The sequence below is a fragment of the Manis pentadactyla genome, chromosome 17 (assembly GCF_030020395.1).
Source record: "Manis pentadactyla isolate mManPen7 chromosome 17, mManPen7.hap1, whole genome shotgun sequence".
NCBI lineage: Eukaryota > Metazoa > Chordata > Mammalia > Pholidota > Manidae > Manis > Manis pentadactyla.
In genome coordinates this window covers 14,893,326-14,965,414 of record NC_080035.1, presented here as the reverse complement: position 1 = coordinate 14,965,414, position 72,089 = coordinate 14,893,326, and the positions used below count along the sequence as shown (strand labels likewise).

At 38.1% G+C, this 72,089-nt stretch overlaps 1 protein-coding gene and 1 pseudogene across 5 annotated transcripts; both read right to left on the bottom strand.

Annotated features, from left to right (window-relative positions):
* Positions 1-782: 782 nt before the first annotated feature.
* Positions 783-3,173, bottom strand: LOC118935810 (mortality factor 4-like protein 1; annotated as a pseudogene).
* A 16,190-nt stretch (positions 3,174-19,363) lies between these two features.
* On the bottom strand, positions 19,364-70,588 carry MTRF1 (mitochondrial translation release factor 1). Of its 5 annotated transcripts, XM_036932423.2 has the most exons (11): positions 70,535-70,588; positions 70,268-70,435; positions 67,968-68,393; positions 59,036-59,127; positions 57,578-57,659; positions 57,278-57,385; positions 44,130-44,302; positions 40,784-40,901; positions 28,552-28,688; positions 25,715-25,813; positions 19,364-21,821 (listed from the first exon to the last, which is right to left on the bottom strand). In XM_036932423.2, exons 3-11 carry the CDS (start codon positions 68,383-68,385, stop codon positions 21,708-21,710), a joined length of 1,341 nt encoding a protein of 446 aa, XP_036788318.2. In that variant the 5' UTR covers positions 68,386-68,393; positions 70,268-70,435; positions 70,535-70,588; the 3' UTR covers positions 19,364-21,707. The 5 variants fall into 5 exon arrangements, with proteins under 5 accessions (XP_036788318.2, XP_036788320.2, XP_057350605.1 ...); XM_036932425.2 differs by having other exon boundaries at positions 44,205-44,302; positions 70,268-70,571; XM_057494622.1 differs by having other exon boundaries at positions 70,268-70,569.
* Positions 70,589-72,089: the final 1,501 nt, after the last annotated feature.

Sequence of the window (72,089 nt, the reverse complement as noted above, 5' to 3'; positions counted from 1 at the left end):
TGCACTAAAACAGTTTGGGGGAAAAGCAATTAAACTTTTTTTATAGCGTAAAATATATATAACACAAAAGTTACCATTTTAACAATTTTTAAGCATTAATTTTTTGGCATTAAGTACGTACACGCATAGTTTTGCAACCATCACTACTCTCTATCTCTAGAACTCTTTGCAGCTTGCAGAACTGAAACTTTGTATACATTCTCAATAACTTTTCTTCCTTTGCCAGCCCCTACTTTCTCTCTCTTTGAATTTAACTACTCTAGGAACTTCATGTAAGTCCAATAGATGATTTTTTAGCTTCTTTATATCTGTCCTCACTTTGTTATTTGGTTAAGAGTACCTTTCACAGGAACCAAAATATTTAGTAGACACTGCCCTAAGATCTGGAACAGTTCTGTCACAGAAATTTCTGTAATGTTGCAAGTATTTTATATCTGCACTGACTGATAAGATAGTCAGAAACCATGTGTAGCTCTTGAGGACTTGAAATGTGGCTGACGTACCGAAGAACTGAATTTTAAACTTTTATAGCATTGATAGAAATGCAATTCAATGGATAAAGGGAAATCTGTTCAAAAGGGGTGTTGGAACAACTGGTTCACAATGCGAAAGAAAAAAATTAATTTGTAATGTATCTTAATATTAAATAGAGAAATGAAAAGTATAATGCATCTAAAAAAGAAAACAGAAGGCTATTCTTTGAGATTTTGAGGTAGGCAAAGATTTCTTAGGACACAAAAAATAAATCATAAAAAAGTTGACTAAAATGAACTTCAACAGAATTACAAGGTTTTGCCTATAAAAAAAGGAGTGAAAGAATAAAAAGGGATGTCACTGTGAAAAAAATCCTATTTTTTGGTAATACATATGCCCAATGTCCAAGCCATATGAAAAGCTACTCCAATGCAAATTAAATTCACAGTGAGAAAGCACTGCACACCTACAAGAATGGTTAGTCTTAAAAAGGTCAACAATACTAAACATCAGGGAGGCTTTGGAACCCTCATATATTAATAATAGAAATATAAATTGGTATATCCATTTTAGAAAAACTGATAGTTTCTGTGAATGCTGTGACTAGTAATTTCACTCCTAAGCATTTGTGCAAGGGAAATTAAAACATATGTCCACAAAAAGACTCATACAAGAATGTTCATAGTAACTTTGTCCATAAAAGCCAGTAGGAGAATGAAAAAAATTAATTATAGTGTATTCATACAGTACACTCCTCAGAAGTAAAAAAGGTATAACCTTTGATGTGCCGCAATGTTTCAAAAATTTTATGTTGACAAAAGCCAGATGTATGAGAACGTATATTGTACAACCATTTCTGTGAAGCTCCAGAAGACTGAAAATAAGCTATAGTGAATAATTACAATAGACGTAATTATTGTTGGAGAAGAAGGGGTTGACAGATTGCTGGGTCAACTGGAAAGGAACACAGGAAATTTCAGGGGTGATAGAAATGTTCTCTTCTTGATTGGGCTGGTGGGTACACAGGTATATGCAATTGCCAAACTCAACGAGCCATTTCTTAAGATTTGTGCATTTAATTTATTACAAATTATTTCTCATCTTATGAGGAGCCATGTCATAATTGCTGGCACTAAATAAAAGTTGCAGAATTCTCTGCAAGGAAATTGTGAAAGTAGTTCAGTCATCATGTAAGACACTCCTCATCTAGAGGCGTATTGGCCAACATCATTTCAGTTCTGAGTAGATGAGCCACTCCATACACTTGGGACTCAAGACAGTCTTTGCTACCTGTGTTTCCTCAAGATTTCTGTAATCTGTATAACCCATACTCTTCTCCACAGGAAGAAAAAAGAACTTTTTTTGCCTGGTGATGAAGCCATCAACAAGCCATGGTTTTAGTTCTTCAGGAATCTTTGACTTCAACTCTGTTTCCGAATGTTTCCAACAGTGGGATCTACTCAGGCCCTATTCTGAGGATAGGGAATCACACTGGTACTGCCACCATTTCCATTTCTGGGTGACTTCAACATTTTCTCTTGCAGATCGGACACCTTCTTCGCTGGGGCAGCACCTCACTTCTTACCCTCTGATTGCTGCTCCTGATTAGCATCTGTTCTGTTTCTGTAGACTTCTTTCTATGCACCTGAGTCCTCTGCTTTCTAGAACCCATTCATTCCATTGTTTTATTCCAACCACTGTAATGTATGACATATTTCACTTGTTTGTCCTTTATAGCAAACTTCACACACATTGCTTCATGAAGAAGTCCATGAAAGCACATCACCCATTCATGTTCCTGGAATCTAGGCTTCAGCATCATTTATAAGTGATTCTCCACTGCCTCTTCCTCCTGGCTAACTCACGTCCCGCATGCACTCAGGGGCCTCCAGCTTGTCATGCTGGGTCATATCTGTATTGTTTTTTTACTCTGGTTTTTAAAAAGAGTTTACAAACTGTTCACTCCTTTATCTCTATATCCAAAATAACTCATACTGCCGTTAGTGGTTGGCAATCACAAGTTTCTAAGCGTCCACTCTCCCTCATTTGCAGAGCGCCTAGTGAGTGAGCTGCCTCACGCGTTACTTCTGTTCCACACTGTTTAGTGGCAACTAACAGGTGTTTCAAACCTGTCACATATATTTTTAATTATTAAAAAACTTTTAAATATAGCACATATACAGAACGAAGGGACAAATCAAAATTGCAGATGCAATGAATTAGCACCAAATGAATACTCCTATGTTGCCTAAACTGTGGTCAAGAAATAGAACATTACCAGTGACCCAGAAACATTACCCACCACATGTACTCCCATTGCAAGCCACTCACTTGGATGAAATGGGAATGAACAAAAAACACAGACAACAAAGACAGACAGACAATGGCTGCAGCAGCCCCGATGTGCTACAGCTCCTTTATTTTTATACTGCCTTTCTTGGACCTCAGCCAAATGCTATACGTATCTTTCCCTACTCTGGGGAAACAGGCCAGAACATTCTGTTGACTCCTTAGAATCTGCCCAGTAAGCAGGGGCGGTGTTTTCACACATCCCTAAGGCCTCCCTGTCTGCAGCGTAAGGCATCTTGGCTCGTTTTCGAGGACAAGATATGCTTTTGTGGGCAGATAACTTTCAACACTGCACCAGTTGTTTTCAAGCTGGTGCTTCCTCATGCTGCGTTCAGACGTGGGGGAAAACAAGGGCCATCCCTTTCAACTCCTGATCCATATTGCCCAACATGAGAGTCTTATGCTTTTTTAAAATTTTGGTATCAATAATATATAATTATATGAGCAACATTGTGGTTACTAGATTCCCACCATTATCAAGTTCCCACCACATACCCCATTACAGTCACTGTCCATCAGCATATTAAGATGGTACAGAGTCACTACATGTCTTCTCTGTGCTATACTGCCTCCTCCATGCCACCCCCTAATTATATGTGCTAATCGTAACGCCCCTTATTCCCCTTCTCCCTCCATCCCACCACCCACCTCCCCAGTCCCTTTCTGTTTGGCAACTGTTAGTCCATTCTTGGGTTCTCTGATTCTGCTGCTGTTTTGTTTCTTCAGTTTTCACTTTGTTTTTATGCTCCACAGATGAGTGAAATAATTTGGTACTTGTCTTTCTCTACCTGGCTTATTTCACTGAGCATAATACCCTCTAGCTCTGTCCATGTTGTTGCAAATGGTAGGGTTTATTTTCTTCTTATGGCTGAATAGTATTCCATTGTGTATATGTATCGCATCTTCTTTATCCATTCATCTACTTGATGGACACTTAGGTTGCTTCCATTTCTTGGCTATTGTAAATAGTGCTGCGATAAACATAGGGTGCATATGTCTTTTTGAATCTGAGAAGTTGTATTCTTAGAGTAAATTCCTAGGAGTGGAATTCCTGGGTCAAATGGTATTTCTATTTTTAGTTTTTTGAGGAACCTCCATACTGCTTTCCACAATGGTTGAACTAGTTTACATTCCCACCAGCAGTGTAGGAGGGTTCCCCTTTCCTGCATCCTTAACAGCATTTGTTGTTCCTATTCTTTTCTATGTTGGCCATCCTAACTGGTGTGAGGTGACATCTCATTGTGGTTTTAATTTGCATTTCCCTGATGATTAGCGATGTGGAGTATCTTTCATGTGCATGTTGGCCATCTGAATTTCTTCTTTGGAGAAGTGTCTGTTCAGAACCTCCACCCATTTTTTTATTGGGTTATTTGCTTTTTGGGTGTTGAGGCATGTGAGTTCTTTATGTATTTTGGATGTTAACCCCTTGTCAGATATTTCATTTACAAATATATTCTCCCATACTGTACAATTTGTTCTGCTGATAGTGTCCTTTGCTGTACAGAAGCTTTTTAGCATGATGTAGTCCCATTCATTCATTTTTTACTTTGTTTCCCTTGCCCGAGGAGATGCATTCAGGAAGAAGTTGCTCATGTTTACATTCAAGAGATTTTTGCCTAAGAGTTTTATGGTTTCATGACTTACATTCAGGTCTTTGATCCATTTTGAGTTTACTCTTGTGTATGGGGTTAGACAATAATCCAGTTTCATTCTCCTGCATGTAGCTGCCAGTTTTGCCAACACCAGTTGTTGAGGAGGCTACCATTTCCCCATTGTATATCCATGGCTCCTTTATTGTATATTAATTGACCATATATGCTTGGGTTTACATCTGGATTCACTTGTTTGTTCCATTGGTCTATGGGTCTGTTCTTGTGCCAGTAACAAATTGTCTTGATTACTGTAGCTCTGTAGTACAGCTTGAGGTTGGGGAGCATAATCCCCCACACTTTATTCTTCCTTCTCAGGATGGCTTTGGCTATTCGGGGTCTTTTGTGGTTCCATAAGAATTTTAGAACTACTTGCTCTAGTTCACTGAAGAATGCTGTTGGTATTTTGATAGGAATTGCATTAAATCTGTAGATTGCTTTAGGCAGGATGGCTATTTTGACAATATTAATTCTTCCTATCCATGAGCATGGGATGTGTTTCCATTTATTCGTATCTTCTTTAATTTCTCTTAAGAGTGCCTTCTGGTTTTGAGATTATAGGTCTTTCACTTCCTTGGTTAGATTTATTCCTAGGCATTTTATTCTTTTTAATGCAATTGTGAATGGTATTGTTTTCCTGATTTCTCTTTATGCTAGTTTATCATTACTGTATAGGTATGCAACAGATTTCTGTGTATTAATTTTGTGTCCTGCAACTTTGCTGAATTCAGATATTAGTTCTAGTAGTTTTGAAGTGGATTCTTTAGGGTTTTTTATGTACAATATGTCATCTGCAACAGGGACAGTTTAACTTCCTCCTTGCCAATCTGTATGCCTTTTATTTCTTTGTGTAGTCCGATTGCCATGGCTAGGACCTCCAGAACTATGTTGAATAAAAACAGGGAGAGTGGGCATCTTGTCTTGTTCCTGATCTTAAAGGAAAGCTTTCAACTTCTCGCTGTTAAGTTTTTTATCATGAATGAGTATTGAATTTTGTCAAATGCTTTTCAGCATTTATGGAGATGATCATGTGGTTTTTGTCCTTTTTGTTGATGTGGTGGATGATGTTGATGGATTTTCGAATGTTGTACCATCCTTGCATCCCTGGAATATATCCTGCTTGATCATGATGGATGATCTTTTTGATGTATTTTTTGAACTTGGTTTGCTAATATTTTGTTGAGTATTTTTGCATCTATGTTCATCAGGAATATCAGTCTGTAATTTTTGTGTGTGTGGTGTCTTTGCCTGGTTTTGGTATTAGAGCGATGCTGGCCTCATAGAATGAGTATTCCCTCCTCTTCTACTTTTTGGAAAACTTTAAGGAGGATGGGTATAAGGAATTCACTAAATGTTTGATAAAATTCAGCAGTGAAACCATCTGGTCCAGGAGCTTTGTTCTTAGATAGTTTTTTGATTACCAATTCAATTTCCTTGCTGGTAATTGGTCTATTCAGATTTTCTGTTTCTTCCTGGGTCAGCCTTGGAAGGTTGTATTTTTCTAGAAGGTTGTCCATTTCTTCTAGGTTATTCAGTTTGTTAGCATATAACTTTTCATAGTATTCTCTCATAATTCTTTGTAGTTCTGTGGTGTCCATTATGATTTTTCCATTCTCATTTCTGATTCTGTTTATGTGTAGACTTTTTTTCTTGATAAATCTGGCTAGGGGTTTATCTATTTTGCTTATTTTCTTGAAGACCTAGCTCCTGCTTTCACTGATTCCTTCTATTGTTTTATTCTTCTCGATTTTATTTATTTATGCTCTAATCTTTATTATGGCCCTCCTTCTACTGACTTTGGGCCTCATTTGTTCTTCTTTTTCTAGTTTTGTTAATTGTGATTTTAGACTGTTCATTTGGGGTTGTTCTTCTTTCCTGAGGTAGGCCTGTATTGCAATATACTTCCCTCTTAGCACGGCCTTCGCTGCATCCCACACAATTTGCAGTGTTGAATTGTTGTTGTCATTTTTCTCCAATATATTACTTGATCTCTGTTTTTATTTGGTCATTGATCCATTGATTATTTAGGAGCATATTATTAAGCCTCCATGTGTTTGTGGACTTTTTTCTTTTCTTTGTGTAATTTATTTCTTGTTTCATACCTTTGTAATCTATGAAGATGGTTGGTATAATTTAAATCTTTTGAATTTACTGAGGTTCTTTTTGTGGCCTAGTATATGATCTATTCTTGAAAATGTTCCATGTGCACTTAAGAAGAATGTGTGTCCTGTTGCTTTTGGATGGAGTGTTCTGTACATGTCCGTTAGGTCCATCTGTTCTCATACGTTGTTCAGTGCCTCTGTCTCTTATTTTCTGTCTGGTGGATCTGTCCTTTGGAGTGAATGGTGTGTTGAAGTCTCCTGAAATGAATGCATTGCATTCTATTTCCCCCTTTAATTCTGTTAGTATTTGTTTCACATATGTTGGTGCTCTTGTGTTGGGTGCTTAGATATTTATAATAGTTATGTCCTCTTATTGGACTGACCCCTTTATCATTATGTAATGCCCTTCTTTGTCTCTTGTGACTTTCTTGGTTTTGAAGTCTATTTTGTCTGATACAAGTACTGCAACTACTGCTTTTTTCTCTCTCTATTAGTTGCATGGAATATCTTTTTCCATTCCATTACTTTCAGTCTGTGTATGTCTCTGGGTTTGAAGTGAGTCTCTTGTAGGCAGCATATAGACGGCTCTTGTTTTTTAATCCATTCAGTGACTCTATGTCTTTTAATTGGTGCATTCAAACCATTTACATTTAGGGTGATTATCGATAGGTATGTAATTATTGCCATTGCAGGCTTTACATTCGTGGTTACCAAAGGTTCAAGGGTAATTTCCTTACTATCTAACACTCTAATTTAACTCAGTATGCTATTACAAACACAACCTAAAGGTCCTTCTTTTTATTCCCCCTACTTTTTCTTTCTCCTCCAATCTTTATATATTAGGTATCATATTCTGTACTCTTTATCTGTTGATTGATTTTGGGGGTACTTGATTTGATTTTGTATCTGCTTAGTAATTAATTGTTCTACTTTACTGTGTTTTTCTTTCACCTGGTGACAGCTATTTAGCCTTAGGAATACTTCCATCTACAACAGTTCCTCCAAAATGCACTGTAGAGGTGGTTTGTGGGAGGTAAATTCTCTCAGCTTTTGCTTATCTGAAAATTGTTTAATCTCTCCTTCAAATTTAAATGATAACCTTGCCAGGTAGATTATTCTTGATTCAAGGCCCTTCTGCCTCATTGCATTAAATATATCATGTCACTCCCTTCTGGCCTGTAAGGTTTCTGTTGAGAAATTTGATGATAGCCTAATGAGTTTTCCTTTGTATATAATCTTTTTTCTCTCTCTAGCTTCTTTTAAAAGTCTATCTTTATTCTTGATGTTTGCCATTTTAATTATTATATGTCTTGGTGTTTTCCTCCTTGGGTCCCTTGTGCTGGGAGATCTGTGCACCTCCATGGCCTGAAAGACTATCTCCTTCCCCAGATTGGGGAAGTTTTCAGCAATTACCTTCTCAATGACACTTTCTAGCCATTTTTCTCTCTTCTTCTTCTTCTGGTATCCCTATAATATGAATATTGTTTCATTTGGATTGGTCATACAATTCTCTCAATATTCTTTCATTCTTAGAGATCCTTTTCTCTCTCTGTGCCTCAGCTTCTTTGTATTCCTCTTCTCTAATTGCTATTCCATTTACCATCTCTTCTATTACACCTAATCTTCTTTTAAATCCCTTCATTTTATGTTTCATTTCAGATATGGAATTTCTTAATGATTGAATCTGTCTTGAATTCGTTCCTGAGTTCTTGAATATTTCTCTATACCTCCATAAGCATGTTTATGATTTTTATTTTGAACTCTCTTTCAGGAAGATTCAGTTTCATTTGGCCCTTTTTCTGGGGTTAGTGAGATTTAGGTCTGAACCAGGTTCCTCTGACATTTCATATTTCTATGTGGTGCCCTCTATTGCCCAGAAGCTCTAGTCTCTGGGGCTGCTCAACCCCTGGAGTGAGGTTGGGCATCGCAGAGAAGCAGCGCTGGTGCCTGGGGGGAGGAAAGAGCTGTTTCCTGCTTCCCGGCTGCAGTGCCTGTCTCCAGTGTCAGAGCCAGTGGGCCAAGCACACAGGTTAAGCCTCTGTGCCTTTCATCTGTGTCTGTTGTAGGTGGCTCCACCCTCTGGCTATCATGACACCAACACAGTGACTACCAGTTTGCGAGCTGGTGCCAGCAGGCCAGGAGGAAGGCACAGCAGGTTGCATATCACAGTAGGGGTCCTCAGAGCTGACTAGCCAGCCAGGGGGATGGAGCACCTGAAGCTCCTCAAAGTTCCTAAACTGCTGGGCAGAGCGCACCCAGACAACCTTGTCCCCCTATCCTTTCTCCCATGCACAAGCTCCAGGCAATCCCAGCCCCTTCAGTAGCCCTCTCTCTGCTAGGAAGCCTCTCAGACCACCTGCCTTTCCTTTGTCCCAGAGCAGCCAGATGTGGATCCGTCCCCCACAAATGGCTGGAATCTCAGTCTCTCAAGCATTCCGCCTGTCTTAGCTTTCCAACCCCACTAATATCCAGAGCACTATGCAATGTAGGTTCATGCTCCCAAAGCAGATCTCCGGGGCTGGGTGTTCAGCAGTCCTAGGCTTTCACCCCTTTCCCACTCCGTTTCTCTTCCTACTGCCAGTGAGCTGGGGTGGGGGAAGGGCTTTGATACCATGGGATCAAGGCTTTGGTATATTATCCTGTTTCCTGAGGTCGGCTCTGTTCTCCAGGTGTATGCAGTGTGATGCAGCCTTCTTTCCTATTGCTTTTTTAGGGTTAGTTGTATTAACTATATTTTTGGACTATATGTGGTTTTGGGAGGAGTTCTCCATCTCACCTGTCATGCCGCCATCTTGAATTGATCTGAGTCTTATGCTTTTAAAAATACTTTAACTCTTTGATTCTCTGTAGTAGTTTGTTCATTCTAGATCCCTTGGCTGAATTTCAGATTCAATTACAAATATCTCTAAAGTTTATTTTATTTTATTTTTTAAATAATTATTTTTTATTGAAGGGTAGTTGATGCACAGTATTACATTACATTAGTTTCAAGTGTACAACACAGTGATAAAACATTTATATACATAATTCTAGGTTCCAGCTATCACCCTACCAAGCTGTTACAATATCTTGACTATATTCCTTATGCTATACATTACATCCCGGTTACTTATTTATTTTACCATTGGAAGTCTGTCCCGTTTTTTTTTTTTTTTTTTTTTTTTTGTGAGGACATCTCTCATATTTATTGATCAAATGGTTGTTAACAACAATAAAATTCTGTATAGGGGAGTCAATGCTCAATGCACAATCATTAATCCACCCCAAGCCTAATTTTCGTCAGTCTCCAATCTTCTGAGGCATAACAAACAAGTTCTTACATGTAGAACAAATTCTTACATAATGAATAAGTTACATAGTGAACAGTACAAGGGCAGTCATCACAGAAACTTTCGGTTTTGCTCATGCATTATGAACTCTAAACAGTCAGTTCAAATATGAATATTCATTTGATTTTTATACTTGATTTATATGTGGATACCACATTTCTCTCTTTATTATTATTATTTTTAATAAAATGCTGAAGAGGTAGGTAGATACAAGATAAAGGTAGAAAACATAGTTTAGTGTTGTAAGAGAGCAAATGTAGATGATCAGGTGTGTGCCTGTAGACTATGTGTTAATCCAAGCTAGACCAGAGCAATAAAACATCCACGTATGCAGAAGATTTCTTTCAGAACAGGGGGGGTGAGGTTCTAAGCCTCACCTCTGTTGATCCCCAATTTCTCACCTGATGGCCCCCCTGCGACTGTGCCTTAGGTTGTTCCTCCCTTGAGGAATCTTACCCGTCTCTGGCTAACCAGTCATCTTCCGGGGCCATATAGGGAAATGTAAAGTTGGTAAGTGAGAGGGAAGCCTTATTGTTTGAAAAGGTTAGCTTTTTTACTTCTTTGCATATTTATGTCCTGTAGCTTCTATGCCCAGCATTTGTCTTGAGGTGTCTTTACCACTTGGAAGAATTATGATACTCAGTAAATTTGATATGAGGCACGAATTCTATTTAAGGGTTGTAATTAGGAAGGAAGAAGAAAAGCTATAGAAGTAGCAGGCGGAAGAAAACATGGGAAGATTGATTATTTCTTTGACATATCTTCTTGTAGAGTAACTTCAGCATGTATAGGTTTTAAGCTACTACTTAAATTGCGCACACACATTAACATAATAGAAGTATAGTTACATAACCAAAGCATACCTGTAATTACCAGCCATCTCCAGTGAAACCAAGAAAACCAGTTAGGCACCTTAGGCATTTGTGAAAACTTATCTATGATATGGTGGATATTGTCCAACTGAACTTGAACAGTCTGAGAGAAATCAGACAAATTAAAACAACCCATTCCTGGGGAATGTTCACATCCCTTATGTTCTTTTAACAGTAAATAGTCTGTAGGTGTAAGATTTTGGAGCGCTACAATTTGCACTTTTCCTAATTCTTGGTTGAGTTCCAACAGTATAGATCCAGTCAAATTTGTTGTTTTACTGTATGCACAGGCCAGCTTAGATATCTCCTTCCTCATTCCCATGGCAGGTCCAGGAACTGGTGGGATGAGTGCATCTACAGCTGTAGCAGTGCGTGGATCTTTGTTGGGGTTTTTTGATGATTATCTTCTGGCATGAGTCTTCCCGAGAGTGCTGATGTTGGAAGTTCTTTTTCATATCGTATCTTAGTTCATTTTCGGGGTAGCCCAATTAGGCTTTGTTCTTCTGTATAAACACAAACAGACCGTTTGCCTACACTTTTATATGCCCTTTATACCCTTGTGTAGACCTCATTGGAGGTTACCACACAGGAACTGCCCTTTTTTTTTTGTTTGGTTTTGTTTTGCTTTGTTTTTGGTATCACTAATCTACACTTACATGACGAATACTATGTTTACTAGGCTCTCCCCTATACCAGGTCTCCCCTATAAACCTCTTTACTGTCACTGTCCATCAGCATAGCTAAATGTTGTAGAATCACTACTTGCCTTCTCTGTGTTGTACAGCCCTTCCTTTTCTCCTACCCCCCATGCATGTTAATCTTCATACCCCCCTACTTCTCCCCCCGCCTTATCCCTCCCTACCCACCCATCCTCCCCAGTCCCTTTCCCTTTGGTACCTGTTAGTCCATTCTTGAGTTCTGTGATTCTGGTGCTGTTTTGTTCCTTCAGCTTTTCCTTTGTTCTTATATTTCACAGGTAAGTGAAATCATTTGGTATTTCTCTTTCTCCGCTTGGCTTGTTTCACTGAGCATAATACCCTCCAGCTCCATCCATGTTGCTGCAAATGATTGGATTTGCCCTTTCCTTATGGCTGAGTAGTATTCCATTGTGTATATGTACCACATCTTCTTTATCCATTCATCTATCGATGGACATTTAGGTTGCTTCCAATTCTTGGCTATTGTAAATAGTGCTGCGATAAACATAGGGGTGCATCTGTCTTTCTCAAACTTGATTTCTACATTCTTAGGGTAAATTCCTAGGAGTAGAATTCCTGGGTCAAGTGGTAAGTCTGTTTTCAGCATTTTGATGTACCTCCATACTGCTTTCCACAATGGTTGAACTAACTTACATTCCCACCAGCAGTGTAGGAGGGTTCCCCTTTCTCCACAACCTCGCCAACATTTGTTGTTGTTTGTCTTTTGGATGGCAGCCATCCTTACTGGTGTGAGGTGATACCTCATTGTAGTTTTAATTTGCATTTCTCTGATAACTAGCGATGTGGAGCATCTTTTCATGTGTCTGTTGGCCATTGTATTTCTTTTTTGGAGAACTGTCTGTTCAGTTCCTCTGCCCATTTTTTAATTGGGTTATTTGTTTTTTGTTTGTTGAGGCGTGTGAGCTCTTTTTATATTCTGGATGTCAAGCCTTTATCGGATGTGTCATTTTCAAATATATTTTCCCATACTGTAGGGATCCTTTTTGTTCTATTGATGGTGTCTTTTGCTGTACAGAAGCTTTTCAGCTTAATACAGTCCCACTTACTCATTTTTGCTGTTGTTTTCCTTGCCCGGGGTGATATGTTCAAGAAGAGGTCACTCATGTTTATGTCTAAGAGGTTTTTGCCTATGTTTTCTTCCAAGAGTTTAATGGTTTCATGGCTTACATTCAGGTCTTTGATCCATTTTGAGTTTACTTTTGTATATGGGGTTAGACAATGGTCCAGTTTCATTCTCCTACATGTAGCTGTCCAGTTTTGCCAGCACCATCTGTTGAAGAGACTGTCATTTCACCATTGTATGTCCATGGCTCCTTTATCAAATATTAATTGACCATATATGTCTGGGTTAATGTCTGGATTCTCTAGTCTGTTCCATTGGTCTGTGGCTCTGCTCTTGTGGCAGTACCAAATTGTCTTGATTACTATGGCTTTATAGTAGAGCTTGAAGTTGGGGAGTGAGATCCCCCCTACTTTATTCTTCTTTCTCAGGATTGCTTTGGCTATTCGGGGTCTTTGGTGTTTCCATATGAATTTTTGAATTATTTGTTCCAGTTCATTGAAGAATGTTGCTGGTAGTTTCATAGGGACTGCATCAAATCTGTATATTGCTTTGGGCAGGATGGCCATTTTGACGATATTAATTCTTCCTAACCACGAGCATGGGATCAGTTTCCATCTGTTAGTGTCCCCTTTAATTTCTCTTAAGAGTGACTTGTAGTTTTCAGAGTATAAGTCTTTCACTTCTTTGGTTAGGTTTATTCCTAGGTATTTTATTTTTTTTGATGCAATTTTGAATGGAGTTGTTTTCCTGATTTCTCTTTCTGTTGGTTCATTGTTAGTATACAGGAAAGCCACAGATTTCTGTGTGTTGATTTTGTATCCTGCAACTTTGCTGTATTCCGATATCAGTTCTAGTAGTTTTGGGGTGGAGTCTTTAGGGTTTTTTATGTACAGTATCATGTCATCTGCAAATAGTGACAGTTTAACTTCTTCTTTACCAATCTGGATTCCTTGTATTTCTTTGTTTTGTCTGATTGCCGTGGCTAGGACCTCCAGTACTATGTTAAATAACAGTGGAGAGAGTGGGCATCCCTGTCTAGTTCCCGATCTCAGAGGAAATGCTTTCAGCTTCTCGCTGTTCAATATAATGTTGGCTGTGGGTTTATCATAGATGGCCTTTATTATGTTGAGGTACTTGCCCTCTATTCCCATTTTGCTGAGAGTTTTTAACATGAATGGATGTTGAACTTTGTCAAATGCTTTTTCAGCATCTATGGAGATGATCATGTGGTGTTTGTCTTTCTTTTTGTTGATGTGGTGGATGATGTTGATGGACTTTCGAATGTTGTACCATCCTTGCATCCCTGGGATGAATCCCACTTGGTCATGGTGTATGATCCTTTTGATGTATTTTTGAATTCGGTTTGCTAATATTTTGTTGAGTATTTTTGCATCTACGTTCATCAGGGATATTGGTCTGTAGTTTTCTTTTTTGGTGGGGTCTTTGCCTGGTTTTGGTATTAGGGTGATGTTAGCTTCATAGAATGAGTTTGGGAGTATCCCCTCCTCCTCTATTTTTTGGAAAACTTTAAGGAGAATGGGTATTATGTCTTCCCTGTATGTCTGATAAAATTCCGAGGTAAATCCATCTGGCCCGGGGGTTTTGTTCTTTGGTAGTTTTTTGATTACCGCTTCAATTTTGTTGCTGGTAATTGGTCTGTTTAGATTTTCTGTTTCTTCGTGGGTCAATCTTGGAAGGTTGTATTTTTCTAGGAAGTTGTCCATTTCTCCTAGGTTTCCCAGCTTGTTAGCATATAGGTTTTCATAGTATTCTCCAATAATTCTTTGCATTTCCGTGGGGTCCGTCGTGATTTTTCCTTTCTCGTTTCTGATACTGTTGATTTGTTTTGACTCTCTTTTCTTCTTAATAAGTCTGGCTAGAGGCTTATCTATTTTGTTTATTTTCTCGAAGAACCAGCTCTTGGTTTCATTGATTTTTGCTATTGTTTTATTCTTCTCAATTTTACTTATTTCTTCTCTGATCTTTATTATGTCCCTCCTTCTGCTGACCTTAGGCCTCATCTGTTCTTCTTTTTCCAATTTTGATAATTGTGACATTAGACCATTCATTTGGGATTGCTCTTCCTTTTTAAAATATGCTTGGATTGCTATATACTTTCCTCTTAAGACTGCTTTCGCTGCGTCCCACAGAAGTTGGGGCTTAGTGTTGTTGTTGTCATTTGTTTCCATATATTGCTGGATCTCCATTTTGATTTGGTCGTTGATCCATTGATTATTTAGGAGCGTGTTGTTAAGCCTCCATGTGTTTGTGAGCCTCTTTGCTTTATTTGTACAGTTTATTTCTAGTTTTATGCCTTTGTGGTCTGAAAAGTTGGTTGGTAGGATTTCAATCTTTTGGAATTTTCTGAGGCTCTTTTTGTGGCCTAGTATGTGGTGTATTCTGGAGAATGTTCCATGTGCACTTGAGAAGAATGTATATCCCGCTGCTTTTGGATGTAGAGTTCTATAGATGTCTATTAGGTCCATCTGCTCTACTGTGTTGTTCAGTGCTTCCATGTCCTTACTTATTTTCTGCCCAGTGGATCTATCCTTTGGGGTGAGTGGTGTGTTGAAGTCTCCTAGAATGAATGCATTGCAGTCTATATCCCCCTTTAGTTCTGTTAGTATTTGTTTCACATATGCTGGTGCTCCTGTGTTGGGTGCATATATATTTAGAATGGTTATATCCTCTTGTTGGACTGAGCCCTTTATCATTATGTAGTGTCCTTCTTTATCTCTTGTTACTTTCTTTGTTTTGAAGTCTATTTTGTCTGATATTAGTACTGCAACCCCTGCTTTCTTCTCACTGTTGTTTGCTTGAAATATGTTTTTCCATCCCTTGACTTTTAGTCTGTACATGTCTTTGGGTTTGAGGTGAGTTTCTTGTAAGCAGCATATAGATGGCTCTTGCTTTTTTATCCATTCTGTTACTCTGTGTCTTTTGATTGGTGCATTCAACCCATTAACATTTAGGGTGACTATTGAAAGATATGTACTGATTGCCATTGCAGGCTTTAAATTCGTGGTTACCAAAGGTTCAAGGTTAGCCTCTTTAGTATCTTACTGCCTAACTTAGCTCGCTTATTGAGCTGTTATATACACTGTCTGGAGATTCTTTTCTTCTCTCCCTTCTTGTTCCTCCTCCTCGATTCTTCATATGTTGGGTGTTTTGTGCTGTGCTCTTTCTAGGAGTGCTCCCATCTAGGGCAGTCCCTGTAAGATGTTCTGTAGAGGTGGTTTCTGGAAAGCAAATTCCCTCAGCTTTTGTTTGTCTGGGAATTGTTTAATCCCACCGTTATATTTGAATGATAGTCATGCTGGATACAGTATCCTTGGTTCAAGGCCCTTCTGTTTCATTGTATTAAATATATCATGCCATTCTCTTCTGGCCTGTAGGGTTTCTGTTGAGAAGTCTGATGTTAGCCTGATGGGTTTTCCTTTATAGGTGACCTTTTTCTCTCTAGCTGCCTTTAACACTCTTTCCTTGTCCTTGATCTTTGCCATTTTAATTATTATGTGTCTTGGTGTTGTCCTTCTTGGATCCTTTCTGTTGGGGGTTCTGTGTATTTCTGTGGTCTGTTCGATTATTTCCTCCCCCAGTTTGGGGAAGTTTTCAGCAATTATTTCTTCTAAGATACTTTCCATCTCTTTTCCTCTCTCTTCTTCTTCTGGGACCCCTATAATACGGATATTGTTCCTTTTGGATTGGTCACACAGTTCTCTTAATATTGTTTCATTCCTGGAGATCCTTTTGTCTCTCTCTATGTCAGCTTCTATGCATTCCTGTTTTCTGATTTCAATTCCATCAATGGCCTCTTGCATTCTATCCATTCTGCTTATAAACCCTTCCAGAGTTTGTTTCATTACTGTGATCTCCTTTCTGGCATCTGTGGTCTCCCTCCGGACTTCATCCCATTTCTCTTGCGTATTTCTCTGCATCTCTGTCAGCATGTTTATGATTCTTATTTTGAATTCTTTTTCAGGAAGACTGGTTAGGTCTGTCTCCTTCTCTGGTGTTGTCTCTGTGATCTTTGTCTGCCTGTAGCTTTGCCTTTTCATGGTGATAGGAATAGTCTGCAGAACTGGGACGAGTGACGGCTGGAAGGACTTCCTTTCTTGTTGGTTTGTGGCCGTCCTCTCCTGGGAGAACAGCATCCTCTTGTGGCTTGTGCTGCGCAGCTGCGCGCAGACAGGGTTTCTGCTTCCTGCCTGGCTGCTATGGAGTTAATCTCCGCTGTTGCTGTGGGCGTGGCCTGGCTCGGGCAGCTACTCCAAGATGGTGGAGTCGCGTTGGAGCAGGAGCTGCTGGGAGGCTATTTATCTCCATAAGGGGCCTCCCTGCTCCCTGCAGCCCAGGGGTTAGGGTGCCCAGAGATCCCCAGATTCCCTACCTCTGGATTAAGTGACCCGCCCTGTCCCTTTAAGACTTCCAAAAAGCACCCGCCAAAACAAAACAACGACCACCGAAAAAAAAAAAAAAAAAGAAAAAAAAATTTTTAATTAAAAAAAAAAAAAGGTGGTCGCTCGTTTTTCTTTATTCTCCGGTGCCAGCCTCAGGCCTCTGCTCACCGGTCTTTCTGCCCTTTTTCCCTAGTATTGGGGTCCCTATCCCTTTAAGACTTCCAAAAAGCGCTTGCCAAAACAAAACAGCAAGAAAGCAAAAAAAAAAAAAAATGGTTGCGCGCTTTTCTTATGTCCTCCGGCGCCCGGCCTCCAGTGCCCGCTCACTGTTCTTGCTGCCCTGTTTTCCTAGTATCGAGCGCCCTGCACTCTGGCCCGGATGGCTGGGGCTGGGTGTTCGGCAGTCCTGGGCTCCGTCTCCCTCCTGCTCTGCCTGCTCTTCCCCTGCCGGGAGTTGGTGGGATGGGCGCTCGGTTCCCGCGGGGCTGGGGCTTGTATCTCACCCCCTTCGCGAGGCGCTGGGTTCTCTCAGGTGCGGATGTGGTCTGGATATTGTCCTGTGTCCTCTGGTCTTTATTCTAGGAAGGGTTGTCTTTGTTATATTTTCATAGATATATGTTGTTTTGGGAGGAGATTTCCGCTGCTCTACTCACGCCGCCATCTTCCGCCCCTTAAAGTTTATTTTTTAAGTAAAGTTTCTTATTCTATAGAATTCTGAAGGTCTTGTCCATGTGATGCAGTAAACTTAGGCTTTCCACGTTTTTTACACGAACATTGGGTTTACTTTGGCTTATATGTTCATTCCTAATTTTCTTCTACTAATGGTTAAAAGACATCAAATTGACTTCTGTAGTTTGGGAATCTAATATGATTATATGAATGAAGCAGGACTGTGAGTGTAGTTGAATCGCATTATATGAAAACCCTGTGTCTAAGAACTCAAAAAATATCCATTAGCTGGTAATAGATGTTTAGGTCCTTGCTGGTCTGAATGTGAGTCAGCAGAAGCCATCATCACCTGGTAGCTTGTTGGAAGTGCAGAATCACAGACCACAGAACTTCTTGAATCCAAAATCTGCATTACAGCAAGATCTCCCAGTGATTTGTATATAATGAGGCTCAAGAAAACCACCATCTGATAATTTTATGTTCATAGAGCCAGGATTTGATTGTTTTTACTTCCTTTTCCTCCAAATAAACTGTGCACTTTAAGGAAAAGCCAGAGCTGGAGGACATAGGAAGGGCAAAGACATTGGTGGTGGTAGGAAGCTAACTGGACACATTAAGGGGAAGCCTCCTTTTGGCTGAACAGGCATTTTTCCTTCTGTCCTCTTTCCCTGTTAGAGACTTCCCTTCTGTGGCATGAATATACTGTGAACAATGACCATCAAAGTAATGAAAGGTTACAGTTCAACAGCCTTTTCTCTTGCATTCCGTTTTCTAATTTGTTTTTTTTTTTTTTTTGCAGAAATCATGTTTTGGGGTTTATGCATTTACTGAGTTTTTTCTCCTGAAAAAAAAAGGTGAAACTTTGAAATGACATGGGTCTCACACTTGACATAGTACAGCAAATTAGAGTGTATTTTGCCTTGTTTCATACAATGTTTTAATATTTACATTTCCTTGGATAAAAATTTCTCTGTTATGTAAAATACCTTAAAAAAAATCAGTTTCTGTGTTTGTAACTTTTACCCTGAAATTCCCTGTTCAAGTCAATGTCCTTTCAAATTAAATCAGATTTTCCAGAGACATTAATGATTTTGGAGAGCAATTCCTACCCCTTAGGTAATAATAATGGTATTGGTTCAAATAGGATTGAATTATCTCTTGACTCAGAGAAAGTGAGAGGGAAAACAAAGGGAAGCTTTCTTTAAAGAATGCCAGGTAACAAATGTAGGAAGAGTGAAGAGTAAGAAAAAATCACCATTTTGTAACTTCCAATGTAACAGCTGTTTCAGGCAAAGCAAGAATTATTAATTGATGTTAAATCAATGAGATGAAAGATCATAGGGTGTATTAGTTACATATTTTGGTGTAACAAATTGCTCCAACAATTAGCAGCTGAAAACAACAAATATTAATTAATTTAATTTCTGAGAGTCGCGTGACCTGTAACAGCTTACTGCTGCCTCTGCCTCAAGGGCTCTCCTGAAATTACAGTTGCGCAGTCAAGCAGCAGCACAGTCATGTCAAGACATGAGGAGGGCTGAATGATCGGATGCCAAACTCTATCCTGTGCTGGCGGGAAGGCTTCAATTTATAGATGGCTGTCAGACCGAGGGCCTCAGTTTTGCCACACAATGTGGGCTACTCCACAGGGCTGCTCACAACATGGTCGTGCTTCCACCTGGGCAAGTGGCCCAAGAGAGAGATGTGGACATAAACAGAAAGACAGACAGAAAAACATTGACAGAAGCAATTCTTTTAATAACCTAGTGTCAGAAGTGACAACCCCACTACTTCTGTTGTATTCTAGTTGTTAGAAGAGAGTATCCAGTCCAGTTCAAGGGTAGCAGATTACACAAGTGCATGAATGCCAGGAACAGTATCATGGGTCATCTCAAAAGCTGCCCAACACAATGAGGATCAAATGTTTATATGATGCAAAAGTACTACACCACAGATTACATACTAATTATTCAGGAGAACGTGTACCATTACAATGGACAGATTTGAATTTCCAAACTTAGCATCACTACTAGTGGAACTCCTGATATGATACAATATGAATTTCATAGTATCCTCTATGAAGTAGGGTCTTGTCAAATGTATTTCATCTAAATTTAATTAATCTTTAGACTTACCTTTATAGCACATTGAGAGAATGGATGAAAGTTAACAACAGGCTGAGGAAGCAGTAGACAAATCTAAATGTAGGGCATTCTACAAAACACCTTTGTGGCACTCTTCAAAATGTCAATGTGATGTGGAAAGAAAGGTTGGAGAATTAACCCAAAAACTTAAGCAAATGCAATGTGTGAATCTTGGTTAGATCCTTGATTGGATAAAACTAACAAAAACAGCTAAAAAAGACTTTTTTGGAGATAACTGAAGAAACTTAATATGTAATAACTATTACAGCATATTATACAATCATTACTTATTATTATATGGAAAGGTGTGATAATGGAGTTATGATTTTATAGAATGCCCCTATTCTTAGGACATGCTGAAATATTTTGGACTAGTGTTATGAGGTCTGCAACTATTAAATGATCCAACCACCACCACACACATGTATGTGTATGCAGAGAGAGAAAAAAACTGACAAAATGTTAAAATTAGTTAAATCTAGAGGGTACACTGTTCATTGAACTATTAAGTATTATTTTTTAAACTTTTCTATGTGCTTGAAAAATTTCAAAATAAAAATTTTGGGAAAAAAATTCTCATCTTTACCTCCAAATAATTCCACTGGTCTTAAAACTCCATTTGAGCTAATCTTTCCTGGCATACAGTTCCCCTCTAAGGAATGTCTAAAATAATAATTGTAAGATAAATTTTAGCCAAAATAAGCAGACGAAGAGAGGCAACAAGGGGCCAGGTAGTTTATTTGAGTACAACTCCCAGGTGATGTTCCACAGTCTGGGTATTACAGGCTGGGGAAGTGACACCCAGTCAGGGAGGTGGGGGCTTATAAGGGCTTAGGAGGGGCAGGAGTGGGCAAGCTATCCTAGGGGGCGTGGAGAGGTATGATTGGCTAAAGGTGACATAATAGACAACTAGACACTTTTCTTCCTTCCAAGAAGGAGGAGGCTGACATCCGGGTCTTAGTTGGCACATCAGGATGGAATTCAGGGAGAGCTGTCCCCTTTCCATATACGGCAGGGACCTTGGGGTCTGGTCTGTTCTCCCCCTATGGCATCTCTCTGTTCTGTTTGCATGTCCTTGTTTTTCCTTCCTCCAGCCTAACAATAATAACCCCTCTTTTAATCAAGAAACTTCCTGAGAACAATTACTAAATAAATCATGCCACTTTGTTAGTTGGTGATTTATATATTGGCTTCCTTACTGTATGGAAGCTCTGTAAGGTATGAGCTAGGTTATATCCATATACCACTGCACAAAATCCATTACAGTGACCTACTCATATTACACCACATCTGTTGATGCTCATTAAAAGCCAAAAAATAACAAGAAATAGAAGCCAAGCAGAGAGGCTTCTTTAAATATTGGCTTGTAGTTTGTACTATATAAAATTCATTCTGCTCTCAAAGAGCTTATACATAGTGAGTATCCTAGAGATGCTCACTGTTGTCACTGACTCTTTACTGTTTTTATTTATTTACTTAAAAGTAGAATTTTAATGCCTAACTTTAACATGATTAACAGTATTTTGTCTTTGAATAGGAGTTTAAAAAGAAGTTTATAAACCATGTATCACTAAATTTTACCATGTGGCAAAGTCCTGAAGTAATAAGATGAAAACTGTGTTTAAATTATTTATAGATGGTTAAAAAAAGACATAAAGAGAACAAGCAACCTATCCTAAATCACACAATCAATTCTCAATTCTTATTTCTTTTTTCAATGACACATGCTTATTTTCTATTTGAAGAGCTGGATTATACTTTACAGGAAAACTAAAACAAACTCTTAGGTCAAGAAATGTGACTTGATTGTAAAAAATGTATTTGTTGGAACTGTATAAATTTAGTTGCACTTTATGAACATTAATAAAGATTTCCATGCTTCAGTCTGCTTCTTGATATGGTCCATTTCATTTACATAGTAATAAATAAGTCAGCATTTACTTTACTGATTTAAGGTTTTCATCCAAAAATTCAGTAATGGCTTCTTCATCTGCTGATTGAAGCAGTCTCTGAATTAGCTGGTCAAGGCACTTCTCCCCATATAAAAATTCCTAGTAAAAGAGAGTTATTATGAAAACCTGATTACTGTAAGTAAAGAGGAAACAAACAATTAAGTGTATATTTCTTTCATTTCTTTACAGTCACTACTTAATAACAAAAAAGGTTACTAATGTAGTTCTACAATATAATGAGCATGCCTACTAACTTGGGAGGATCCCAAATTAGCATGGCTTTTCATGTAAAAAGTGAATCCAAAAGAGTAAATGAAATTATACTTTCTTAAATTGTTTAAATTAGCATTTGTTTTAAAAAATCAATATTCTGGGATTTTTCTCTTTCCAACAAGTCAGGAGACAATAAAAGAGATCTGATACAACTTTTGAAATTTACCACCTCCTTCTCTTTAAAGTTGCTTTGCTTGACTTTTGTAATAACATGGTTCTAGGATCTCAAACCATCTTTTGGAGGATGTTTGCTGAATCCTTTCTCCTCTTGTACACTAGGAAAATAAGGCTTTTTATTTTAGTCCTGAAAATTCCACCCTTTTCAATCGTATCATGCTATTTCCCAAGGGTAAAAGAGACTGAAATGCTTTAAGGTCCCAGCCATCTTGTTGCCATGTTAATATGCATACAGCTCCTTGCCATTTTCTGTCTTGCCAAATCCTCTGAACCTGGCTTAGATAAAGCCTCCCTGGACCATTCCAGCTTACTTTATCACAGTCCAACCCTCCAAATTTATGTCAGTTAATCTGTAAATTGTTTATACTAGCTCTACTTTTTTCTTAAATTGGAAATACAGTGGTTTCAAAATCTACAAGTCTTGTGTAACAAAAATGTTTATTAAATCACCTTGGCAAAGCTTTTTAAGAGACGACTAAAGTCATGACTTCAAGTACCTTTCCTGTATTATAGAGTTCTGTGCAATAGCTTGTTGGGATTAGTGAATTAGCACAGTCTCGTATTTTAGAATTGCTCAAAATCTTACACATTGGCTAATGGAAATATTTTAATGTCAGCATCTGGAACACAGAACATTTAAAGTTTTGATGTAGACAAGAACTAATCTTATATTTATTTAGTCTTTGTTCAATGGTCTTAAGATTGGATTTTAGGTTAAGTAGAAAATTCTTTCTCAAGTTAGACTGTAGGAGAAAAGATAATGCCATATTATTTTTGTTTTCCACAAAACACCAGCATATAGCAGAAACTCAATTAAACTTTAAAATTAAACAGAAAACAAAGATACTATGATGAAATTTTAAAATTAAGATTAATTCCATTTTTGAGCATAATATGAAAACTGCTTATAAAATTAATGTGCCTAGAGTTCAAATTATGCTTTGCCAAGGTGATTTTATCATTTGGAAACTATGTAGAAAGGATTAGCATTCAACTGATAATCATATCACAGAATTCAACTGATTAACCACAGCAGTAGAGATACAAAGGTCAAAGATGAGGGCGCTGTAGTTCCTAATGTTCAGAAGCTCACAATCTAGTGGGAGAGCCAGACATCACCATAGACTGTGAGAAATTAAAAAATATTTAAGGAGCCATTAATTTTTACAAGATGGCATCAGGAAAGAGTTTAGGAAGGAAGAAAAAATTGAATTATAGCTTAAAAAGAGAATAGTATTTCTCCAAGTGAGGCAAACAAATAATTTCTGTCAAAGAATAAGTATGAAGAAAGGCATTTAAAGCACAGGGCAAGGGAAGATTTCTGGTGTAACTGGAATATAGGGCAGGGAATAGGCTGCTGCTAAGAAATCTGCACAAGGACTGTGAGAAACAGAATAAAAATACCAAACAATATATTACATGGTAGTCTGTGCCTATTATCGAGATAAATAAAAATAAAATTATCTACACGAGCACTCATAATAAGAATCACTGGGTGCCTGCACAGGCCCCACAGCCAGGAACGTACAGGGCTGCTGCCGTCACCCCGGGAATGAATGGATGTGGGATTCATGTCATCAGGATTTTTTCCATTCACTTCTCATTTTTGCTCCTTCCAATGTATCAGCTTCATTCTTCTCATTTTAGATTGCTTTCTCCCCATGGCTAGAAATGTGGCTTGTAACCTCTTGAAAGCTTTACATATTTCAGTTTTAGCCACCAAGAAAGAATAAACCCTCTTTGCCTCCAGTTTAAAATCCTAGGAAGGAACTCATTGGCTGGCCTTGCTTGGATTTCCTCCCCAAACCAGATTGTCTCGGGTCAGGATCAGGATCGTGTCAGACCACAGCAGTGCCATCAGGAAGTATGTGGATGGAGTATGGAGAGGGTCAGGCCCAAGAGTATGGGAGGAGGGCTGACCAGAAAGTCCTGCAGACACCCACTTTCTTTCCTCTCTACTGTTGCCATATCACTTTTCCTGCCTCCTCTACAACTATGTAGTTTCTAAACTATTCACTAGTCTCGTTCTGTTCTTCATATGGATTTTAATGTATTACTACATTTTTTGATGTGATTTTAAAGCCTTTTCCTTTCATTAATATGAGACATTCCCTTTATTTCCATCTGGTTAGTTATTATGAGAGTCTAAAAAATATAATTTCCCTTATTATTGCTGAGTCTGACATGCCAGTTTAGTAGTAACATGTTAGTATTGAGGCCAAAGACAGATATTTTATAACTATAAGAGCCCGTGAACCTGTCTCTGTTTCAATACTGAATACAACCCTGAGCACTTACATGCCCTTCTATAAAATATTACCAGTCCAGAGAAGGCGGCTGTCTTAGGGAAAACAATCACTACTACCAGGAAAACTACTGAAAGAATATGGTGTAATTAGAACAATATGGCCAAACATGTTTGGTTATTTCTGTGTGTTCCCTGAGGAAAGGGAAGTTAGCAAATGTTTTCTCCTTTTCAACAGGCTATTATGTTCCTATGCAAGACAGCCTTGCACTGCTGAGGAGACAGAGGAAGTGGCATAAAATACATGGACATTTCTACACATTTTAAACACCAGACATTTCCCTTGTAAAATTAGGACTTTAGTTTTGAGTGCAAAATCAGAGAGAATCAAGGGAAAGAAGCCCTAGGCATCATAATGGTGCCAAGGAAAAGGACCAAAACTTTCTGCCCAGAGTCTCTTATAGGAACTGTTTCACTTCTCCCTTTAGTGGAAGCAAAAGGAAAGTTTTTCTGTACTTTGTCATTAATGCGTTAATGTCAGTGGTCCAACTAAATGGGATTCAGTTAGGTTAATGTTCAAACGATCTTGACAGGGTCTTTCTTCAACAATACAGTGTCACTTCTGAATCTAATGAATACACATTGTGGTAGGCAGAATTCTAAGATGCCCCCTGGTGTACACACCTTGTAGAATCCCTTCCCTTAAGTGCAGACAGAAGCTGTGAGTATCATATCACTCTGGGGACTTGCAGTTTATCAAAAGGAGTATTATCTAGGTGGGCCTGACCTAAACAGGTGAGCCCTTGAAAAGGTCTGAGCCATTCCTGCAAAAGATTCAAAGTGGGAGAGTGCCATGGAGGGGGCCACCTAGCAAGCAACTGACTGTGAGCAGTCTTTAGGAGCTGAAGGCAGAGAACTCAGCTCTGTTGTACCAAGATCTCCGACTTACAGTAACCATGAGATAATTAATAGCTATTATTTTAAGCCACTGAGTTTGCGTAAGTTGTTATACAGCAATAGATAACTGATACAAGTGTATATACGCATACTGAATATTAATGCACTGTGAATGCATAACAAAGAATCTGGAATTGAAAACACAACTGTTTCAAACTGGCATAAAGATCATACTTTTTACCAGCAAACTAATACAAATGTTTGCAAATTTTAGGGTACTAACATAAACTGGTTTAATGAGTTTAAATTACTTGGTAGTATCTTAGATATTATAATATCATAACTCTCTAGAATTTCACTATACTTTCTTTGAAAATCAAAGGCACATGAAGAATATTACCTTAATATCACGAACTTCATAAGCTATCCTGTGATCAGTGACTCTATCCTGGGTGAAATTATATGTCCGAATTCTCTCTGACTGGGCTCTTGTTCCCACCTGTGCCATAACAAAAAGCAATTCACATCTGAACTTTATAATTACCTTTATTACAAGGGGGAAGTACTTGTAGATGACTTTTCTATAACACTTTAAATTTTTTTGAAAGTCATATATACAAAGCGACAAGGAACAAGAATGCACAGAACATAATGTTTAAGGCTATTAGGTTTGTGAAGCTTAGTTATGGAGTAAGAGTTAATGCCTCTTTGGTATTTCAAACTCCAAGTACTTAAAACCAAATTATCTTTGCACCCCAACTCTTCCTCCTGGTTTCTATAAATGATACCACCACATTCCCTTTGATTCAAGTAGGAAATTCTGACATCCTGCGACTGAACAAAAATTTCATGGGAGCTTATTACTATCTGCAGGCTTTGATATAGGCACTGGGGGAGATACCACCTTCAACCCACCCCATTCCCTAACCGTGCATTTCCAATGGTTTCAAGAGTCTCTTGTTATATCCTGTCCTTTTCATTTCTACCTATCATTCAAGGGTTCATTACTTTCATCTACATTCCTGTAAAAACCATTTCTCTGCTTACATTTTGCTGCCCTGGTTATAGTCTTCCTAAAATAGTTTTTTGATACATTTTCTTCTTTGGTTCTTTCCTGTCTACTCAGAAGATACACCTCAACTCCGCATTTGAGGCACTTCATCAGGTAGCCAACATTCCCAACGTCATTTCTGAAAATCATGTGACCCTCTATAATGTCACTTATTATACCATATCTTCATTATGTGCATATCTGTTAACTCAGCTAAAACATTCATCTCAAGGGATGCCCTTCCCTAACACTCTCCTGCCACCCCTGCCTTTCCTGGCAGCAACAACTGAAATACGTTCCCTTCCTCCGTGAAACCCCCGACATTTGGCGTCTTCCTCACAGCACACGAGAGTCTGCCTTACGCTATGGATTTTTGTATTCTTGTTCGTTGGCTCATCTCTCCTACTTCCCCAGCACAAGACAAAAGTGCTATCTTCTCTCACTCACTTTCACTTTTTAAGATTAAAAAAGGACATTTCTATAACTTATTTTCTTAACCCTGAAGGCAAGTGATATGAAGCTACATTTCTAAAAATGGCTGACCATCAGGAGAACTTTTAATTATTAAAGATACCAAAAAGCCTAACCTCAGACATACTAAGGGACTATGTATGTTTGGAACATTCCCCAGGCCATCCATTCTGCAATGAGCCAAGTTTGGAAACTACTGTCTCAAAGCACCATATTAATGCCCATGGCCCCACCCAGATCAGTAACATCAGAACCTCTGGGGGTGTGGCTTATACATCTACAAAGCTCTTCAGGTGATAAATGGAACCTGGCATAATGCCTTCCCTATAAAAGCTGCTGTATCCACTAACTGAAAAAAAAAACCTTTTAAGCATTAGACATATCAACTAAAAAATCTCACACAGATGGAGAAGGTAATCTGGGGGTACAGAGGTCTTTTCTGGCACCTCAGAGCAGATTACTAAAGACATACATACAATTTGACTCAGGTCAATCTTGAATACTTAGTATAAAAATTACTGCGTGATGCATGTCGGATGTGTATAATTATTGAATCACTATGTTGTACATCTGAAACCAACATAATACTGTATATTAACTTTATTCCAAGAAAAAAAAAAAGACTATTAAGTAAAGAGAATCAGTTAAAAAAACTCACTGTGTGAAACATCTAGCACCAAAAGTCAAATGGCAAGTAAATCCCAGTGTCTTTTATTTATTCAAATATGGCAGGAAGGTTCATAGTATTTATGTTATCACTTAGATGCTAAGAAATAATGGTTTAAAAATGAGCATTCCCACCTGCATGTGTATACTGATTGCAGCACAATCTAAGATTATCATGAAGAGAGGATTAATATGTTATTTATCCTGTCACTTTTACTACCTGTAATTTAGAATGTGGGTAAGGAAAGCTAGAATGGCAAAAGTATGAAAAGACTAGGATATCTAGGCAAAATGACTAATGTTTAGGTTTATACAGTTCATTATCCTAAAGTCCACAAAATCTTCCAAATTTACTGCAGCATACCTATCTGCACAGAACACAAAAGACCAGTTATTACTTTCTTTTCTACCCTCACTTAAAGACAAACTTTACTTGTTTCAGGGTTTAAAATCCTATAATACTTTGTTTACTTAAAACAATGACATTTATCCATTTGGCTTAGAACTTTTCTATGTATATATTTGAATAAATAATACTATACATGTATATGGTACAAAATTAAAAAAGTACAAAAGAGTATATGGTAAAAAATAAATCTCTTCTACCCATTCCTCCAGACTCTATCAGTAGTAATCCCTGTTACCAATTTTTTGCAGTGTCATTTATTTCTAGTCCCACATAGAGTTAATGTTAGTTAATAAAAGTATCATTTTTAAATAAAAATCTGAAAATCTAGGGTTTCAGAAAATGATTCTGTCTTTTAACCAATTTCCTCTCAAGGCAGTTATAATATAAATACTGGAGGGAAGCAACTAGGAAATCATTTTGAATTTATGCATATCTCACCTACCCATTGCAAACTGGCATGTCCAAGTTTAGCCATCATCTGTCAGTCCACATGTATTTAAATTATTCCTTATTTACAAATGGGCATATTTCCTATGCTCTAAAATATTTCCATTCAATGAAGAACAAAAACTACATTTTCTAAATAAAATGATGACTGTTTATGCAGAGGCATTAACTTATTACACTAAATAAGTCTTACCTGCAGTTTTCTAGCACTTTGTTGCTGACACTTGTCTTTCTCAGTAATCTGCTGGTACAGTCTAGCTCTCAACACACGCAAAGCTATTTCTTTATTTTTTATCTGTGACCGTTCTTGTTGGCATTCTACTACAAGTCCTGAAAAATAACAGGGGTCAGAGGTAAACTGTAGCTTCCAAAAGCCAAATTAAGATAGAATTAAGGTGTTAATTATATCTCAATAAAATTCGAGGGGAAAAAAAGATACGACTAAGGAACATTGTAAAGGGAAAAAGGTTGGTCAGGAAAAGATCACAAGGAATTAAAAACATTTCAGATTTAGCATACTTCAGAAACCCTGCCTGTATTATAAAGGTCGCAATGGTAGATCGCTATTCGGATTTCGGAATCTAAATGAGACAGTTCAGAGGAGGAGACTGAAAGCAGGAGCCCTGCAGGAGGTCACATGCACTTTTGTTCTCAGACTCTGCCTCTCCCTCGGAGCTCATCTGGACGCTTCTGCAGCTCAGCAAAAAGCAACCTGCTGTCACCCCGTGTGCTGCTCCCTTCCCTCTGTTACTCAAGGAGAACTCAGCTTTTCCCCTTCGAGTCACAAATACAGAGCTGGTGTTTTAGAAATGAATTTATATATACAAACCAGTGAAACAAAACTACTTAAACTCTTGAAAAAGAAGAGTTTATAGTGAATAGTTCTGAATTATTTTGGTTCTAAATCTGGTAAATCAACACATCTGACCACACATTTTCATTAGCCAACTTCTGGATTTGGCCCATGGTGCAGCCTAGCTGGCCTAACCCAAACCTAGCCTGGAAATGGTGACCCCTCGAGACTTCAAGCTGGTCTATTCTTAACTCTGCAGCTACCACTCCGAAGGTCTGGGGGGATTAAAGATGGCGGCGTGAGACGTGAGACAGAGGCTTCCTTCTAAAACCGCATATAATATGAAAATATACTTAATACAACTAATCCTGAAAGATCAACAAGAAAGAGGACTGCACCAGACTACATAAACCTGGAGAAAAGAGCAGACCTCATGGAAAAGGCTAACATAACCAAAGCTGTAGCCTGGCGGGACCCAAGCCCCTCCCCCACCCCAGCTCACCAGCGGGAGGAAGAGAAACTCGGCAGGGGGGGAGTGGAGGCCTGGGACTGCTGAATACCTAGCTCCGGAGATCTGAGCTGGGAGCACAAACCTACATTTCATGGTGCTTTCATGAGACTCTCATGATTACGGGGTTGGAAAGCTAAGACAGGGAGAATTCCTGGAGAGACTGGGATTCCAGCCGCTTGTGGAAAGCAGGGATCCATATCCGGCTGCTCTGGGACAAAAGCTTACACCTGTGTGCTTGGTCCACTGGTTCAGGCAGTGGAGACAGGCACAGCAGCTGGGAAGTGGGAAACAGCTCTTTCCTCCCCCCAGGCACCAGTACCGCTCCCCTGCGACCCCCGACATTGCTTCAAGGGCTGAGCAGCTCCAGAATAGAGCTTCTGGACACTAGAGGGCGCCATATACAAACATGAAACGCCAAAGAGACCTGGTCCAGAATAAAATTAATATAACTCCTGAGAAAGATGACACTGACCTCATGAATCTTCCTGAAAGGGAGTTCAAAATAAAAATCATTAACATGCTCATGGAGGTATGAAAAGATATTCAAGAACTCGGGAGTGAATTCTGGTTGGAGATCCAATTGTTGAAGAGCAAAATGGAGGGTATTAAAAGCAGATTATATATCGTGGAGGAGATGATAAATGAAATAGAAACTAGAGAAGAGGAATACAAAGAAGCTGAGGCACAGGGAGAAAAAAGGATCTCTAAGAATGAAAGAATACTGAGAGAACCGTATGACCAATCCAAATGGAAAAATAGTCAGATTATAGGGGTACCAGAAGAAGAAAAAGAGAGAGAAAAAGGGATGGAAAGTGGCTTTGAGGAGGTAATTGCTGAAAACTTCCCCAATCTTGGGAAGGAGATAGTCTCTCAGGCCATGAAGATGCACAGATCTCCCAACATAAGGGACCCAAGGAAGACAACAGCAAGACATATAGTAATTAAAATGGCAAAGATCAAGGATAATGACAGACTATAAAAAGCAGGCAGAGAAAAAATAAGATCACATACAAAGGAAAGCCTATCAGGCTAACATCAGACTTCTCACCAGAAACTTTACAGGCCAGAAGGTAGTGGCATGAAGTATTTAATGCAATGAAGCAGAAGGGCCTGGAACCAAGATTACTTTATCTGGAAGGATTATCATTTAAATTTGAAGGAGGGATTAAACAATTTTCAGGTAAGCAAAAGCTGAGAGAATTTACCTCCCACAAACCATCTCTACAGTGCATTTTGGAGGGACTGCTATAGATGAAAGTGTTCCTAAGGTTTAATAGCTGTCACCAGAGGGACTAAAACCACAGTAAAGAAAGCAGAACAGCTAATTACTATGCAAATGCAAAATTAAATGAACTATCCCCAAAGTCAATCAAGGGATAGACAAAGAGTACAGATTAATACCTAACATATAAAGAATGGAGGAGGAAGAAAAAGGAGGAGAAAAAGAAAAGAACCTTTAGATTGTGTTTGTAATAGCATATTAAGTGAGTTAAGTTAGACTCTTAGATAGTAAGGAAGTTAACCTTGAACCTTTGGTAACCACGAATCTAAAGTCTGCAATGGCAATAAGTACATACCTATCAATAATCACCCTAAATGCAAATGGACTGAATGCACCAATTAGAAGACACAGAGTCACTGAAAGATAAAAAAACAAGACCCATCTACATGCTGCCTAAAAGAGACTCACTTTAAACCCAAAGATATACACAGACTAAAAGTGAAGGGATGGAAAAAGATATTTCATGCAACTAATAGAGAGAAAAAAGCAGGAGTTGTAGTATCATACAAAATAGACATCAAAACAAAGAAAGCCACAAGAGACAAAGAAGGACATTATATAATGATAAGGGGGTCAACCCAACAAGAAGATATAACCATTGTAAATATCCATGCTCCCAACACAGGAGCACCTACATATGTGAAACAAATACTAACAGAATTAAAAGGGGAAATACAATGCAATGCATTCATTTCAGGAGACTTCAACACACCACTCACCCCAAAGGATAGATCCACTGGGCAGAAAATAAATAAGGACACGGAGGCACTGAACAACACACTAGAACAGATGGACCTAATAGACATCTACAGAACTCTACATTCAAAAGCAGCAGGATACACATTCTTAAGTGCACATGGAACATTTTCCAGAATAGACCGCAAACTAGGCCACAAAAAGAGCCTGAGTAAATTCAAAATGATTGAAATTCTACCAACCAGTTTCTCAGACCACAGAGGTCTGAAACTAGAAATGAATTACACAAAGAAAATGAAAAAGCTCACAAACATATGTAGGCTTCACAACATGCTCCTGAATAACCAATGGATCAATAACCAAATAAAAACAGAGATCAAGCAATATATGGAGACAAATGACAACAATAATTCAACACCGCAAAATCTGTGGGACACAGCCAAGGCCTTGCTAAGAGGAAAGTATATTGCAATACAGGCCTACCTCAGGAAAAAAGAACAATCCCATATAAGCAGTGTAAACTCACAATTAATGAGACTGCAAAAAGAAGAAAAAATAAGGCCCAAAATCAGTAGGAGGGACATAATAAAGATTAGAACAGAAATAAATAAAATTGAGAAGAATAAAACAATAGAAACAATCAATGAAAGCAAGAACTGGTTCTTTGAGAAAATAAACAAAATAGATAAACCCCTAGCCAGACTTATCAAGAAAACAAGAGAGTCTACACACATAAACAGAATCAGAAGTGAGTAAGGAAAAATCACTACAGGCATGACAGAAATACAAAGAATTATTAGACAATACCATGAAAAATTATATGCTAACAAACTCGATAACCTAGAAGAAATGGAGAACTTTCTAGAAAAATACAACCTTCCAAGGCTGACCCAGGAAGAAACAGAAAATCTGAATTGACCAATTACCAACAATGAAATCAAACTGATAATAAAAAAACTACCTAACAACAAAACTCCTGGACCAGATGGCTTCACCGCTGAATTTTATTGAACATTTACTGAAGACCTAATACTCATTCTCCTTAAAGTTTTCCAAAAAATAGAAGAGGAGGGAATACTTCCAAACTCATTCTATGAGGCCAGCATCACTCTAATACCAAAACCAGGCAAAGACACCAAAAAAAGAAACTTACAGACCAATATCCCTGATGAACATAGATGCAAAAATACTCAACAAAATATTAGCAAACAGAATTCAAAAATACATCAAAGAGATCATTCATGATGATCAAGTAGGATTTATTCCAGGGATGCAAGGATGGTACAACACTCGAAAATCCATCAACATCACCCACCACATCAACAAAAAGAAGGACAAAAAACACATGATCATCTCCATAGATTCTGAAAAAGCATTTGACAAAATTCAACATCCATTCATGATAAAAATTCTCAACAAAATGGGTATAGAGGGCAAGTACCTCAAGATAATAAAGGCCATATATGACAAACCCACAGCCAACATCATACTTAACAGCAAGAAGCTCAAAGCTTTTCCTTTAAGATGGCGAACAAGACAAGGTGCCCACTTTCCCCACTTCTATTCAACATAGTACTGGAGGTCCTAGCCACAGCAATCAGACAGCACAAAGAAATAAAATGCATCCAGATTGGCAAGGAAGAAGTTTAACTGTCCCTATTTGCAGATGACATGATATTGCACATAAAAAACCCCAAAGAATCCACTCCAAAACTACTAGATCTAATATCTGAATTCAGCAAAGTTGTGGGATACAAAATTAATACGCAGAAATCTGTGGCCTTCCTACACACTAACAATGAACTAGCAGAGAGAGAAATCAGGAAAACAATTCCATTCACAATTGCATCAAAAAGAATAAAATACCTAGGAATAAACCTAACCAAGGAAGTGAAAGACCTATGCTCTCAAAACTACAAGACACTCATGAGAGGAATTAAAGATACAAATAAATTGAAACACATCCCGTGCTCATGGATAGGAAGGATTAATATTGTCAAAATGGCCATCCTGCCTAAAGCAACCAATAGATTCAATGCAATTCCTATCAAAATACCAACAGCATACTTCAGTGAACTAGAGAAAATTGTTAATACTTAACAGCGAGAAGCTCAAAGCTTTTCTTTTAAGATTGGGAACAAGACAAGGATGCCCACTTTCCCCATTTCTATTCAACATATTTATCCTAAAATTCACATGGAACCACAAAAGACCTCGAATAGCCAAAGCAATTCTGAGAAGGAAGAATAAAGCTGGGGTTATTATGTTCCCCAACTTCAAGCTCTACTACAAAGCCACAGTAATCAAGACAATTTGGTACTGGCACAAGAACAGTCCCATAGACCAATGGAACAGACTAGAGAACCCTGATATAAACCCAACCATATATGGTCAATTAATATATGATAAAGGAGCCACGGATATAAGATGGGGAAATGACAGCCTCTTCAACAGCTGGTGTTGGCAAAACTGGACAGCTACATGCAAGAGAATGAAACTGGATTACTGTTTAACCTCGTACATAAAAGTAAACTCAAAATGGATTAAAGACTTGAATGTAAATCATGAAACCATAAAACTCTTAGAAGACAACATAGGCAAACATCTCCTGAATATAAGCATGAGCAACTTCTTCCTGAACACATCTCTTCAAGCAAGGGAAACAAAACCAAAAATGAACTCACAGGACTACATCAAACTAAAAAGTTTCTGTACGGCAAAGGACACCATCAACAGAACAAAAAGGCATCCTACAGTATGGTAGAATATATTTGTAAATGACATATCCGACAAGGGGTTAACATCCAAAATACATGAAGAACTCACATGCCTCAACCCCCAAAAAACAAATAAGCCTATTAAAAAATGGGCGGAGGATATGAACAGACACTTCTACAAAGAAGAACTTCAGATGGCCAACAGGCACATGAAAAGATGCTCCACATCGCTAATCATCAGGGAAATGCAAATTAAAACCACAATGAGATATCACCTCACACCAGTTAGGATGTCCAGCATCGAAAAGACTAAGAAAAACAAATGCTGGGGAAGATGCGGAGAAAGGGGAATGCTCCTACACTGCTGGTGGGAATGTAAGCTAGTTCAGCCATTGTGGAAAGCAATATGGAGGTTCCTCAAAAAACTAAAAATAGAAATACCATTTGACCCAGGAATCCCACTCCTTGGAATTTACCCAAAGAATACAACTTCTCAGATTCAAAAAGACATATGCATGCCTATGTTTATTGTGGCACTATTTACAAGAGCCAAGATACGGAAGCAACCGAAGTGTCCATCAGTAGATGAATGGATAAAGAAGATGTGCTACATATACACAATGGAATACTATTCAGCCATAAGAAAGAAACAAATCCTACCATTTGCAACAACATGGATGGAGCTGGAGGACATTATGCTCAGTGAAATAAGCCAGGTGGAGAAAGACAAATGCCAAATGATTTCCCTCATTTGTAGAGTATAACAATGAAGCAAAACTGAAGGAACAAAAGAGCAGCAGACTCACAGACTCCAAGAATGAACTAGTGGTTACCGAAGGGGAGAGGTGTGGGAGGGCGGGTGGGGAGGGAAGGAGAAGGGGATTGAGGGCTATTATGTTTAGTACACATGGTGTGGGGATCACAGGGAGAACAGTGTAGCACAGAGAAGGCACATAGTGGATCTGTGGCATATTGCTGCCCTGATGAACAGTGACTGCATTGGGGTGTGGGTGGGGACTTGAGAATATGGGTAAATGTAGTAACCACATTGTTTTTTCATGTGAAACCTTCATAAGAGTGTATATCAATCATACCTTAATAAAAAAATTTAAAAAAAAAGAAGGTGTGTATCCAATCCTGCTTCCAGGTACATTAGAGGTAGAAAGTTCTTTTCTTTCTGAACCACAAAAATTAAAAAACCCAAACCCTATTAGCTAGGCCAGTTGCACTGATACGGCAGTAACTATTTTGGTGGAGATTCAAATTTTTTCCTATAAAATTCTACTCTCCAAACTATGTTCACCCTGTCTGAATAAGCTACAATCTATACCTAGTTTTTAGTAGGGCACCTAGTTTTCACCTCTATTAATTTTACTTTACCACAGCCATGTGTTTGGGCTGGGGCACCAACTTGCTTCCATCTTCCAGGCACTTGCCTGGAACTGTCTTGAATCTGGTATCTTTTAGCACCACCCAAAAATATATGATAATTGTGTTTAAAATGGCTAGACGTTCATAAGCTTCCCTTCAAAGTCCTCTTCTTGTTAGCTGACCCACACTGATTATTGGTAAAAAACCTGCACTCTTCCTACTGAGTGGTTGAGGCTAGACCTTTTAGCTTAAAATTTACTTAACACTCAGTAATTCCAAGGGAATCACTTGATCGTATATTTTAATATACTTCTATAGAGAAGTATTTAACCCTAAGTATTCCCTCAGGAATAGAGGATTTGTTGGGGGAAGGCATACTGAGTAATAATAGAAGAGCTACTGAAATAAGGTACTGGTGTTAAAAAACTGCAAAAGGACTTTGGAAAAAGTAAGTTTTCTGGGTGTTGTTTCAGTACTTTACAGGAGATTTCAAAATTCTAAGTAGCAATAGTACCAAGTGTATATTTAATATGTATTTGCTGACTAACTACATATATTACTTAAAAGGTTTTCAATTATAAATGAGAAAAAAACCCAAAATTTTTATTTAAGAAGCCCATTAAAAAATAGCTTAACAACTCTGAAATTGGAATGTATCTTATATAATCATTGGCATGTCATAACTTAATTGGAGGTATTTTTTAGATTTCTGTTTAGTAATATAACAGTGACATGTCGTTCAATTGATGGGTTCTTAGATTAGATGACGTAAATCAAATAGGTTAAATAACAATGACTTAACTTTAAAAGCTCAAACTTATAGAAGAGATTAAATCTGATTTCGAAGAATAGGTGGTATCCAGAATCTGTGATGATGAAGGAAGACAGGGTAAGAATCACAGAAGCCCACTTTCACTCACCAAGTGGCAGCAAACTAAAAAACTTGCCTTTTTCCAAGCACAAATACTAATTTATTTTCATCTTCATTTTGATAAATTTTACCAAAAAAAAAGTAACTTTTCCCTGTACAATACATTTAACCATACCCTAATTGAAGCACTCTTCTAATGGTAGAAAAATGCAGTTATTCAGAAGCAGTAGGTTAGAAAAAATGTGATTCATCAGAGTCCAGGTACCAGGAGAAAATGGGAAAATGACCTATAGTTCTCACTTTCTATTCTAGCAGGGACACGGTTCATACTCTAAGGGTCTTGGGATTGAAGAAATGAAGAAACGTTGGGTATTTCTTGCAGTAGATGCTGAAAACATGGCAAACCTCAAAGTATGAAGTAAACTCAAGAAATCACTTGCTCATAATTGCATGGATTCATAAGAATTAGTAGGCCTTGACGTGCCTTGCCTAAGGGAAGGTTTGACAGTAAACCTTAAGGCTTCTTAAACTTCTAAATCAAAGAACCAGATCTAAGTGGCTAAAAATTAACTTGGCCCAAGCTAAATCTGGCAGCACAAAAATCAATCACCTTTTGTGAAGTCAGTAATTTATGACTGCATAGCATGATTTTAAAAATCCTGTAACATGTTTTAAAGTATTTTGGTTATTTTTGGCAGAATTTTTATCACCACTTAACTTACTTTTTCTCATTCTAAGTTTTATCCTCTTAAGCTTTTCAATTTCTTTTCTGGACTGCTTATAACAATATCCCACAGTATAGGGTTGAGATGAAACACGTTAAGTATCTAAGAATTTGTGGATTTCTTAGGTAAATTATGGTAAGCTATAAAACTATAATCTCATATTTGATTTTAAAAAAGGATGTATTTCTATATGCATAGAAAAGAGTTCAAAAGGATATACACCAAAGATATAAACCAACAATGGTTAGTAGGTACGGTTATAGGTGTTTTCTGTTTCCTTGCTCATGTATATATTCTAAGTTTTTACAGTTTTCTATGGAAAAAAGATCAATAAAGAAAACTTGAAAGAAATATAAAATTATTCTGTTGTTGGATATTAGGTTAACTTCTGCAATTACTAACAGTATAAGTAATAACTGGCTAAAAATGAATTTAAGATTTAGAAGTGACATATGATTTCAAGATGGACTATTCTTTCTTTTAAAAATCACACTAAAACAAGAACAGGAAACAGAAACACAAGAGTCCTTCTGAAATAAATGAAGTGTGTTAGTCCCCCCAAACACAATACTAAAAGAAAGTGGATAGAAGAATGATAAATGACTTAGCAGAGGGGAGTTAGGTCTCATCTGTAGAGACACATGCTGACTAGAAACCAGCCAATTTGCCCTGCTAAGTACCTGACAGGCTTAGGAAATGAGTCACCAGGTATTTCAGAAGAGAAGGTTAAGGATCTGGGGACTAAAAAACAGAAAGTCTTGAAGTAGATCTTCAAGTTGCTTCCCTCAATCTATAGGAGACAGGAGGTATACAGTCCTTAGAGAATTAAATAAGGGAAGTTTTAGATTTGAGGTTAGGTACAAAGAAGGACAAGTATGAGGCATGGGACTGAAAATAAGAGGAAGTAAGTAAAAGTTTGCTTATTGAAGAGTGAGACATTGCCCTTACGCTTTAGATGTATCCTGGAGGATCTTCCTCAGGAGAAAACTACCCAAAATAAAGGGTCTGTAAATACTGACTTTCAGGGGTCCCTAATAAAAAAGCTGATTAATTGCCTAAATGCCCTACAGTGAAACTTACTGGTGGGTAAGTGGCACCCATATACTCAGAGCTTTTCAACCTTACTCTTGAATGTGTATAGACAGCCAAGGATCTCTAGACATTTTCCACATGAAAGTAAGACTGAGACAAACAAACAAAAATTAACTCAGAGGAAACAGAGACATTGCAGGAAGTAGAGGGAAACTAAAATTAATATACTTGAGCAATAAAAGAAAAAAATGCATCAACAAGATAACAAAAGGATACTATGAAACAGGGACAATTCCAACAATAAGAAGAGCTTTTGAAAATTAAGAAAAAGAATAAATTTTTTAAATTCAGTGAATGTGTTAGAAGAAGAATGAAAACACAAAGTCATAGATAATGTAAGAGGAAAAAAAAGAAAATTCAGCAATAAATCTAGTGGTCTAACAACTAATAGAAATCCCAGGAAGAACAAAAAATGGTTAGTAAGGATATTATTGAAAAAAATATTTCAGAACTGAGGAGCATGAATCTCCAAACTGAAAGCAACAAAGACAATGAATGAAAAAAGCCTTAAGTGTCCCAAGTGGAAATGGTTTCCAAGCAAGTGTTCATGATCTGTGAAGTGTGAGGTTAGAATAAAGCTATTTTCAGATATATAGTATCTTAAACATTTATGCCAACCCATCTTTTCTTAGAAGTCACTTAAAGATGAGTGTCACTGAAATGACAGAGTAAAACAAAGGGAAATGAATGGGATCCAAGAAGCAGGAGGCTCCAACATGGAGTATGAGATTACGGGAATTCCCCAACTAAGTGACGTGGACACCTCCGTGGTGGCAGCCCTAGAGAGCAACTCGTTCAGACTGGAGCATGATAATGGAGAGAGCTCTGCCAGAGGTGGCACGGCAAAGCATTAACCCTGCAGAAAACTGGGTTGATTTCATTTTACAGAGCTTTGGAAGATGTACAGAGACTTAAAAGTCAAAGAAAACTAAGCAAATGAAAAAACCATGAAGTAATTATTGACTTTAGGAAAATAAATCATAGTACAGGTTTTCTCTGTTATTTGAAAGTGAGACTTTGTATGAAACGTTTTCTAAGCTGAAATAGCATAAAGCAAAGATGGAATTATCATTAATTAGTATGGAAAAAATTTTCAGCATTCCCAGACCCAAAAAACAACCTCTCTTAGGCTTTTCTGATACTTTAGGATATATTATGCTAACAGATACATAAAATAAATCAAGATAAAGCACAGATGCTCACAGACACAGTTCAAAGATAAGGTGGCTTGATGCTGAGAGTGGTTCTTGGGGGGGGAGCTTGGTGGGGCCACTCTCAGTTTGGGGTACACCCTGCCTCTTTAAGGGCTTACTGAAAAACAAATGCTGAACACTACTGATTTTGGACTTTTTTTGTAAAAATGAAAATCCTGTTGGGATTTCTTTTGGTTAGTGAAAACAGGTACTAATCATGTAAGTCTTCTGAAAAGCGAACTGGCGTAATGCTAATTTTTGAAAAGCGGGGATACCTTTATACTAATTGGCTCAGCAGTGAACACTGTTTACCTGCTTCTTAAATAAAAACAGTGAAGATTAATTTTGCCAAAATATAAATATATTAGGAATAGGAAAAGAGGATATTGAAAGAGAGCCAAATTCTCATCTATGTTAAGAAGTCAGTATGTAATCTAATAACTAATTGATCAGTGGAACACATTATTATTTAGAAACATTGAAGTAATTACTAGAAAAAAAGTTAAAAGAGTTTAAAGTGGTTGCCTGTCAGTAATGGGAATTTATGGTCAAGAAAGGAGGCAGGAGGAGAAAGAAGAGCTCCAGGGAGCTGTAGTTTTTTGTTATAGGACTTTACCATTGAATTTTTAAAATCATATCTGTTTAATGTAAAAATTAATTTTAAAAAGAAAAGAAAATTTTAAAGTTTGAAAAAAGTTTAAAAATCTGAAAAGTGGTAGAAATGTTGAAAACCACAGTAAGGACTGTAAACTACCTCATAGTATACCAAAATTACCAATATTCAAAATAATAGCCTGAATACAGCAGAGCCTAATGGTGATCTTTTGTCTCCCTGTAGGCTGACTGCAAACTCCATTGCAATGGCATGTCTAATACTACTTTTCGGTTTGTTTTTAGACTGGGGCACCTCTGGTTGCTCACTACTGTCCAGCCTACCTGGGCAGCTTCTCTGAGCAGGTTCACTTACTGTCTGCATCCTTTGAGAGAGGTACCTTTTCCAAACAGAGGGAAATGTGAACACATTGGGAACCTATGACCTATGACCCCAGTGGCAACATTAAAGGGTTTATGAAAGAAACCAGACACTAACATTGGACTACCTCCTTTAAATGCTGAATAGTTTTGTAAGATGTGAAAAAAGGGGTAAAGTAAAAAAGCAAAGGGACTTGCTTACCTGTGGGGACATGAACAAGTCTGATAGCACTATCGGTTGTATTAACGTGCTGACCCCCTGCTCCTTTGGCTCGAAATGTATCTATTCGCAGATCCTTGGGGTCCACTTTCACATCTACCTAGAACAAAAGGTATAACCCATATGTAAATTCCACACTCAATGAATATTTTAATACTTAATTTATTTCAAGATTTTTCAAATATACTGTAGTGTTTTATGTTGTAAGACAGAACTACTAGACTAACAGGTAAAATACCAAAGAAAGAACCATAAACTCTCCATTTCAATGGAAGCTATTTTTTAACACTGACTTATGAGGTTATGAGGTCACTGACTCATGCAGTCTTTCAAGTTTCATCATCATCCCACAAAGCCAGATTAGGTAGAAAATATACAAAATATATATATGTATGTTCATATATGTATGTATGTATATATGAAGTTGATCCTCATTACTTCCTGATTCTGTATTTGCAAATTTACCAACTCGCTAAAATTTATTTGTTCTCTCAAATCAATTACTGCAGCACTTTCAGTCATGTAGACATGCACAGAGCAGCAAAAAGTTCAAGTTGCTCTCCACGTGCATGTGCCCAGCTGAGGTCCAACAAGGTGACACTGTTTTCTTGTTTCAGTGTGACCAGAGGATGAAGACAGGAGGGGGCAGTATAGTGTGAGAAGCTCCAGCTTTGGGGCCAGCTGGACTGGGTTTGAATCCTAACTCTGGCACGGGTCAATAAGGCGGCCTCGGGCAAGTCACTAACACTTCTGAACCTCATTTCCTCTTTTGTAATATAAAGGGTTGTTTTTAGGAATTAAGATTACAATCTATGTTAGATTATATTTCCCCTAGGAAAAATGGTTCAGTATTCGCTAACTACGTGTTCTCAGTGACTTTTCAGAACTTAACTACTGTGAATAGTGAGAACTGACTCTGTGTGTGTGTGTGTGTGTGTGTGTGTGTGTGTGTGTGTGTGTAAGTGCTCACTTGTGGACTGAAAGGGAACACCCAAAAAGATATGTTCATGTTCTAAGTACCAGAACCTTATTTGGAAAAACGGTTGTTGTAGATGTAATTGACTTAAGACGAGATCATCCTGGGCTATTCAGACAGGCCCTAAATCCAATGACTGTCCTTATAAGAGACACTTAGCGGAGAGTAGAGGAGAAGAACGTGAATTCAGAGGCAGAGACTGGAGCTGTACAGCTTCAAACCAAGGGATACCTGGAGATGCTCTTCTGGAAGAGGCAAAGGAAGATTCTCCCCTGGAAACCTTGGAGGGAGCATGGCCCTGCCAATACCTTGACTTTAGATCTCTGGTCTCTAGAACCTGAGAGAATACATTTTTATTGTTTTATGCCACCAAGTTTTTGGTAAATTTGTTATGGCAGCTGTTTTTTGAGGGGAGATTTAACATTTTGTTCTGCACATATCATTTACCTGCTTGAATGAAGAACTGCAAGTATGATTTTCCTCTCTGAAAAGTAACTGGGTCAAGGTTAGAATCTAATATACAACTTGGTTGTTCTATTGTTTCCCCTAAAATGAGTATTATGCTGTAAAGAAAAAAGATTATATGGCTTTTGTTACAGTAGGCCAGTGTTGGTTGCCTTTAAATTTCAGTAAACACTAAAGGGATGAAGAGTAATTTCCCATTTCTTGTGGTTATAGTATATTAAGTAGATTGCAAATATGTGGATATTACATGCAATAGTTGCAGAAACTACCTAATTCTGAACATAAAAATTGAATTAATAATACACAAAGAATTTTAAATGTCAAGTAAGAGAATAAGACCTTGTTCTTTTAGAAAATGAAGCTCCACTAAATGAGTTTAATTATCAAGGATATGAAGACAACAAGGGGTTAGGTAGGAATGGGGTGGCAGAAATGAGGAGTAAGATCCTCACATAGAGGTCCTAAAACCCCTGGAATTTCCTAAGTGATAGGAGTGATAAAGCTGACTTTTGTTGTTCACAACAATCCCTTTCCAACCACAGTTTATGTGAATGAGTGGACTTGGGAAAGCCCCTAGATAACCAAGGGAGGGAGGGTGACTACCAGGGGAACCAACTGTGTGACCTTTCAGCTCAGCCAAGGAGGGGAGAGGGGCTGGAAGTTGAATTAATCTCCAGTGTCCAGTCATTTAATTGGTCATGCCTATGTATGGAAGCCTCCATAAAAATTCCCAAAGTATAGAGTTCTAAGAATTTCCAGGTTGGTGACCATGTGGAAGTAATGGAAGGGTGGCGAGCCTGGAGAGGGTGTGGAAGCTCTGCACCTCTCCCACATACTTGTCCTACGTATCTCTTCATCTGGCTATTCCTGAGTTGTTTCCTTTGTAATAAATCAGTAATCTAGTACATAAATAGTTTTCCTGGGTTCTGTGAGTCCCTTTAGTAAATCATCAGACCTCAGGAGGAGGTTGTGGGAGCCTGCTGACTTACAGCCATTTGGTCAGAAGCACAGTGACTACCTGAACTTGTCATCAACCTCTCATATGGAAGGGGTGGCAGCCCTGAGGGATGAGCCTTAGCCTGTGAGATCTGACTCTATCTCCAGGTAGATGGTGTCAGAACTGAGTTGAATTGTAGAACACCCACTTGGTATCCATAGAGAACTGAAGTACTGCTTGGTGGGGAAAAAAACCCACACATTTGGAATGCAGAATATTTTGTGAGTTGCCAGGACACAAGAGATTTTTCTAGACAACCATATTATAGAATTATGGTTGACTTTCATAGATAATGGTATTGAGTTTCTATAGGAGAATGAGCTATTCAAAGGAGATGTAAGTCAAAGGTTTGGGGAGAATGACTCATAGTGTTTGCTATATCCTTTATGGTTCATTAAAAAAATCTGCAAATGTGGCAAAATGTAAATAATTACTGACTCCAGATGAAGGTTATACAAATTTTCAGTATGGTATCCTTCAACTTTCTGTATGCTTAAATGAATTTTTTAAGAAGGGTTAGAAAAAAGAAAAATATAGAGATAAGGCTCTACTCAAATAAGATATAGACCCCATATAGACATTGTATCACTGACTTCAAGATACTATCTGTGGAATTCATTTTTTTCTTAAGATAAAACTTAAGCAACAATATTTTTAAAACTTTGTGGATTCTGTTTTGTGAAGAAAAGAGAATTCTATTTAAAACAAAACAAAACATCTTGGTCATGGATAACAAGGACAACTTTACCTGAGAAAGACTTAAGATTTCCCAGCAGAGACTAAAGTTCAGTCTGGAACCCTGAAAGCCACGGGTTTTCCTAGGGGCTAAGGCTTTCTGGCACCATGCCCATTTAAGGGAATGAGTTTTCAGTGTCACCTGGTGAGGATACCTCATCTGGTTGAGGGAGGACAATAACGGACATTGTTCCTGTGTGGATACGCTGCATCCTTGAAGACAGGCCCACCTCTGGGATTCGTTGAACTCGGTGAATCCCACCTTCATACTTCAAATGCCTATAGACACTGTCACCAGAAATTCGGGCAGCTGCATGATGAAGCCCACCTAGGAAAAAAAATATGCAGAAATATTAATGAATTCCACTTTGAAAGCAATCAGGATCTTCTAAGGCCCGAATGTGAGTACAGAGCCTGAGGTGAGAACCTAAAGTAGGTACAAAACTACATTCCCCAATTTAAATGTATTAATACATAAAGGGAAACATACCAAAGTATTATTTATGGTTATCTCTGGGGAACATAAAACCAGCATATATTTTATTTTACTTTTCATACTTTTTTGTTTCTAAATTTTCAATAATGAATAAATTTTACTTTTATGAAAATACTACTAAAAAAATACTGTGATGTTTTCTGCATTGAAACATCCTCTGCAATCTTAGGCTAATATGGTGCCATAGATAAAACTGCTTGATAACATAATAATTTGATAATGATAAATAATTCTATAGGTCCTGCGCACGTTTTCAAAAATCTATTGAAACAGCTTTTGCTTGTCTCTGGGCCAGGATGATAGGCACAAAAAACAATCATAATGCTGAGGATAGCTTCTTCCTTCTGAATATGTTTTAAAAATACCTTTTTATTATAAAATATATACAGAAAACCATGTGGATCAAAAGTATGGTTTAACGGCCACAAGATCAAGAAAAAGAACTTTGTCAGTCTCTCCCAAACTCCTTCTATATGACCTTTCCTAGTTATAATTTCCTCCCATTCTCATGAGTAACCATTATCCTTTTATTCCTTTATTATAATTCATTACATACATGTGCTGTGTAGGCATGATAGCTTAGCCTTTTTTTTTTTTTTTTTTTTTAGATAATTATTTTTTTATTGAAGGGTAGTTGACACACAGTATTACATTACATTAGTTTCAGGTGTACAACATAGTGATTCAACATTTATATACATGACAATTCTAGGTACCAGCTATCACCATACCAAGCTGTTACAATATCTTGACTATATTCATTACATCCCAGTTACTTACTATTTTACCATTGGAAGTGTATACTTTTTTTTTTTTTTTTTTTTTGTGAGGGCATCTCTCATATTTATTGATCAAATGGTTGTTAACAACAATAAAATTCTGTATAGGGGAGTCAATGCTCAATGCACAAGCATTAATCCACCCCAAGCCTAATTTTCTTCAGTCTCGAATCTTCTGAGGCATAACAAACAAGTTCTTACACAGAGAACAAATTCTTACATAGTAAATAAGTTCTTACATGGTGAACAGTACAAGGGCAAATTCTTACATAGTGAATAAGTTCTTACATGGTGAACAGTACAAGGGCAGCCATCACAGAAACCTTTGGTTTTGCTCATGCATTATGAACTATAAACAGTCAGTTCAAATATGAATACTCATTTGATTTTTATACTTGATTTATCTGTGGATACCACATTTCTCTCTTTATTATTATTATTTTTAATAAAATGCTGAAGTGGTAGGTAGATACAAGATAAAGGTAGAAAACATAGTTTAGTGTAGATGATCAGGTGTGTGCCTGTAGACTATGTGTTAATCCAAGCTAGACAAGGGCAATAAAACATCCACGTATGCAGAAGATTTCTCTCAGAACGGGGGGGTGAGGTTCTAAGCCTCACCTCTGTTGATCCCCAATTTCTCACCTGATGACCCCCCTGCGACTGTGCCTGTCTTAGGTTGTTCCTCCCTTGAGGAATCTTACCCGTCTCTGGCTAACCAGTCATCTTCCGGGGCCATACAGGGAAATGTGAAGTTGGTAAGTGAGAGAGAAGCCTTATTGTTTGAAATGGCTAGCTTTTTATTTCTTTGCATATTTATGCCCTGTAGCTTCTATGCCCAGCATTTGTCTTGAGGTATCTTTACCACTTGGAAGAATTATGATACTCGGTAAATTTGATATGAGGCACGAATTCTATTTAAGGGTTGTAATTGGGAAGGAAGAAGAAAAGCTATAGAAGTAGCAGGCGGCAGAAAACATGGGAAGATTGATTATTTCTTTGGCATATCTTCTTGTAGAGTACCTTCAGCATGAATAGGTTTTAAGCTACTACTTAAATTGCGCACACACATTAACATAATAGGAGTATAGTTACATAACCAAAGCATACCTGTAATTACCAGCCATCTCCAGTGAAACCAAGAAAACCAGTTAGGCACCTTAGGCATTTGTGAAAACTTATCTATGATATGGTGGATATTGTTCAACTGAACTTGAACAGTCTGAGAGAAATCAGACAAATTAAAACAACCCATTCCTGGGGAATGTTCACATCCCTTATGTTCTTTTAACAGTAAATAGTCTGTAGTTGTAAGATTTTGGAGCGCTACAATTTGCACTTCTCCTAATTCTTGATTGAGTTCCAACAGTATAGATCCAGTCAAATTTGTTGTTTTACTGTATGCACAGGCCAGCTTAGATATGTCCTTCCTCATTCCCATGGCAAGTCCAGGAACTGGTGGGATGAGTGCATCTACAGATAGCTTAGTCTTTTCCATTTAAAAAAGTTCAGTATGTCTTTTAAATCTCTTAATCTATAAATTCATCATCCATCATTTTGTTTGCTACAAACTGTCTGTCGAAGAACCTGCATTGTTGTCCTGTAGGATTTCCCACAGTCTGGTTTTGCTGACTGCATACCCTTTGTGCAGTTGCATCTGTTCTTCTGCCCTCTGAACTGGCTGCAATTTGGCAGCTGGGTCCAGAGACTGGATCAGAAACCAGCTTGACCTCTTTGGCAAGACTACAGGAGGCCCATGAAGGCTGTCTCTTTTTTTAATGGTCTCTTTTGATGCTCAATGTATGGGGGTTGTAAAATGGTGATAGTCTAATTCTATCATTTCTTTCTCACTTACTAGTTAAAATAAATTTATAAAGAGACACTTCCCCTTGTCTACTATTTGATTACCCAATGACACAGTTATATAGGAAGGGCAGGATAATGTTTGTTGACTCTGACCTTTTTCAGTTTTACCTATATATATATATATATATATTGGCAATACAATGAATTTGGGTCCTTTTAATCCTCTGAAGATGGCCAATTATTTTTTTAAATCATTATAAATTCAAGGATTTGAACACTCTAGCATGTTTAAATCAATTGCAATTATTATTAGTGAAGTGTAACTTGTCCCATTTTTTGACCAATGGGAGCCTCTTCAAGTCACTTTCCAAGTTCTCATAACATGTCTCTTGTTATGGTATAACAACATGTTCCAGGATTATTTTGGAACATTTCTTGCCCCAGACCTAGAATCAGTTTTTCCAAGAAGCCCTAGTTCCTTTGAGAGAGAAATAATATTTCAATATTTTCATATTTGGGCACTAGGGATATTCACTGTGACTGGGTTGGTCATTGTTTCTAGACCTTTCTAGTGGGAAGAGATAGGAAATACCCCCCATGAATTCATACTGATGTTGGGAAACAATTCTCTATCAGTTTCTTACATTTCTGCAAATCTTGTAAGTAAGGCAGTGCCTATCATTTTGTTCCAGAGCTATCTTTTTAAGGGTTTTTGTATAGTGAACAGCTTTGGAGATAACACCTCCTTCCAGACCAAAGAACAAGGTTCACTTACAACTTTGGAAGACAGACACAGTATCTCCTTCTACAGCCAGTGGGCAGGCATGCTTACTCCCCATTAAAAGACTCAAGATCCCTAAGCTCAGGGTTCCTCTCCTGTAAGGAATCATCTGGACTTCTTTGAGTTGCCTGTGGCATGTGGGGCTCACAGAACCAGCACAAAAATGCTGATACTCTGGTCACTGCAATTACCGTGAATAATAAAGTGTCCTTCATCTGTGACCCATGAAACCGCAGCACACTGACCTGTTCGCTCATGAGCAAAATCTCAGACCATTCGCAGTCCTTGACAACTGATACTTCCCGTGTAAACTCACAATCACAACCTCTTCTTTATTACTCTAGTATCTCTTGTCTTCCATATGGAGAATCTTGGTTCTCAAAGACAGACAGGATACTATAGAGTATCTTGTGGGGAAACATGGTGGAGTAGGAAGGCAAGGAGGAAACCTCCTTCCACACACACACATCAAGGAAGAAACTATAGCAAATGCAACTAACTCTGAAAACTGCAGAACAGACCACCTACACCTGGTGAAGAAGAGAAGACTACACAAAGAAGGGTAAAGTGGCAGAGCCATGATCAATCAGGACCTCAGCCCTCCCCCATCCCAGCCCACAGGTGGGAGGTAAAGAAACAAAGAAGGGAGGGGATAGGCACTCAGGAACTCTGCACACCTGGTCCTGGAGATCCGCTCTGGGAACACAAGTCTGCATTGCATTGGGTTCTGGTGATTAGTGGGGCTGGACAACAGGGAGAGTTGGAGCACTCCGGGAGGCTGAGACTCCAGTGGCTTATGGAGGACAGGCACACTCTGTTGGTCCTCCTGAGACCCAAAACAGAGGTGACACTTTGAAAGATCTGTCAGCGGCTGGAGGGGTGCCAGAGGGTTGAGGGTTGGATGGAGCTTTCTCCACATGGATGAAACTTCCCCAACTATCTACTGGCCCAACAGGTTGGGCACTCCCAGGAGCCCCAAACACTCCACTCCCGCTGCCAGGCACTTCCCTGTGTCCAGCTGGAGTGCCAGCCTACTCAGCACAGCAGTGTCAGACTTTGCTACCTGAGAGGCAGAAGGACGATTTGCTGCCTGGCAGGCAGAAGGAGGCTTTCCCAGCTTCCTGGGCCCTGTCTCAGTCCAACAAGGGGGGCACCTGCAGAAGCCAGCTCTGAGCACTTCTTCCTCCTGTGGGCCACCTTGCCCAGTGCTGCATGACTGCCCCACCCACCTGTCAATCCAGCAGCCCCACTACCACTGCAGGACAGACAGAGGGCAGCACCACCCACAATGCTCCCAGCAGAAGCACTGCTGCTCTGCTCTGCAAACTGCCATCTGCTGTGGCTTGAAACAGACCACTCCTGGCAGACAGACAGAAAAGCAGCCCTGCCCATAGCCCACCATCAGCAACTGGGGCCCCACCACAACAGACAATCAGGCACTGGAGAGTAGTCTTGGAGCTTCTGGGCATCACAGAATGCCTTCTTCATAAAGCCATTACTCTCTAGACCAGGAAGCATAAAGGATCCATCTAATACAAAGGAAGAAAACACAGAAACCCTGACAAAATAAGGAGGCAGAGAAGTATGTTCCAAACAAAACTGTAGGATAAGACACGAGAAAGAGGACTAAATGAAACAGAGATCACCAATCTTCTTAATAGAGATTTCAAAGTAACAACCATAAATATGCCCACTGATCTGTAGAAAAGCATTGAAAATCTCAGGGAGAACTTCAACAAAAAGATAAAAGAGCTGTAACTGAAATAAAATATACAATGGAGGGAATGAATAATAAATTGCTCCAAGTAGAGGAGACAACCAATGAGATGGAAATTAGAGAACAGGAATACAAGGAAGCTGGGAAACAGAGAGAGAAAAAAATCTCTAGAAGTGACAGAATGCTAAGAGAGCTGTGTGACTTCAAATGAGGCAGTATTTGCATAATAGGGGTACCAGAAGGAGAAAAGAGAGACAAACATAAGGAAAGTCTCTTTAAGGAAATAATGATTGAAAACTTCCCCAATCTGGGAAAAAGACCGAGGTCATGGAAGTTGAGAAAGCCCCTAACACAAGGAACCCCAGGAAGACATACAAAGACATATAATAATCAAAATGACAAAGATTAAGGATAATGAGAGGGTACTGAAAGCAGCCAGAGAGAGAGTAAAAGACTACTTGTAAGGGAAACCCCTTCAGACTATATCATGAGACTTTCAGCAGGAACTTCACAGGCCAGAAGGGAGTGGCATGAAATATTCAAAGTATTGAAACAGAAGGACTTTCTCTACCCAGTAAGATTATCATTCATATTTAAAGGAGAGATTAAACATCTCCCAGATAAATGAAGACTGAGGAATTTATAACCACTAAACTGGCATTACAGGATATGTAAAGGGACTTCTATAGATGGAAATGTTAAGTCTAAATAGTTTTCACTAGTGAAAATAAACCCACAGTAATGGTAGCAGACCAATTACTTACCAAGCAGGTACAAAATTAAAATAAAACAAAAGTAGTAAAAACAAGTATACACAAAATCAGTCAAGGGATATGCAAAAAATGCAGATTATGACATTTACTACATAAAGTGTGGAGGAAGAAGAAGAATAAAAATGAAGTACTTTTAGATTGTGTTTGAAATAGAGCAGTCAACAAAATAGTCTGTTATATGGTTAGGAAGCTATCCATGAACCTTATGGTAACCACAAATTTAAAGCCTATGATAGACGCACAAAAAATTTAAAAAGAGAAATCCAATCACAACACTAAAGAAAACCATGAAATAACAAGAGAAGGGTATCAGAAGAAGAAAGGAACAGAAAGGAGCTACTAAAAACAACCAGAAAACAGTTAATAAAATGGCAATACATACATACCTATCAATAGTTACCTTAAATGTAAATAGACTGAATGCATCAGTCAAAAGACACAGAGTGGCAGAATGGATAAAAAACAAGACCCATTTATATGCTGCCTACAAGAGACTCACTTCAGACCCAAAGATACACACAGACTGAAAGTGAAGGGATGGAAAAAGATATATCAATGCAATAAAAGGGAGAAAAAGCAGGGGTAGCAGTACTTATATCCGATAAAATGGACTTCAAAACAAAGAAAGTAACAAGAGACAAGAAGGACATTATGTAATGATAAAGGAGTCACTTCATCAAGAGGATATAACCATTATAAATATCTATTCACCCAACCTAGAAGTACCCACATATGTAAAATAAATACTAACAGAATTAAAAGGGGAAATAGACTAGAACTCATTCATTTCTTAGGAGACTTTAACACACCACTCACATAAATAGGTCAACCAGACAGAAAATATATAAGGGAACAGGTGTAAATAACAACATAATTTTTTGCAGGACACATCCCCTTGGGCAAGAGAAACAAAATAAAAAATGAACAAGTGGGATTACATCAACTTAAAAGGTTCTGTACAGCAAAGGACACCATCAGCAAAACAAAAAGGCAACCTACAGTTGTGAGAATATATTTATAAATGCTTTATCTGGAAAGGAGTTAACATTGAGAATATATAAAGAACTCATACAAGTCAACACCAAAAAAACAAATAACAAAATTAAAAAATGGGTGGAGGACTTGAAAAAATATTTTCCCAAAGAAGAAATACAGATGGCCAACAGGCACATGAAAAGATGCTCCACATTGCTAATCATCAGGGAAATGCAAATCAAAACCACACTGAGATATCACCTCACACCAGTCAGAATGGCCACTACCCAAAAGACAAGAAATAACAAGTGTTGGCGAGGATGTGGAGAAAATGGAACCCTCCTACACTGTTGGCAGGAATGTGAATCCGAGGCAGCTACTGTGGAAAGCAGTATGGAGGCTCTTTAGAAAACTAAAAATATAAGTACCACAGGACAAAGTAATTCCACTTCTAAAAATTTACCCAAAGAAAATAAAATCCCTAATTTGAAAAGATAAATGCACTCCTATGTTTACTGTGACATTATTTATAATATCCAAGATATGGAAGCAACCTAAGTGTCCATCAATAGATGAACAGATAAAGAAGAGGTGGTACATATACACAGTAGCATATAAATCAGCCATTAAAAAAAGAAAATCCTGTCATTTGCAACAACATGGATGGACCTACTGGGTATTATACTAAGTGAAATAAGCCAGGAGGAGAGACACAAACAGCAAATGATTTCACTTACTTGTGGAATATATAAACAAAACAAAACAAAATAAACAAAATAGCAGTAGACTCATAGACACTGAGAATGACTGGTGGTTACCATGGGGAGGGGTTGGTATGGGTGGGTGGGGAGGGGGATAAAAGGGCACAAAAATTCTCACTCATAATATAAGCTGGTCATGGGAATGGTAGTGCAGCATGGAGAATATAATCATTGATTTGGTAACATCTTATGTTGACAAATAATAACTGTACTGGTGGGGGAGAAGATTTAATAAAATGGGTAACTGTTGAATCACTCTGTTACATACTCAAAACCAATATAAGATTGTGTATAAATGATACTTCAGTAAAAAATTAAATCAAAAAAAGAACATCCCATAATTACTCATCTATTTTATCTCATATTACACATACAACAGTCTCGGGATCACAATAGTAATTCTACCACAAATATGATTACTAAAAACATTAAAACATTTTTTAATATGTTCTTCCATTCCCCCACCATTGTTCAAATGGTTGTATGCTACACTCTCAGATCATATAATTCTTATATACTTGTATTCTTTCCCTTAGTCCTCGGTGAGACCTAGTTCTACAGGTAACCACATATTTAAGGCTCACCTCTACCCCTTATGCTGATACTTTGTATTTTAGTTGTCTGAAATTTTGTTTTCCAACAGATTCCTCAGAAAGGGATCATAGGAAGAATATTTCCTGAATACTTGAATGAATTATTACTGAAAAGTCAGTGTTGCTGATTATAAAAACCTTAACCGAGTTCGTTGAGTGAACTCCATTTCTTCCCAGCACAAAGTGGTGTCATGTTGCAGTTAGTTTTAGTGTAAATACCACCTGTACATCCTTGGCTTTGCTGTCCAGTTGCTGGCTTTTATGTGAGGATTCAGGGGGACTGGAAACTGCCGCCAGTGCCACTGCCACTTTCCTGATATGCTTCTAACAAATATTCAGTACCATGAAGTCAGACCTAACCCACCTGGTTTCTGAAGTCAGCAGGGTAGATGAAAACTGGGTCAAGTTATAGACTACCCTAGAAAATGCCTTAAGAAGATAACATCGGGAATGGACACACTGTCTCTTCTAATGTCCAATACAGCTGGTTTCCCTCCAACAACAGAAGAGATTACTGTTCATCTTCTTGAATACCAGATAAAAAAGCTGGTATGCATTTAGGAGTCAGTATGAAAAATTTAACTGTTTACCATTCACACTCAGTGGAGTAAGATGGTCATAGTATGAGAGACAACAGGAACTGAATAGAGTAAGGCCACAACAATTGAAACCTCCCATCTCACGCTCACTCTGTACTTTTAAAATTATTCCTTGTACTCTCTTTACTTCCTATTGAGTGCAATATTTGAATTCATATTCGTTGGAGAGGAGAAGGTTGCAACTTGACTCTATAGATAATAGAGTCAATCTTAGGCTGCCTGGGTTCAAATTCAAGCTCCTCATCTTTCTAGCTGGATGTCCACAGGTGAGTTACTTAATTCATCCATGCTTTGGTGTCCTTATTTGTAAATGACAGTAATATATAACTAGGGCTACAGCACTGCACACCTGAATGGACAGCCTTTCATACTGCACACAGCCCTGCACTCAACCCAAGGGTTGTTGTGAGGAATAACTGAGAAAGCACTTGTGTAGCACTGAGCAGTGTTGACATTTAGCTGTTGATGAGCATCAGTAGTAACTGGAACTACACCATCAGCTTTTCTGGGCCAGTATGATACCTTGTGAAAAAGAAAGACAATCAAGATCCCTGTGAACTAAATTATGATGTAGAGCTAGAGCTGATATACCTCTGAGGTAGGACAGTGAGGTGTATCGCTGGCCATGCCAGCTGAAAGAAGACTGCTCTTGGTGGTCCTTGCTGACAGGTATGGAGAAAAAGCATTTGTCAGATCAATAGCTGCAGAGCAGGTAACAGGAGGTGTTAATTTGCTCAAGAAATAAAACCAAATTGGGTATAGCAGCTACAGTTAGAATCGCCACTTAGCTAAGCTTATTAATAATCCACTGTCATGGTCCAAGATCCAGCTGTCTCTGCACAGGCCAAATAGGCAAGCTGAATGGTAGGAATCTCCAACCCTGAATCTTTCAAGTCCTTGATGGTGAAAGTAATCTCAGCAAACTCTCCAGGAATGTGGTATTGCTCTTCGTTTACTATTTTCCTAGGAAGAGGCAGTTCTAGGGGCTTCCATTTGGTCCTTCCCACCATAACAGTCCTCATTCCACAGGTCAAGAAACCCATATGGGGATTCTGTTAGCTAATGAATATATCTGTTTCAAAGATGCATTTAGAACTGGGGAAATAACCAAAGGATGGGTTCAGGGATTCACTGGGCCCCCACCCTGAGGACTTCCGCTAAAATTCCACCTCCACAGGCCCCTACTCTGACTGGTGGACAGAGTGGTATTTTGGGTCTTCCAGAATTAGTTCAGAGCCAGTATCCAGTCCCTGAAAGGTCTGGTTACTTCCTTTTCCCAGGCCACCGTTTCCCTGGTAAAAGGCCACAGGTGCCTTTGTGGAAGATTACACAAAAGATTAGCAGTATAAATTTTTGGCAGTGTACTGGGGTCCTTCCTCAAGGGGAACCCAGCCTCCCCTATATTCAAGAGGTGAGGATCTATAAACTGGCTCAAGTCTGAACTGACTGAAGGGCCATGACTTCTGTTTTTATGATCAAAGTTAGACTCTGTTCACTTACTTTTCTGTTCACACAGATCAAGTAAGAACTGAGTAGACTTCCCATTTGTTACACTTCTAGGGACACTGTGATCAGCTAGCCAAGGTCACAGGTCTGTGACATTCACCATGCTGACTGCTGCCTGACTCTGCTGTGCATTAGAGCGACCGTGCCCACCCTGCCTCTGGCCGTGAGTGCCGCTGCTTGGCCCCTGCCACGTTATGACCCAATTACTCCCATTGCCTTTAGGTTTTCCAGTTCAGTTTCCAGCCCCACTGGAAGGTCTGCCTACAGAGAAGAGTGACCATAGAACTCTTCAAGGGTGCCAGGGCTCCCCTCACAGATCTCTCACCATTGGTGAAATGCATGTCTGATGGACACATACAAACAACCATCACATTACTGTAATCGACCTCTCCCTGAATTCAACTGGTTAGCAGAGAATAACAAAACATAATTATAAACCTCAGTCTGTTGGGAGGGGAGAGATAATGTAACGCATTTCACAGAATCCCTTTAACTTGGAAGATATCTCAGCTCCCTAGGCACCGTGGACACAGACTCACGGTGCCGGCCCCGGCCTCCCCGGCTTCCGCAGAGGCTGTCGGTGGCCGCTCGGCTCGGACTGCTCTGTGACAGCTGAGTATTGTCCCTGTCTGTACCTGCAGTCACAGATCCACACGCTTTTAAGTCACTGGACATATGAATTTTTGTATGAAAGTGTGTTTCTTTTCAACCTTAGCTTTTAGTGCTGTGTGAATCTCTGTGGAGTTCCTATTTCAACTATATGTAAAAAACATACATATTATATATATATGTGTGTGTGTGTGTTTTATATATATATATATATATAAAGGTATTACATACACACTTCTATATTATATAACATATATATCATGTAGAATAGATATTTTAGAAGACAGGGGCTCTTTCCCCTTTCCCCATTTTAGTCTCTTCCTATTAATACCTTTTTCTTCTCCTGATTATAATAAATTGATTAAAATTATCTTGTAATTTCAATGAACAGAGATTTACTCTTAGTCTTTAATTTTAGAGGTATATGAGTGAACAATTAAAAATTTTTCTCCTTTAAATAAAGGCCTTTTTACTTTTTAGGATATATTTGTTTTTGCCAGTGAGTCAGTATGTCCAAAAGAAAGTCTTTCCGGCTGTTGTTCAAGCCGCTATGCTCACCTGAGGCGGAACCTTTCTTCCTGTTACTAAGTTCGCTTCCCTTTCCTTCCTGAAAGCTGGACTCGAAACACGCACCCCCAGGGTCGCTGACGACGCCCCCGCTATACTCTCTTCCATGACGCTGCTGCTCCTGGTGATGTCACTGTGGAACCCCGCCCTTGCTTGCTTCCACGTCTCATCGTCCTCACCCTCTTTCTGCTTCTCTGACTCACGTGCTCTTGCCGACTAGTGCACCTTCTGTGAATGTGGCCGTTCTCCAGGTTCAGTGCCCGGCCGTGCCCTCTCCACGGACACTCCCTCACTGATTCTCTCAGCATCGGTCATTATCTCTGTGCTAACAGCTATCAAATATCATATTCTTATTAATAAAATCTATAACAGATCCCTATTCCCTAACAGTCAAGCCCTATTTCAAGGCTGTTTAAACTCTACCCACTCAAACCTACTTCCTATTGCTTCTCCACACAAATATGCTCTGAGTAAATTGGCTTCCTCGCTGTCCTACACACAGACCGAGATCTTTCCCCCCACCCTGCTGTTGCTCAGGTTGTGTCTTCTGTCTGCTGTCACTGATATTCCCCTGTCCAGGGTACTAACTATATTTAAAATCTGTAGTAAGCACAACTTACTTATGCTATGTACTGGTTTTCATTTTCCTCTACTGTTTAATTTACTTTAATCCTCTTCCCCCACTTCGATAGCTTGTGGCTTATTATGGACGACCCCTCTGTCTGCTACAGTATATCACTACATAATCAAGGTGACAAAAACTTTTAGATGGATTAATAGAATGGGGAAAAAAAGAATTACTATCAGATGTTCTGATTTAACATACTTGGGTATTTAAAAGTTTAAGGACTTGCATTGTTTGTTACTGTTTATGTTGTATGACTTTTTATCAGCCGGACTAGAATGGATGCTTCCTGAAAATGAAGACAAATAATGACCTTTCTCTGCATTCCCCTAAATTACAAACACATCATTAGCCACTTCTCTAACGGTAAGAGTTTCCCATGTATCACATAAATGATAAGGTTCTTCAGCACAAAAACTTTAACGTGTCTTTGCTTTGAATACAGAGAGCAATGATTTTCAAGGCAAGGTATGTATCTGTCCTCCACAAGGAAATATTCTGTAATTCAGACATTCCTTCCTTCCCTTCTTCCGACTCTCTTCTCCCAGTTATGAACTCTACTATAGTAAGTCACTGTGACTGATCAGCCTATGTCATACTACTCAATAGATATAGAAAATGCTTTAAAAAATGAGACAATAGGGTTTTAAACAAGATCAGAGGTAAAATAATTTTCATCATCTTCTATGGAAAAAATCCTCAAATACATTGCCTACCATAATCAGCTGGTGTATAATTCAGAAGTTCAAATTTCCAGTGTTTATAGCTTGAGTAATTTTGGTACATGTCAAATATTTCCCGGGTAAATTGTTGGCAGATATCACCTAAAACGAAATACAAAAAGTATTCAGCACAAATTTCTAAGAAAGCCAGTCTAAGGTACAGGGTCCTCAGAAATGGGGAGTAAAGATATCTATACTGAAACACATTTAATAGGCTTTTAAAGTTAGTGTTTCACATCAAGGTCCAATTTAAGTATTTTTTAAGGCCATTTACAATAAAATTATTTTACTGACCCCCAGTAGTTCTTCCAGATGTCACCTCTAATATAACATCATTCTTGTCACATTTATCCTTTGGCACTAGACTCTGGAAAAGCTGAAAAAGAAAAAAAAATGAGCATCAGTGTGTCTATTTTCCATAGGATACTATTATTACTTGAACTTAGGTAAAAGACCCTCAATCATTAAAAAATCAGTAATGAACAAAATCACATGTCATCCCAATGAGGGCTAGTCCTAAATTGCTATAATAAGTAGACCTAATCAGAACTAAAATAAATGACCAATTCATGTTAACAATGAGATTACTTGTCAAGACATTCTCTACTATGCTATCAGGTATCTTAATATTCTAAAATGCAGAGCTTTAGATCAAAGTTAAGAATGTTCTGTGCAATTTTCTTCAGATTTTCCCTCTTATTAGTTCTGAACAGTAGCTTCTTTCATCTAATGAATGGAGTAAAGCTTTGAAAGTCTTCATCTGAAGAAAATGAGGACTTTTTACATAGGACTGCATATTGTCTCCTTGCATAAATGATGGCAGTACCAGACCATGTCCTGCCTTCCTAGGAGAGTTGTTCTGTTTAGAGTATGTTGACAACTCCCACTGCAAGGCTCAACTGTGACAAGAATAAAAGGGGCTTCCTAATAAAGGAACCAACTTCCTTCTTAGAAAGAAGAGGGAAGCAATTTTATTTTTATTATTACTGAACAGTCTTTCAAAGCAAACCAAAAGTACCAATGTGTCATAACTCTCCCTACTGACAATGTTTAAAACACTCCCTCTCTGCTAGAAACGATATTGTCTGTGGGAGAAAATATTAGACTAGGAGTCAGATACATCATTTCTGCCTTTGATTAGTTGTTTAAATCAGTGATAAAAATAACTGATACGTACGCGGCACCCTCCACAAGCCCCTCTACTGGATTCCTAGAGTAGGGAAGACTGAAGGCAGGAGGGTGGCGAATAGGACAGAGGGGAAGCTGGTCATGATACTGTTTTTCATTGTCTTGGACAAATCATCCATTGAGCTAGAAGGTGCTAAAGGCTTGTGTTAACCAACTGTCTTGATACCCTTGGAATTGTTCCATTTTATGCAGAATCCAAATTTCAATCCTTAATTAAAACAATAACTATGAGCCACTCCTCTTTACTGAGACTTATAAATGGCTGATTCTTCCTGTTAGTGAACTCAGTTTCTTCACTAGCATAAGTTCCTTTGCCTAGCAAGTTAGCAGCTTTGTAATATTGTTGATATGGTGGACGTAGGACGGTTTTTTATTCTTTGCATCACAATTGCTTCAATCTCCTTTTGTAGTAAGTTACAGCACTAAGCCCAGCTTAGTCACCTATCACAGAGAGACTTAATAAATGGTTTTGGGAAGTACTTTGAGCACCAAGGCACAGTCTAGCCAAGAACAGTATTTCTTCATATTAACCCTATTGAGATTAGCTGACCTCCTAAAACGTACCTCACTGTATAACATGCTGATTTTTTGAACAATGGTTTGCCTCTCTTCCACTGCAAGCTCTTGTAACTGCTTTTCATCTTGTTTATTTAGACCTACAAACCAGAAAATGGAAATAATGGTAAAACTTTTCAAATACTTACAGAGAAACCCTTAAATACTTATCTAATCTCTACCTACTTTGATTTCATTCAGTTACAAAGGCAAGGGATTATACAAAAGCAGTTAGAATAGTTAGAAAGTGTCAATTAAGTATTTGTGAAGCATGTCCAAAAAATTCAGTGTGAGAAGAAGTATGACCTTGCTCCAAAGAGTTTGTGATTTGAAAGTTTAGATATAATTACAGAAATCAGTGATTAATCAAATAGATTTTAAAAGGGAATGGTTAATTAAATATAAACCCAAGTGGTAGAATAAACTGGAGTGATCATTCTTGCCTCAAGGTGGCAGCTATCACTCAACACACTGTGGGGACTCCAGCATGAAGAGAGCCTCCAGTGTTTTCAAGAGTCAGAAATAGAACTCTATGAGTTCTGGAATCTCTTGAAATGTTCAGACCTAGTAAACATTTTTACAAACACCACAGGTCAAAGGACACCATCAACAGAACAAAAAGGCATCCTACAGTATGGGAGAATATATTTGTAAATGACATATACGACAAAGGGTTAACATCAAAAATCCATAAAGAACTTAACACGCCTCAACATCCAAAAAGCAAAGAACCCAACTGACAAATGGGCAGAGGATATGAAGAGACAGTTCTCCAAAGAAGAACTTCAGATGGCCAACAGACACATGAAAAGATGCTCCACATCACTAATCATCAGGGAAATGCAAATTAAAACCACAATGAGATATCACCTTACACCAGTTAGGATGGCCAACACTGAAAAGACTAAGAACAACAAATGCTGGCGAAGATGCGGAGAAAGGGGAACCCTCCTACACTGCTGGTGGGAATGTAAGCTAGTTCAACCATTGTGGAAAGCAATACGGAGGTTCCTCAAAAAACTAAAAATAGAAATACCATTTGACCCGGGAATCCCACTCCTTGGAATTTATCCAAAGAATACAACTTCTCAGATTCAAAAAGACAGATGCACCCCTATGTTTATTGCAGCACTATTTACAATAGCCAAGATATGGAAGCAACCTAAGTGTCCATCAGTAGATGAATGGATAAAGAAGATGTGGTACATATACACAATGGAATACTATTCGGCCATAAGAAAGAAACAAATCCTATCATTTGCAGCAACATGGATGGAGCTGGAGGATATTATGCTCAGTGAAATAAGCCAAGCAGAGAAAGACAAGTGCCAAATGATTTCCCTTATTTGTGGTGTATAACAACAAAGCAAAACTGAAGGAACAAAACAGCAGCAGACCCACAGACTCCAAGAAGGGACTAGCAGTTACCAAAGGGAAGGGGTGTGGGAGGGCAGGTAGAGGGAGGGAGAAGGGGATTGAGGGGTATTATGTTTAGTACACATGGTGTGAGGGGTTACAGGGAAGAGAGTATAGCACAGAGAAGGCAAATAGGGACTCTGTGGCATCTTACTACACTGATGGAGATGGACAGCGACTGCAATGGGGTATGGGTGGGGATTTGATAATATGGGTAAATGTAGTGACCACTTTGTTTTTTCATGTGAAACCTTCAAAAAGAGTGTATATCAATAATACCTCAATAAAAAAATGCATAAAAAAAAACACTACATGTCAAACAAAACATCTTTGAAACCTCTGCTTTATGGAAACAATGGTCTTTTTCATATCATTTCAAAAGCAGAAAGTGAAATTATGGAGCTCTAACAAAAAAAGCCAACAGTGATATAGTGGCCAAACATGGTGGATCTTAACAACTGTCAATTCCACTGCTCTAGATGCAGAGAGACTCCATGTGTCAGTGGCAATGCTTGCAAATTGAGGCAGAAAATTTTATTTTTAATAACAATAAAGAAACTAGAAGGGAAGAATCAAAATTATAAAAGAGAGAAGGCTCTTTAAAACTCTTCTCTGGAAATGGAAGTCATTAGCTCTTGTGGGATTCTACGCATCATTCATGCTTTCAACATTTAACACTTACTATGCACCAGATACTCTGCTAGACACAAGGATGTTGCAGACACAAGGATGAATAAAATACGGTTCCAGGTCTCAAGTGCCTCAGTCTGGTGGGAAGATGGACATGTTCACATGATTACAATATGTGCTAAGGCAGTGCTATTGAGGCATAAAGGAGGGGGTTTAACCCAGCCTTCAGCACTTGAGGAAGGCTTCCTGGATAAGGCACTATCTGACCTAACTTCTAATTATGAATCATCTGTTGCAGAATTGTAATAGCATGAATGGCTCCACATTATGCACATATGCTACAGATTACTCAGTATAGATATCTGCTGGGTCGGAGGAATTAGAAAACCCTTCTAATTTGCAATCAGATGAAATTAGTTTTTGTGGCCTCCTATTATTTACTGAACTATAAAATCCAACCTAATTCAATTTCATTATCAACAAAGACTTGAGAGCCTATTTAGTCTTCTCTGGTGGTCAGGAGATAGAAAAATAAATCACTGATGGACAGTGACTGTGAAGGGGTATGTGGGGGGGACTTGGTGAAGGGGGTAGCCTAGTAAACATTATGTTCTTCATGTAATTGTAGATCAATAAAAATAAATAAATAAAAAGAAAAAAAGAAAAATAAATCAGACACAGGCCCTGTGCTTGAGGAACAGAGAATGGGGAAGGGGCGGAGGTTAAGACAATTACACAAATGGTCAGAATACAAAACCGAGAAAGGTAACCACCCTTGTTTTTACAGAGGGAACTGAAGCCACAGTATGACAGCCAAGCCATACTTTGTAAGAAGACTGAGTTTTAACAAGGTGAAAATGGTGAGTAACAATGTGAGTAAAGTCAGACCTGGATGGCATGGGTGTACCCAGGGAATGACAGGTTGTCTATTTTGGTTGGAAGGCAGAATATGCAAAGGGAATTAATATACTACACAAAGAGATAGGATCACTCTGCAGAGGCTCTTTAATGCCAAACCAAGAAATCTGTATTTACAGGCAATGGTAACTACTGAAAATCCTGAGCAGGGAAGTAACATGATGGAGGTTGTTCTTGGACTGGGAAAGCCTGGAGGTGGCACTACAAGCTAGGCATTTACTGTGATCATTTACAGTGAGATGTACTGAAGATGTACATTAGTGGAGAAGAGAAGGGGACTCATGCCAAATGGATTACAGAGGTAGACTACTGGGCTTTGAATCATTGTACAGTGGACCAGAACAGAAGCTGTGGAGTCTAATCAACTGAGTTTACATCCTTGCTCTTCTTCTATGGCTCAGCGACCACTGGCATCCTAATCTCTCAATGACTTCATCTATAAGATGGGGACATGAATAATAATTCCTACCTCATAAGGTTATTGTGAGTATTCAGATGAGATAATATTTATGAAAAGCTTAGTGCCTGGAATACAGTAAGACTCAGTATATGTAACTATTGACACTATTATTATAGAATAGCAGAATTGTAGACTTAGAGACTTGAGAAAAATCTAATCCAATCTACTAACATTACATGATACAACCAGGGCTGAAAGAGGTCATGCCAATTTAATTTAGAAAGCATATGGTAAGCTCTTATTATGTGCAAGGAACTTTCCCAAAACTAATTAATTAAAATTTTGAGTAGCATAATGCAAAATAAAAAATAATCCTCATTAAATGTAAGTGAAAGATTCGTGGTACCACTAATAGAAAGCAAGAAAAAACTCACACTTTACAAGTGTAACTGTGACTGGCCTCAACATTGCTTAACATCTCTAAGGCTCAATGAACAGAATGGAGCACAGAAGAGAGTTTAGGAATTAAAAGCCAATAGCAAAATCTGGATAAATGTTGAAACCCAGGTAGTCCATTGTACTTTCTCTCAACTTCTGTATATTTTGAAAAATTTTCCTAAGAGAAAAAATGTTTAGGCAACAGCAATATTACAAAATAATAAAATTAAAAACAAACAGCTTTTACATCATATATAAAATAAGCTTAAAAAGATCAAAGACCTAAATGTAAAGTCTAAAACTATAAAATTCTTGGAAGAAAACATATATATAAACCTTTATGACTTAGGAACACACAGTTTCTTAAATATGACACGAAGAACACAAGTAGCAAGAGGAAAAAAAAAGATAAATTTGGTATCATTAAAATTTAAGGGCCAACCCACAGCATGGGAAAAAATGTTTGTAAACCATATATCTGACAAAGGACTTGTATCTGTAATAGAAAGGAATCTTACACTAAATAATAAAAAAACAAATAATTCAATTAAAAAATTGGCAAAGGATCTGAATAGTCATTTATCCAAAAATTATACACAAATGTCCAATAGGCACAGGAAAAGATGTTCAACATCATTAATCAAGAAAATGCAAACCAAAACCACAGTAAGATATCACTTCATACCCACTAGGATAGACAGAATCAGAAGGGCAGATAACAAGGATTGGCAAGTATGTGGAAAACTGGAACCCTCATACACTGGGGGTGGAATGTGAAATGGTGCAACCACTTTTGAAAACACTCTGGCAATTCCTTAAAAGGTTAGTTGTATGGTGTTATACAACTCAGTATTCTATGTCCACACAAAAACTTGTACACAGATCAAATACTAGGCCACAAAAAGAGCCTTAATAAATTCAGAAAGACTGAATTTGGGCCAACCAGCTTCTCAGACCACAAAGATATGAAACTTGAAATAAATTATTCAAAGAAAAAGAAAAAGTCCACAAATACATGGAGGCTTAACAACATGCATCTAAATAATCAATGGATCAATGACCAAACAAAAACAGATATAAAGCAATATATGGAGAAAAATGAAAACAACTCAACACCCCAAAACCTGTGGGATGCAGTGAAAACAGTTCTAAGAAATTATGTTGCAATACAGGCTTACCTCAGGAAAGAAAAACAATCCCAAATGAACAGTCTAAACTCACAATTAATGAAACTAGGAAAAGAACAAATGAGGCCCAAAGTCAGTAGAAGGAGGGTCATAATAAAGATCACAGCACAAATAAGTAAAATTGAGCAGAATAAAGCAATAGAAATAATCAGCAAAACTAGGAGCTGGTTTTTCAAGAAAATAAACAAAGTAGATAAACCCCTAGCCAGAGTTATCAAGAAAAAAAGAGAGTCTACACGCATGAACAGAATCAAAAATGAGAAAGGAAATATCACTAGGAACATCACAGAAATACAAAGAATTATAAGAGAATACAATGAAAAATTAAATGCTAAAAAACTGGATAACCTAGAGGAAATGGACAACTTTCAAGAAAAATACAACCTTCTAAGATTGACCCAGGAGGACACAGAAAATCAGAACAGACCAATTACAAGCAATGAAATTGAATTGGTAATCAGAAAACTACCTAAGAACAAAACCCCCATAGCAGATGGCTTCACTGTTGTATTTTATCAAACATTTAGAGAAGGCCTAATACCCATCTTCCATAAAGTTTTCCAAGAAATAGATGACATAATACTGCTAAACTCAATCTATGAAGCCAGCATCATTCTAATATCAAAACCAGACAAAGACACCACAAAAAAGAAAATTACAGACTGATATTCCTGATGAATATAGATGAAAAAATACTCAATAAAATATTAGCACGCAGAATTGAAAAATACATCAAAAAGATCATCCATCATGATCAAGTGGGATTTATTCCGGGGGTACAAAGATGGTACAATATTAAAAAATCCATCAACATTAACCACCACATAAACAAAAAGGACAAAAAACACACGATCATCTCCATAGATGCTGAAAAAGCATTTGACAAAATTCAACATCCATTCATGATAAAAATTCTCAACAAAATGGGTATAGAGGGCAAGTACCTCAACATAATAAAGGCCATATATGACACACTCATACTCAACATCATACTTAAAAGTGAAAAGTTGAAAGGTTTTTCTCTAAGATCAGGAACAAGACAAGGATGCCCACTCTCCCCACTTCTATTCAACATAGTACTGGAAATCCTAGCCTTGGCAATCAGAAAACACAAAGAAATAAAAGGCATCCAGATTGGTAAGGAAGAAATTAAACTGTCACTGTTTGCAGATGACATGATATTGTACATAAAAAACCCCTAAAGACTCCACTCCAAAACTACTAGATCTAATATCTGAATTAGCAAAGTTGCAGGATACAAAATTAATATACAGAAATCTGTGGCATTCCTATACACTAATGATGAACTAGTAGAAAGAGAAATCAGGAAAACAATTCCATTCACAATTGCATCAAAAAGAATAAAATACCTAGGAATAAACCTAACCAAGGAAGTGAAAGACCTATACCCTGAAAACACAAGACACTCTCAAGAGAAATTAAAGAAGATACAAATAAATGGAAACACATCCCATGCTCATGGACAGGAAGAATTAATATTGTCAAAATGGCCATCCTGCCTAAAGCAATCTACAGATTCAGTGCAATCCCTATCAAAATACCAACAGCATTCTTCAATGAACTAGAACAAATAGTTCTAAAATTCGTATTGAACCACAAAAGACCCCAAATAGCTAAAGCAATCCTGAGAAGGAAGAATAAAGTGGGGGGAATTATGGTCCCCAAGTTAAAGCTCTACTACAAAGCCACAGTAATCAAGACAATTTGGTACTGGCACAAGAACAGACCCATAGACCAGTGGAACAGAATAGAGAGCCCAGATATAAACCCAAGCATATATGATCAATTAATATCTGATAAAGGAGCCATGGATATACAATGGGGAAATGACAGCCTCTTCAACAGCTGGTGTTGGCAAAACTGGACAGCTACATGCAAGAGAATGAAACTGGATTATTTTCTATCCCCATAAGCAGAAGTAAACTCAAAATGGATCAAAGACCTGAATGTAAGTGACATCATAAAACTCTTAGAAGAAAACATAGGCAAAAATCTCTTGAATAGAAACATAGCTACTTTTTCCTGAACACATCTCCTCGAGTAAGGGAAACAAAATAAAAAATGAATGAATGGGACTACATCATGCTAAAAAGCTTCTGTACAGCAAACGACACTATCAGCAGAACAAAAAGGCATCCTACAGTGTGAGAAAATATATTTGTACATGACATATACGACAAGGGGTTAACATCCAAAATATATAAAGAACTCACACGCCTCAACACCCAAAAAGCAAATAACCCTATTAAAAAATGGGTGGAGGATATGAACAGACACTTCTACAAAGAAGAACTTCAGATGACCAACAGGCACATGAAAAGATGCTCCACATTGCTAATTATCAGGGAAATGCAAATTAAAACCACAATGAGATATCACCTCACACCAGTTAGGATGGCCAACATCCAAAAGACAAGGAGTAACAAATGCTGGCCAGGATGTGGAGAAAGGGGAACCCTCCTACACTGCTGGTGGAAATGTGAAGTAGTTCAACCACTGTTGAAAGCAATATGGAGGTTCCTCAATAAAAACAGAAATACCATTTGACCCAGGAATTCCACTCCTAGGAATTTACCCAAAGAAAACAAAACCCCTGATTCAAAAAGACACATGTCCCTATGTTTATCACAGCACTATTTACAATAGCCAAGATATGGAAGCAACCTAAGTGTCCATCAGTAGATGAATGGACAAAGATGTGGTACATATACCCAATGGAATATTATTCAGCCATAAGAAGAAAACAAATCCTACCATTTGCAACCACATGGATGGAGCTAGAAGGTATTATGCTCAGTGAAATAAGCCAGGCAGAGAAGTCAGGCAGAGAAAGACAAGTACCAAATAATTCCACTCATTTGTGGACTATAACAACAAAGCAAAACTGAAGGAACAAAACAACAGCCAACTCACAGACTAGAAGAGACTAGCAATTACCAAAGGGAAGGGGTTGGGGAAGGTGGTTGGGGAGGGAGGAAGAAGTGGATTAAGGGGCATTATGATTGGTACTCACAATATAGGTAGGTCATGGGGAAGGCAGTAGAGCACGGAGAAGACAAGTAGTGACTCTATAGCATCTTACTACGCTAATAAAGTGACTGCAGTGGGTTGGTGGGGGATTTGATAATATGGGTGAATGTGGAAACCAAAATGTTGCTCATGGGAAACCTTCATAAGATTGTGTATCAATGGTACCCTTAATTAAAAAAAAAAACTTGTATGCAATGTTCACAGCAACATTATTCACAATAACTAAAAAAGTGGAAAAAACAACTCAATATCCATGAACTGATGAATAAATAAAATGTGGGACATCCATACAATGGAATATAACTCAGCATAAAAAAGAAATGAAGTACTTTCATGTGCTTTGACATAGGTGAACCTTAAAAGTATGCTGAGTAAAATAAGCTAGTCACAAAGGACAACATATTATATGGTTCCTTTCATATAAAATGCCTAAAGCAAATAATATACAGAGACAGAAATTTGATTAGTGATTGCCTTAGGGTTAGTAGACAAGAGGAGATTGGAACAAGATAGCTAATGGGTACAGGACTTCTTTTTCAGGGTGATGAAATCACACCTAGACCATATAAGCCTTTAATGGGGGGTAGGAACTGTATTTTTGTGTCCCTGGAATGTACGATAATGCTCAGTAAAGATCTATTCAACAAATTAATATTCTGAAAAAGTCAATATTCAGTCTCCCAGACACTAAGAACTTCTTGGCAAGCACCATGAGGCACTTGGTCTCTTAGTAGTTGATTTTTATAGGAGCTGAAATACTGCAAACACCCAGAGTACAGTCCTCTCCTCTCCAAGTATAGAGCTTATTACTTGCAGGCTTTTTTAAAAGAATGAGTTCAATAAAGCTTGTAACTTAGAAAATCAATCATATGCTTTTATAGACTCGTATTCTTTTACCTACTTTTACACATTGAATCTAATTCTTCAATTGCTTGTTCAGCCTCCTGAATTTCTTGGTAAATGGCTACAAGTGGTGCCAACTCAGCATGCCTTCGATTGAAGGACCTTGGGTCCCCTTCATTCACAGAGATATGCTGCAAACCCTGATCAAGTGCTCGGTACTCCTCATTCAGGTCCTCCATATATTTCTGTAGTGCTTTATGCTTCCAGAACATCCTGGTGACCTGATGATAGCATCTCCTGGACTGATTCTTACTTAACAGATGATGGAGAATGTGATTCCTGTTTTGTCTAAAAACCCAAAGCTTTGTATCAAGATGTTTCTGTGTAAACTGATGAGAATGGGGGTGGATGTAGCACTGGCCATGACTGTTAAGACAGGAATGTCTAAAGAGCCAACCACACAGGTGACGATTCATCTCAGCATCTGAAATATAACAAACACAATTTGAGAAAAATTGGAAAAAAACTCTGCAAATGTAAATGCAGGAATGAGTCTCAAGAAATCTTGCTCAATTCACTGCCTCAGCCAGCCCCAATAGTACCAAAATTCAATTACCCACAAAAAGAAAATAATTCTTCAAACCTCTGAATATAACATATTAAAATAAATGAAGATAGCACCGTTTTCTACTCACTCACACTATGTAATTAACTACAGGAAATGAGTAGGTGTCATTCATAAATATATCTATAAAATGGAATAAATCAGCTATTTTCTAGAAAGCATCCAGATTCTAGGATCCAGTATGTGACCAAGCACCTGAAAGATATGAAATAATCATGCAAACTTTAAGTGGTTCACTTATTCATAGATTTTTAAATGTGAAGGCAATAATAACTATTTTGCCTAATTCTTTAATTTTAGGTATCTAGATGTCCAAGAAGTCAAGTAACTTAATCATGATCATTCACTCAGCCAGAGAGGGGCAGAGCTGATATTAGATTGCAGGTTGCCTGTTCAAAGCTCAGTGCTTTTCATTCTCAGTTCTGCAATTACTCTTCAAAGGTGCTTCTCTTTTAAGTGGGATGCTGAAGAAAGAAAACCTCAAAATATTAACAGACTAAGAAAGTAGAAGGTCTGTAAAAAGGAACAATGGTGGTAATTACATTAAATGAAAAAAGCAGATGCAGAACAATTTAATCTCAATTAGCTTTTCAAAATGTTCTACAATATATGGTATATGTGTAAAAAAGGCACAGAGAATATTAAAAAAAAAAACTAAAAAGGACATATGCCAAAATGTTAATGAGACAATCGTTAGTTGTGCAATTATGGATACCTTAAACTTGCTTTCTATTTTTTCTACTTTTTAGTGTTTTCCAGTCTTCTATACATGTAGTATTTACTACTTTTACAATCAGGAAAAAAATACTTAAAGAAAATTACAAATTAGGTGAAAATGGCTGTGTACAATAATTATCTGTTCTCCTCCCCTTTAACAGAGATAATTAAAAGCTAACATAAGCACACACAATCGTTTTTATTAAGAAAGGAAAAAGAATACAGTGGTCTAAAAAAACCACTTTGTCCCTAAACTTCTGAGGTGCAAAGCTGAAATTTATTTTGACCCTAGGTATCAAAATTGTCTTCCCTGTGTCCATTGTTCCTACTGTGCTAGGAGGTGCATTCGCATGTTAACTCATTTGATCCTTATAAGTTGGCCAACTTAGATATCAAACTTCTAGGAAATAAAATATTCAGAATGGTCTCTAAAATATTCAGAGTTTGCAAGTTTCTACATGTGAACTTTAACATACTGGATCAAATTTGGAAAAGGACTGTGGAAGAATGCACCAGTGCCCGGTAACCTGTTGTGGTACAGTCCTCCAGCAGAGGTTTCTGTCTGTCTTGCCATCCAGTCTCAAGCACATCAGAGCAGGTGTGCCCATTTGAAAACCGAAAGACTAGAAGGATGACAAACAGATTTTTGTTGGAACACTTCTAGCTAAAATGTCCACACTTGGCTACTGTTACAGACAGTAGTAGCCTCTAACTTTCAAGGTCATGAATTATGTTAAGAGAAGAAAACCAAAAGCCAAGACATTTACTCTTTAGCATTACCTATACCTGAGAACAGCAAGTCTCATCACCCACCACAGTAACAGGATTACTCCACTACTCTAGGAACAATTCGCGGAGTCCTCACGTCGGCAGTGACATCAAGCCCGCGCGAGAACAGCACGTGCAAACTCAGCTGTGTAACTCACTACACAGATGATCCCATAAGGGGGTGGGGGGAAAAATGGGGTAAGAAAAAAGACTTCTTAAGATCAGAAAAGAGAAAAATATTTAGATACCTAAGAAAATGGAAGGACCGTAGCTTTCGCCTTTCTGAGGTCGGAACCTTCGGGGATCCGTTAAGTTTCAGCCCGACAGACACGGGACGGCTTTCACTTCCGGGTAAACGCTCGCTCCCGTCTCCGCCTGCGTCTGGTCACTTCTCGTTGAGTCTGCGTTACAGTGAGCTAACAGAGGAAACGAGAGAAATACAACAAACCGAGAAACAAACAAACAAAAATGACAAAGCGAGAAAGAAATTCCCAGGAGACTACGGCGCACAGTACTTATTCCGAGCCGGGACTCAGGGCGTGGGAGTCGATGGAGCGCGGGAGGGGGCGGTGGGCAGCGGCAGTGTGGAGAGAACTACAACTCCCAGGAGCTCTCACCCCGGGAATCCTGGGAGTTGTAGTTTACCCCTAGGCAGGCCGGCCTTGGGCCACAGGAGAAGCTTCTAATTTAACAGAAGCAAACTCAGAAGAGAGATAATGTACAACTGATGAAGACATCAAGATTTATAATATATTAATAAGAAATTAAAATAATTGCCTTTTGTTATATATGGAGCGACTAAAGCAGAGGTTCTTCAAATTTATTTTTTTTTATGAATCCCTTTTCATCATCCAAAAGTTTAAGGATTCTATTTTAGCAGCTGTACTTTAAGCTTGCTTTCCCTGAGAAAGTACCTAATGACTAAAGGAGACTAAGTTTGTATTTTTAGAAATCATACCGGGCTCCAAAGACTGTCTCCACAAGTAGGTGATTTTATAGATGGCGCGTGCACATAGACCTAATTTAGGAGCTCAAATTAGGTTCATAGATTTTTAATCCAAGTAATAAGCAGTTTCAGGAAATGCAAACATACTGCCTTACTTTGGATATTCCAGTGGGATACAGCCTTTGGCGGCACATTTCCAGTGTGTAATTCCTGTTACAAGCCTACTATACCCATTTTGCAGAACAAAATGAAGACACAGAGAGCTTACATAACTTGTCCAAGGTAAAAGAGCTAGTGATAGAGCTGAGATTAAATCAAGTCAGTTTGTCTTAATGATTCATGTGGCTCCTAAATTCTGATGCAGCCTCCCTCCTCCAAAAGATAAAAGATTCAATCATTTTTTTTTTATAAATATTGAGCTCCAGTTATGTGATAATCATTGTTCTAGACATGAAATTTAGCAAAAAAATTTAGAAGACAAGAATCTTTGTCCACATGGAGCTTATGTTCTAGTAGATAACAAATTCCAAAGGATTCACATGTTTCCTAAATTATCCAACCAAATCCTTTAATTCTTTTTTTTTGTTTATTTTTTTTTTTTTGTTTTTAAAACAGATTTTATTGAAGTATAATTAACATACAATACACTGCATATATTTAGGTTTACTTACACACTCTTGAAACCATCACTACACTCAAGACAATGATCATACCAAGCCCCCAAAGGTTTCACTGTGACCCTTGGAAATCTCCTCTTTCCCTTCCCCGCTCCCCATTCTCAGGCAACCACTGATCTGCTTTCCTTTGTTATCGATGAGTAAGCATTTCCTTGGACTACGTATCAATGGCATCACATAGAATGTACTCTTCTTTGTAGAATTCATTTCACTTAGCATAATCAATCATTTTGAGATTCTCCAAGTTGTGAATTTCAAGAGTTAATTCCTTTTTACTACTGAGCAGTATTCCATTGTGTGGATATACCATGATTGTCAGTCCAGTCTCTGATGGCCATTTGGATTGTTCCCAGATTTTAGCTACTACAAATAAAGCTGATAACAACATTCACATACAAGTTTTGTATGAACATATGTTTTCATTTTTCTTGGGTAAATAAATACCTA

Bases quoted from the DNA above. Each gene is read 5' to 3' on its own strand.
- MTRF1 (XM_036932423.2), bottom strand. From the start codon at position 68,385: ATGAATCGTCACCTGTGTGGTTGGCTCTTTAGACATTCCTGTCTTAAC. The intron at 44,303-57,277 runs GTAGGCAATGTA...TTTTTTTCCTAG, and splicing joins TTATACACCAGCTGATTATG to GTGGGCTTCATCATGCAGCT. The intron at 28,689-40,783 runs GTAAGCAAGTCC...GTTATTTTTCAG, and splicing joins ACTTGTTCATGTCCCCACAG to GACTTGTAGTAGAATGCCAA.